This window comes from Coturnix japonica, chromosome 20 (genome assembly GCF_001577835.2).
Source record: "Coturnix japonica isolate 7356 chromosome 20, Coturnix japonica 2.1, whole genome shotgun sequence".
Lineage (NCBI taxonomy): Eukaryota > Metazoa > Chordata > Aves > Galliformes > Phasianidae > Coturnix > Coturnix japonica.
This window is the reverse complement of record NC_029535.1, coordinates 2,953,875-3,025,963: the sequence shown is the minus strand read 5'-3', so window position 1 is coordinate 3,025,963 and position 72,089 is coordinate 2,953,875. Positions and strand designations below refer to the sequence as shown.

At 44.7% G+C, this 72,089-nt stretch overlaps 1 long non-coding RNA gene across 1 annotated transcript; it reads left to right on the top strand.

Annotated features, from left to right (window-relative positions):
- Positions 1-26,179: 26,179 nt before the first annotated feature.
- Positions 26,180-59,363, top strand: LOC107322887. Its single transcript, XR_004309418.1, has 10 exons — positions 26,180-26,346; positions 27,222-27,355; positions 30,961-31,046; positions 31,329-31,507; positions 34,549-34,731; positions 39,051-39,147; positions 45,648-45,747; positions 51,953-52,259; positions 55,224-55,335; positions 57,200-59,363. It is a non-coding gene; the product is annotated as an uncharacterized LOC107322887 (long non-coding RNA).
- The last annotated feature ends 12,726 nt before the right edge of the window (positions 59,364-72,089 follow it).

The window sequence follows — 72,089 nt, the reverse complement described above, 5'->3', positions numbered from 1 at the left end:
AAGCTTCCCTCGCAAAAGGGAATCGTGTTATATTGAAAGGGGAAAGAAAAGATGTTGGGAATACAATCTGGGGTGAAAAAGCAGCCTTTGGTTACCGATAGGTGATGGCTGGCTATAAGTGGCCATTTGTGTGATGCATGTGTTGCTGTCTGGTGGGGTGGCTGCATTAGTTGCAGACCAAACCCAAGGCCAGGTGCCCCCAGAGCTCTTCCTTCCAAGCGCTGCAGTGCCTGGCCCCACTGTGCTGTTTGTCATTAGGAGGGTATGGCAGAGAGCTGAATATACCCACGTGATACACCTGTGAGCATTTACTGATGGTGAGGGTCAGCCCAGCTCCATCAGGCTGCTTTCTGGGGCAGCTGGGAGGGCTCTGAGGTCTGACCCTGGCTCAGCAATGCAATTACTGCTTAGCAGGGTTTGGATGCATGGCCACAACCTGCGTGGCCTTGGTTTGGAGGAGATGAACTCTGGGGGCAGGCTTCAAGCTGGGAACAAAAGAGAGGTGAAAGGAGAAGAGCTTATCTGTATAATTAGCTGTGTAATTAAACCTCCTATTGGGTGAGGAGCACTGGGCTGGTTCTGCCCCTTGTGAAGTGTGGTGACACCTCTGTCACCCCTAGTTTCGGATAAATAAAAGCTGTACCCAGGAGTGTTCCTCCAATGAGGGATACAGGTACAAACACAGCTCCTGTAGCAGGCTTAGCAAATGCTTGTGGGGTGTGAAAACAAATGGGTTTATCCATTGGTACAGGATAGGAGGTTACCTGGTGGTGCATGTAGTCACGGTGGGGAAGAAACAAAATCTGAAACAAAGCAAAAGTAATTACAAAGAGCAGGTGGCACTTCCTTGCTAGATAATCCATGCAAACTACAAGGGTTCCTGTCCAGACAATCAATAAACCAGCCCATTCCATTTTATGTTTGTGTGGTTGCATGTCCTGCGATACTGTGATGGAAACATCACAAAGAATTGATTCCCAGTTAGAAATATATGTGGGTTGCTTGTAGTTTATTAAGAAGATCAAGATAACAAGTGCTGCATTATTGATCAAACCCAGAGGGACACTTCCTTTTTTACCTCTTGTCGATGGAATCCCATTGTAATTATTTTTTCCTTTTTCTCATTCTTCCTTTCCTCTCGCCCCTCCCCGACCTTCTGGAAATGCAGTAATGAAGTCAGTGCAAAAAACCTTAGTTGGGGCTGGCAATAGGCAGGAGAGGAGATAGGAAGGAAGCAAGCAGAGATACTGGAAGGAGAGAAGCACTTGCTGAAGTGCCTGGGGAGTGCCTCCTCTGCTAATGCACGTTGTAGCAGCTTAACAGAGAAAGGAGCTTAATAAGAGCCCAAGAAACCCTTTTTATTTGCACATTAGAAATCTCTAAGTGTGGATTTAAATCTCTATTAACACCACAACCAGGCCTGCCCACTGGCTCCTGTGCAGAGCTGGAATTACCAAGGGTAGGCATTGCTGTGGGTAGGTGCTGGTGGTCCAGCAGAGGAAAGATGTGAGTCAAGCTGGTGTGCACTCACCCTGCTGAGAGGCCAAAATTAACCATCTGTATGGTTTTCCTGGCACACATCAGTGTTCTGACCATGGCTGTGTTTATAAGTTCCCTGCTGGCACCATGCAGGAAGGTTGAGATGCTCTGATGCTCCTATGGAGAGCATCACCACCTGGACTGGTATTCTTTGTAACACAGGAACATCTTTGTTTATTTTCTCTTGTTGTCTGAAATCCCTGATTCATTTTGGCCAAGCTATTTCAGACCTCTTCAGCCTGAGGTAGGCACTTCTGGTAGAACACGTTATCCTCACAGAGCATTTTGGCATTATAATGCAAGTGCAACAGGGCAACAAGAGGCCCTTTGGTGAGTGGTGGTTCCATACGCTGAAAGTGATGCATGCAGTTGGAAAATAGAACATATTTACTTACAGAGGAAGAATAGAGGAGATCAGAGATCCATAATTCCCTCCTTGGGAATCTATAGCCAAGTGCTGGAGTAAACCATGGGCAGGAGCTCATAATGAGACAGAGATGGGTGGTTCTGCACATCTGCCATTTATTTTTTGACTCAGATTTGGCACAGAAATGTGAAAGGTTTGGGAGGAGCATTATGGTGCAGCAGCCATTCAGGGTTTGTCCTGCTGTCAGAGAACAAATAGGTGAGGTCTGGAAGCAGCACACTGACACTCGTGATTTAGGCAGCTGTTACAGGTAGGTAGGCTTAATTTTGTCTAAACAAAATGACTACAACACTTCCTATAACAGCTCCAGCGTTACGAGCAGAGGTGGGAGAGGGCATGAATCAGAGAAGATAAATTTGATATTCAAAGGTAGTCTGGCAAGTTCTTATGGCACTTAATAGCTGGCATACTCCCACTGCAAGGGAGGCAGAAAGCAAATTCAATCATTTCTGTTACTAAAATCCCACTGCTCTTTATTATGTGCACAGATGGTGTCTCAGGAGCTTTGCTGCCAGTGCTCTGCATGCCTAATGCTGGGCAGGGAGCAGTGCTTTTCCAGCCCAGGTGACACGGGAAGGCTCCTTTTGTCATTTGTTAGGGCTGTGTGGGTTTCCATGCTCCCCCATTTATACATTTCATTTAAACCAACCTCCTAGCAAAAAGTCAAGGCGTTACTGCAGACCGTATTTAGCAGAGGTGAAAACAGAGACACAAATGAGAACCGATTATGCACTATGGAGGTGAATAACTGTTGCAAAGAGAACAGCAAATAGAAGAGTATTGCAGGACATAAAGTACAGCGGGAAATGGAGTTGCCTTGCCTTAAATCTGTGCAGAAACCTGGAAGGGTAATGTGTAGGACTGGCTAGATCTCTGGAAATATTTCAACTCCAGGAGTGGAATAATCTCCATTAAATACCTTCATTTTTTTGAAGGTGTTTTAATACAGCACTGCCTTCTCCAGAGGTGCACTTCTGCAGCTATTTATATATTATACATTATACCACACTGGCCTTTTATGATAAGCATCATCTTTCTTCAGCTGGTCACTCTGTGCTGGAGTTGGGTACCAGAAGCTCATGTTATCTCACTGCCAGATAGGTCTGGAATCTTATTCTAAGTAAAAGTTAGAGAACCATAGAAAGGTCAGATCTGCTCAGCCTCTTTTTATTTTTTGAGTGCTGCTCTAAAAGTACCATTTACTTTAAGCAATAAAACACTCTGTAAGTTTATGCTTTTCCCCCTCCAGCCTGAAGCTCTCCTGGCACTTAGCAGCTGTTGTGTTATGATGTACAGCACCACTAGGACAAGGTGAAGCATTATTCCGGATTCATAAGTAGGGAAATAAACCACAGAGGACCTGGTCATCTTTTGAGAATCACAGATCTTATCTCACAAATGCTTTGGACCCATAGAATTGAACGACAAGGTCCCTCCAGCTGACAGAATTTGGCAAAGCTCCATGTAGCTGCATGCTGATAGAATAATTACTGCCAGATAAGAGATATGACGGGCAGGCTGTGTTCTTTGTATTTCTCTTCTTCCTTTCCCAAAGGACATGAATACCCTTGCGCTGTAGTTGATGGGTTTTGCCCTTGGTTGTGTACAGCTGAGTTGAAATGTGCTTTAAAGGGGAAGATAAACACAGTTCCAAATCCTAGGTTGGGTGGAACCAAAGTAGTTGTTTTACATTTTGTGCATATGCCTAGAGTGCCTTCATATCTAATATGTTGGAGGTTACAGTTTTAGTATGTATGATATCTTACAGGTTCATGGACAAGCTGAGACACCAAATGATTTCAGGTAGAACATCTTCCATTACAGGGCTTTTGACCCTTGGTCTATTGAAAACCAAAGGATGTAACACAGAGCTGCTGAGCTGCCTTCATATGCTGGAGCAGAACCAAAATGGAACCAAGATATATATAGTTTAATAAAGGAGACTCTGTGTCCTTGATTCGCCAGTGCCTCTGCTCCATGGGGACTTGAATTCTGGTTTCTGTGGTAATGTTTAAGGCTGATCACCTGCAAATGGCAACACAAGGATTTTCTCCTAGATGTTTTACTTTTGGCCTTTGTCACAAAACCTTCCAGATTGCTCTGCTGACCTTCATTAGTCAGACTCAATAGACAGTTGTAGAGTGCACTATGCCTCCACATCTTCTTGTATTGAGGGCAATGTCTCTATACTCAGTGCTTTATTTTCCCTTTAGTCTTTCTTACTGCTTTCCTGTTGTTTATGAATTAAAAGGACAAAGAGAAGACTTATTAGCCACACTCAGGATACCCTAATGGCTTTGAAAACTGAAATGGATGCTCAGGGAACTGAAGCACAGGCGTTTATCTCAGTGTCATTCTGCTGGGCTCTGAAAGAAGTTTAGCACTTCCAGCCTTTCACTATCACTGGTACCAGCTGAGCCTCAGATGCTGGCCCAAAGGAAGCTAATAAAATAGTTTGCAGTGTGAAGCTAGAGGAGTCGATAGTAATGAATATTTAACTGATGGAATTTTCCACTGCCACCACTGAACTTTTTTTTTTTTTCCCTACTAATTACTGCCTTTAATAAAGTCCTGGTAACACCTGACTAATGAGAACTCAGCACCAACTTTACTTAATCAATGGCCTTTTGTCACCTTGGTTGCACAGTGCATACAGGAATTCTTGAGTTGTAGAGGCAGCTTAAGGAGACTTTCTGGTCAGGGAGTTTTATTGAGTTTAGTACAATATGGAAGCCACCTTGCAAGAAACTGGTGCTGATGAACTTAATTCAGACTCAATGGCTGTAGCTCTTGTCTTGTCCCTACGTGACTGAGTTTAAAAAGAGTGTTTACACAGAGGTGGAATTCCAGTGGATCATGTAAGGTGTTTCCCTGCTCCTAATGGTGCCCTACCACAGGAGTTGGCTCACTATGTAGAATTAGAATCGCTGCAGCTTATTGGTAAATCTTACCAAAGAGACAGTTTTCATTACCTAATGAAAAAGGCACCTTTATGTACCTTTCAGTACCTAAAGGGAGCCTACAAACAGGAGGGAAGCGAACTCTCTGAAAGGGTAGATAATAGCAGAACAAGGGGAAATGGTTTTAAGTTGAAGGAGAGAAGATGCATGTTGGATGTCAGGGGGAAGTTCTTTACTATGAGAGTGGTGGGATGTTGGAACATCTGCTCAGAGAGGCTGTGGATGCCCCGTCCATCCCTGGAGATGTTCAAGGCCAGGTTGGATGGGGCCCTGGGCAGCCTGGGCTGGTATTCAATGTGGAGGTTGGTGGCCCTGCTTGTGGTGTGGGGGTTGGAGCTTCATGATCCTTGAGGTCCCTTCCAACCTGGGCCATTCTGCCATTTACCTGTAGATTTTTTCCATACAGTTAACTGGTGCCTAACATGGTACATGCAGTCAAGTGTTCAATATGTGACCCTCCTGGGGATGATGTTCAAAGTGCTGGTGCAGGGATCTGGTGGTTCTCTTTGTGTGGCTTTTTTATGGAAGTCAAATCCTTTGCTCAGGAGTAGGTATGAATTCTCTGAGAGCATGGAATCACTGACACTGCTGGGAAAAGATGGGAAGTGTAAGTGCTGAATCAAAAAGTCAGCCTGACTCTGAGAAATGGGCTTAGGGCTGTGATTTCAGTCAACACTCAGCTCTGGCTCCTATCATTTAGAGTTGTTTCATTTTTAAACAGTGTAATTGCAGTTAAATGCAAGTTCTCTGAGCTTTAATAAAAATAGCATCACATTAATCTAACGAATTTTTACAGACGAGATTGATAACATTTATTAAAGGGCTTATATAATGCGTTTGTCTGCAATAAAATATTATAGAACTTCATGACCTGGTAGATCTTTCTGGTCCCAGTGCCTTAATTGCAGGTGGGACAACCATGAGAGGGCAATGAAGGCTCGTGGGCTGTCTGAGGTCTGTAATTAAAAACCAATTAACATATGATGAATCTGTCAAGCCAGGGAAAAATATTTGCCACTGCTCACTAGAAGCTGGTGTGACAGCCTCACTGAGCAGCCCTGCTTCACGGAGCTGATGTTCGTGGGAAGCATGTTAGGTGCTGTCTGGAATGAAGAAGGAACAGGGCTTCAGAGCTGTCTCTTGCTCTGTAATAGTGACCACTGGGAGCTTTGGAAAAACACACAGAGAGCATCCCAACTTGTGAGTCACAGCCCTTAGAAAACAGGAAAACTAATAATTGGTATACAGCTCTGATGTGTTTGTAATGAATTTCAGTCCTGTTTCTTCTTAAATAACAACAAACACGTGTCAAAAGGTAACTGTAATTGCAGACAGCCTGATTATAATGGGCAGTTGCTCTGGACATGGTGAAGCACAGGTCAGTGCTGAGTGGGCAGTGTGGCTGTGGCCAGGCCCTGTAGTGATGTTGTAACTGAAATCCTGTAAGGTTTCCTACATACACATATTGGATATTTCTGCTTCTCTAGATTTCTTGGACATGACAACTAAAAGAGCTTTCTGCAACCATTGGTATTAGAAGGTTTCTTTAACACTTGAATTAGAATCCTCAGGTTGACACCTGTGTCACTTTTGGATGTTCACCCCTGGGTCTGGGAGCCCTGTTTGGTTTCAGTTCAGCCCTATGCATTTCAGGACTGCTGTGATGTTGCAGTTGTTAAAGAAGTTGCCTAGAGGTAGTGGAAGATTTCATGCGGGTAAATCCTGTGCATCCCATTCCCTACCCCAAGCCCTGGATGAGCGACCAAATCTTGTCTCTGCTTTGGAGTCTGCCTGTGCCGCAGTGCTAATTGCTAAGGCATTGCTGATGCATCAGCAGTTAATACACAGGGGTTGTCCCAAACCCTGACCACTCTTGATCTCCTTGTTCATTGGCAGTAGTGGCCTGAGGCAAAGCAGAGGGCTCCTTAACGGCCTTAAAATCCTTTCCTGACATAACCGAATAAAATGTGCAGGAAGAACATGAAATCACTGGAACAACCCTTAGGCTCAGTTCAGACATGGGCTGAGTGAATGTGCTCCCCTCTGACGGGAATGTGCCCTGCAAAGCACCAGCCCAAAGGTACAGCAGGTCTGTTACAGGCCCATTAGCGGCAGTAAATCCTTCAGCATTGCTTATCCCCATCAGTGCACTGAGCTGCTGGCAAACACGTTACTGTATTATTTTTTTAAAAGACTTCAGTAAGTGCAGCTTCAAATGAACCAATTAAGAAGAGGTAGAGCTAGAGGTGGAAAGGATGCTACAAAATGGAAGGTTTGGTGGAGGAGGTTGTTGGTGAGAAGGGAGAGAGGGGAAACTGTAGGGAGTAGAGGGGAAGGCAGGACAAGGGATGGGTGCAGAAGGGGGAAGGTGGGCACTGCAGCTCAGAATAAGGGAGAAAGGTGGAAAAGACGCGGTGAAAAGTTTATGAATCCCGTGCTGGGCACTTTTCTGTTCCTGGTGGTCCCGTCATGAAGAAGCATATCTGTAAATATTTCATACAGATGTTCTTGAGGGGAATTTTTCTGCAGCCCGTTTGTCTGGGGGCAGTGCTTGACCCTCTCCTGATGTGGCACGAATGCAGAGCACGCTGTCAGTCAGCTCCCTCAGCCAGCAGGGAGGGGACGTGATGGGGGTTATAACTGCAAGAGCTAAAGATGAAAAACTGCTGCTTCCACAGACTCGGAAATAAAAGCTTCATGTGGCATTTTTTATTTCCTCGCGCTGCCTCTTTGTTTTTAAAGGGGGAGAGAAGAACAAGATTATTTGTGGAGGTGTTAAGTTAAGCAACAGAAAAATCTCTGACTTGGAGTTGCTGGTAGTTTCTTCTCATTTTAGTTTAGTTCTTTTTCTGGACCCTGACACATTCCTCTCCAGCATCTTCATAGGCTGAGGAATAAAACACGACATAACTAAGATGTACAGTGTGCTTTTTGGCTAAACCACGGGGCTAGCAAAGCATTACCATTATTTTTTCTGGCTTTTATTTGAAATCATAAAGAGTTAAGTGCATCAGTTTGCTGTGGTTATTTTTTTCTTCGTTTCTGTGGGTAAAAAATGAAGGGAGAGGTTGGCAGTTAATTTAATAGTTTGTTTGGAAGATATACTGATCTATGACGCCGTTAATTGAAATGAAGGGCAGAGAACATTCAGAGCTGCAGGAAAAAAATATAAAGGAATGTTTGGCAAATGACATAAAGTAAAAAATGAGATCTCAGGGCTTTGAGTTACTACTACTGAGATAATATCCTGAGACCATGCAGAATGCTAAGGGGGAGTGAGCAGGGCGACTGGCTGGGCCTCTGAGTTGTGCTGTTCTTCATTACCCCTACCCAAATATGACAAATTAATAGATACTTGTCCATGAATATTCATAGAACGCTTTCCAAGCAGCTGCCTTTCCCTGTCCTGAGGATGACACGGCAGTTGTTGAGTTGGTTTCAAATGTAAGAATTTATTAAGGAAGGCACTAAATTCATATGTAGATACTTGCTATTTATTTTCAGTATCTTACCTTCGAAGCATGACTGCACATAAATGATAAAAGTTGTCTGCAGGTGCTTGGAATAGTTATTTAAGCACAGTTTTAGATGTGGCTGAGGACCTCAGATGCAAGATAGGCTGACCATGATGGGCTTATTTATTATCAATCACATTCAACTAACCGCACTGTAAACCCAAAGTGCTGCAGTTAAACCTGGGTTATTCGTCTTCGTTTGACTTATTTTGGTTATTCCTAATGGTTCTGTAGGACTAAATAGAGTGCTGTGGTTTCCCAGTACCTGCAACCTTGTGACAGCTCTTGTTTTTCCATTAAATGTTAATAGAAGAAGATAGGCTTTTCCCATTAAGGCTTGAGGACATTCTTGAGAGTGATATCTCTAAATTTAGAGAGAGGAGGGGGAATATTCGAATAGTGCATGGCTGTCCAACATTTTGGCTTGCTTGGGCTGCATTGAGTGAAGAGGAATTCTCTTGGACTACATACGTAGGTCACTCCATAAGTAATGCCTTCCATTTCCTTCCCTGGAAATGACAACTGATACGAGGAGCACAATAACACTGTTTGATAGAGCACATTCTCAGCTTCAAATGGCTATTTTTCATCATAGACACCACTATTAGGTGTGTGTTTTCACCAGCTTTTTGAGCTGAATCTCTGATTGCAACTCTTTACATTATGCCATTTGAAAATTCCCATGTAGCTGATTCTTACTGCTGGGGCTGCTCAGTGGGGGCAGAGCTGTGGCCATGAGCTGTGGGGCAGGGAACAACCATTGGCAAGGCTGGGCTGTGTGTGATCTACAGACCATGGATTAGGTGTGCCTGAGACTGCATGCAGGTGAAACACCCTGTGGGCCAGCAGGCCTGCAACATCTGTACAAGCTCTTGCTAACTCAAAGCCATGGAGGGTTCACGCATCATGTGGAGATGGAGCCAGGTGCCTGGGGAACCTAATTGTACACCTGCGTATCTTCTTCAGAAGATGCTCTGCTTGGAAATTTAAAACTTTAGGGGTGAAATGTTAGCACAGAAATTAATTTTTTAGACTTCAGTGCTATCTGGTTAGAGTAATTGCTTATTATCTACTTCCCTGGGGTTTTAAGCTCTTGGAAATGGCTTTTTGCATCTTGGTTTGTGCTTAAAGGAAAGAGGAAATTGTGCACCATCATTTCAAGGCTCTGTTCTGGCTTTTTCATATGCCAGGAGGTAAAAAGAATTTCAAGAAATCTTTCTCCTGACCCCTCTGTTATGAGCAGTGGCAGAGACTGACGCGTTTGTTTGGCTGGTGGGGATGATAGTTAGTGGACTATGAGATACGCCATTATACCTGGCCTATCTTGTAAGCCATTCTGGCAGCCCAGAATTATCCCCGTGAGCCCTACTAATGCACTGAAAGTTTTTTTATAAAAGGCAGATCAAATCATCATGTAAATACTGTGGAAACTCATCAAAAACCCAGGACTTGCAGAAAAAATCTGAATTAGGAACAAACATTAAGCCTCTGTGTAGGAACGTGATGAGTTGCTTTATATCATCAGTAACTTGAATTTGCAGTGGGTTGTTGGAAGGGAATATGAGATCCTGTTTCTGTGTCATTGCCAGGTCCAAGTAACGACCTGGTCTCACCGCGCTTGGTGATGTGTGTTCATCTTGGGACACAGAGCTGTGAGTGATGCAGGACACAAACCTGCTGCCTTTTCCTTCTGTACTGCACTCCCTAGGTTGGGATCCTAGTTGCAGCCTCTGATTTTTAATGTTATTTAAGCTGTGATTAAGCACAGTGCAAGGTAGTGGATCAGAAGCCACGCTGGAGAGTGGGTAATAGGGAAGTTTTTGTCTTTCTCTTTGTCTTTTTATTTATTTGTTTCTAAGCCTACAGTAAACACTGCTATAAAATACGCTGATGTAAAACAACTGCAAATTGAGGCATTATTCCACATTATTTGTACCACAATTTTATTGCTTTCACAGTTATTTACAGTATGTAAATAAGATTCACAGTGTAGAAAAATGTTCTGCTATAACTCAGTTGCTTGAGCATTTAAAAAAACAAGGGGTGGGTGGGAAATCAACCCAAACCCTTCAATGCATGCATGCAAAAAAAACCCAAACCCAAACAGATTATGGACAATATTATGGATGTTTTTGTATACTGTTGTTGTCATAGGATTAGCTCTGTATGAAAATAGTACTCATTTCTTGTAACGCCGAAATTGGCGTACTTCAGCTACCTGCATTGTGTTATAAATCTATAAGGACTATTTTCCATCACAGACTGTGATACAATTTGAATTATTAAATGCTAACTGGCTGTGTGCAGAACGCAAAGCAATGAGAATTTTCTGCCAGTTGAAAGAGAGACCCGGTGTGGGTAAGAATATAGCCTTAGAGCATTGCAGCATCTGTAGACACAAGCAATTATATGCAGATGGAGCACAGGCAGTACAAAGATAAATGCAAGGTCCTTTTAAATCCCGCTTGCAGTATTCCCTACATGAATATGGACTTGGTGGTGTGATTGTCTGGCTTTCTTAAGGCTTAATTTTCATCCCACTGAACGTAATGGCAGAACATCTATTAATTTCAGTGGCAGCAGGGCAGGGTGCTTTGGCTTTAGATTAAAGCAGTCTGAAAAACAGCAGAGAGAGAGGCAATGAACTACTTTGGCAGAAAAATATTGCTTGGGTGCCTGTAGTTTGAAGAGACTGTTCAGACAGGAAAGAGGTTTCTGTGTTAGCCCTCATGCTTTGTATTAGCAAGCTGGGCGTGTTTCCAGGACCCTGATCTAGGCTACCGTTAAGCTTTCCTTTCTCTCTGCAGAGACCATGGTGTTTCACAAATACAGCATGAAAATAAGCCACGACAGTGCAGCAGAAATGAGACACCCATTCTGGTAGTCCTGACTAAATAAGGAGAGTTTTTGAAAACTGGAGGAAGTTTGTTTGAATCCAGCTCATGTACTGCCAATAAACGGAGCAGGTACCTCCAGTTGGTCTGTCCTGCATTGCTCTATGTACTTAGGGGAGCAAGTGGTGTATCTGCAATGGGGTGCGTGGCATCTTGTAGCTCTGCAAGTATTTTGAGATTGTAAGAGAGAGATTTGCTATATTGCATTCCTGGGCAGTGCTAAGAGTATGTTTAAGGAAAGTAGAGCAGCATGCCAGGCTGTTATTGATGGTGCTAGATATCCTTTTGGTATATTCTCCTGCTGCTGCATGCCTTGTGCACTCTGCACAGGCAGGATGTGGCTGCTGTTCTACGTGAGCACAATGCTCTTCATCCTGCATGGAAATGTATTGTCCCACACTGATATTTCGCAGCTTCTCTGCCAAGCATTTAGAAAACTATACAAGTCCCTTGTATCAAATTTAATAAGAAACCGTGGTGTGGAGGTGACTCCCCCTTCTCATTAGGGCAGGCAGAGCACTCCTTGCAGGCTGCAAAGCTGACCCAGCCCACCAGGAGTGTGCTGGAGGGGTTGTGAGCCCATGAATTGGGGAAGCAATGTTCCCTCTGTAGAGAGAATGTGAAGTGATTTGAAAGCAGCCTTTGAAGAGCAAAAGGAAGCAAAGCCATTCTTTATTGTTTTTTTCACATGGCAGCTATGCAGCTGCAGCCCTGATTGAGGCTGATGTTGCCAGATGCTGAGGTACATTTCCTTTCATCCCTAGATGCTTTCTCCAAGCTCTCTGCTTTCTCTCCCTGCTCCTTAGAGTCAGGGAAGAGATCCTCCATCCAAGCTGTGTGCTTGCAGCCTCTGCTTTAAAACAGCAGGATAACATGAGCTCTATGCAGGACTTTGGTCTTTGACTTACTGTATCATCAGACCCCCAGTAATGTTCTGTAATGAATCAGCACCTCAAATATGAATAAATTAGACACCTTTTCCATAGAAAAAACATCAACTTTGCTATTTTACCCTGAGGTGCATGGTAATTGCTGTTGATTGTGGGGAGGAAGCCAACCAGAGAAGAAATGCAATTTGTTGCTGTGGCTACTAGCTCCTAGATTTATCATCTCTCTTCTTTCTCCCCAAGTGTTGTAAAACACACCACAAATTCAGCATCTCCAAAGGATTCTTTTTCTTTAATGCTTGGGTTTTTTGGAGTGCTTTGAGTTAAACTCTATCCACAGATCTACAGCACTGGTGAGTGCTGCATCACGGTGGGTTTGTATTGTGATCACTTGGTGCTGATACCAGTTCACACATCTGGGACTACCCTTTAAACATGCAGTGGTGTAACACTTTACCGGCAGTGCCTCATCATGGGCATAAGCTGAAGTGGAGCACAGCAGCTCTGTGCTCATGTGTGGCAAAAGCACCTGGTGCACTAGAAAAGCAAGGCCTGCCAGGAGTGTACAACAGTGTATTTGCAGAGCTGGGTAATCCAGTGGGTGGATGCTGGGGAACAGGGAGGGTCTCATGGCATAGCAGGTCATCGCTACTATGTCTGATGTATATCTCAGCCTGAATTTATAGCTTATCATTCAGAAAGAAATAGACGCAACAACTGCTTTATGACTGATTTCAGAGTGTACTATAATTTATTGACAGTGCCCAGCTCCACGTGCATCCTGTGTGTGGCAATTGTCCCCAGCTACTCCAAAAGGAGGAGGCCAGAGCTGGGCTGGAAAGGAAGGAGAGCCCAAGCGGGGGCTTATGTGGAGTAGCCCTGAAAGAGAGCTGCCCCAGCAGCAGCCCTGAGGCTCAGCCCCGTGGGTGGCTGCTGCCGGGCAGGACAGGGCTGTTGCCCTCAGCTCCTGGCAGAGGCTTTGCAAAGATGTAGGGCTCTGCATTCAGGGCTCACACAGGCCCCGAGCTGCAGATGTGCTCGTCCTGACTTGCGGAATCAAACTCTATAATCCAGAGATGGGTTATAAAGCAGGTATGTTTATTCCAGCGTTGCGCAGCACTGGGTGCAAGAGGGATAGCTCCTCCAAACTTGCACGCCGACTTGTAAAATCGTGACACAGATATAGGTACATTTAATATAATCAATGATTTCTCGGAATTCTGATACATAGTCAATTATTTCTTAGACTTCTAATACATAGTCAATAGTTCTAGGAATTCTGATACATATTCAATAGCTCTTTAGCATACAGACCCCCTCTTGTCTTTAGCATGCAGACCCCCCATTGTTCTTATCAGGGGGAATGCAACTCGTCTGTGAGATCTCACTCCTTATCTGCATCCTCCCTGCTCTCTCAGGCCCCTTGTTTCTTTTACTTGTTACCTTTAAGTTTCTTTTACTTATTTCTATAAACTACCTTTAAGTTTCCTTTACTTGTTTCTATAAACTACCTTTAACTATCCCCGCCTTTAGACACCATTTATTCAAAATTCCAGCAGAGCACCTGTTTCCTGCTTCACTGTTCAGTCCCAGCCGTAGGACTTCCTGTGGTTCCTTCTTGTACCACTCGTGGCTACTTTTGACTGGTTGCAATTAAAGTTGAAGCTGACACTGTAAGGACTTGGAGCGAAAAGCAGAAGGATGGGCAGCCAACAGTCTGTGCCCAGTGGAACAAAGTAGGAAGGAGAGATGATGGGTGTCTTGGTGTGAGCCCTGCAGATGGGTGAACATGGTGATTGCAAGCCTGTGCTTTGCTTTCTAGTGCAACAAAGCTGTTCAACCTTATGGCTTATCTGGTCTGCACTGTGTGAAGATGAATTGTCTTGGGCCACATTGAAGAGCAGAAAGGACCCCATAATAAATGAAAAGGGAGCACTTTGCTACTGAAAGGGAAAGGGGGCCTCATAGAAACCAAAGCAAAGGGTAGTTACAGATAGTTTATGTTAAGGGGGATAGAGAGAGGGGGAACACATCAACATATACAACATTATATTTGGTTTATATAAGTAATCCAATTTATTTAGTGTACTTTTTTAAATAAAAACTGGGAAAGATACAAGGCCATAAAACTGTTGGGATACCAGACCTTGTATTTCTGAAACAAATGCATCTGTCTGGTTTGGTGACAGTGGCTGCCATTCTCAGTAAGGCCATGTTTGGTTGTTGTGAGTGACGGGTGTGCACTGGGGCCAAACTGAGATTCACTGCCATGATGGCAGGGGATGGCTGCAGGATGGGGTGGGTTGTTTGGCTGTGGGTTGGGATAGGAAAGGGAAGCTGCTTACAGTGACGGTGGGAATGACTGTCACTGAATGCAGCATGAGAAGTTGGCAGAGCTGTAGGATTTCTTCTGCCAATAAAATCCAGGTAGGTTTGCTTAGTCCAAAGCATGTGTGGGGTGGCACTCGCTATATACATCTTCCGCTGTTCTCTGTGCAGTGTGCAGCTCTGTGGTACCGGCAGCCCTGTCCTGGGCACTGTGTGCTGAGCAAGGCTGATGAGCGGGGAGCGGAAGGATGAGCTGGAGCTGCCGGTATGTTGTCCAGCGCGGTGCAGGGCAGTGATGCTGAGCGAGAGCTGAGGCCAAGAGCTGTGCAGCGCCTCAGCCTCTGTCCCGGCCGCGCTTTCCGTCCCCGTTGCCGTTCCCGGCTGAGGTTGGGCCGCCCGCTCACACCTGGGGCCCGTCGTGGCGCCGCGCGTGGTCTCCGGCGGCCATCCGCCGCTCCTGGGCCACCCGCCTCAGCCATTCCCCGTCCTCTTCTTCGCGTGGTGGCTCCTCGAAGCGGCTGCGCTGGTTGGGGTCCCCGTGCCAGGAGTTGCTGCGCACCAGCGGGCGGGGGGGCCTGGAGGGGCTGCGCTGCGTGCGCCGTGCTGGGACGCTGCGGGAGCGATGGGCAGATCTTGATCTTGTCTGCCGCCGCTCCCTGGTGCGCTGCAGCCTTCCCCGGGGCCGGCGGGTCGGGGGGCGACCCGAGGGGCGCCAGCTGAGGCGCAGCATGCCGGTGATTAACCCCCGGCACAGGGGGCAGTTGGGCGTGTTGGCCGTCCAGTGCTGGATGCACTCCCTGCAGAAGATGTGCCTGCAGGGCAGAGCGCGGACGGCGTCCTCCATGGGGCCCAGGCAGATGGGGCACGGCTCCTCGTGGGCCTCCGCCGGCCACGTCCACGTCTCCCTCCTCCTCCGGTTGGAAGCCGCCTCCCGGCTCATGGCTGCGGCTGCCCTGGCGCTGTGTGGCTCCAAGGATGGATTTGGATGAAGCTGCCTCTTGCAGAGCAGTCGGCAGCCTCCGGGCCTCAGCGCCTGTCAGGCGTCCTACCTGTGGCAGACAGCTCGTGTGCCACCGGCAGGAGCTCTGAGCTCTGGGGATCCTCCAATGGGATCCTCAGTGACTCGCAGTCCTCTCGCAGGACTCTGATGTCTCTCGCACTGGCAAGGTCTCAGTGTCTCGTGCTCCCACAGGAGACGTTCACACCTCGAGAGTCGCCAGCAAGACTCAATGCGGGCTGGGCCCGCTGGCTATGGGTAGGCACCCGGCCCACTGTGAGGTCACGGGGCCACTGTGACCCTGCGCTGCCATCACAGACTGCACAGATAGGTGGAGGTTTGCTGTCCGGTGGTTGTGGCGTTGATATTTGTGGCGTTTTCCAGCCAGAGTCCACCCAAGGGCTTTCACTGGGACATTTTCACTAACAGTGAGAATAAATGATCTATTGAAGCTAGAAATGTAACAGATTTGTGGATGTTGTTGCTCAGTGCTGTAGCTGTGATCGTGCTGGTATTTGGTAGCAGTGCTGGCAAAGCAAATGATATCCTGGTTCTTTCAGAATGAGGTTACCATACCCTAATTTATGTATGGTCATGATCAAATGCTATTAAAACTTCCGTAGTTGTAAATTCTTATATAATATATATATATAAATATTACTTTTGTCTTGTGTCTCAGTAGGCTCATGGGGTGAATTGCTGTGATGATTGAATTTAAGGCAATTTATGTTCTATTGAAAATGAAGTTAATATTCCAGCCACAGCTTTTTTGGAGAAGTCGACATTGCTGTTATAGGCTGAACTAACATCTTGTATAGTACAAGTCAGTGTTTCACATAGTGATGTATCTGTCCCAATAATCTCTAGTTGGCCAAGAACAAAAATACAAGCACATGTATATAAAATTCAGTCATCATTGAAAGCAATGATGGGAAACCTACTGCATCCCTTGGCAATCTGCTTCAATTGGTTAAAATAAATTCTCCTAACTCTTCTTCAGACCTTCATTCAGATAAGGTTGGAGTCATTTGAACCACCTGACTCATCACTTCTTTGCCTGGAAATGTTTTGCTGTTGCCAGCATTTCCAGCTGCTGCTCGGGTTGCTCTCATACTTAGTTTTAAACTTCACTGGGACGTCTCCTTCTCTGTGCAGCCTCTGGGGTTTTGTCCCGTTTGAAAAATCAGAGTATTTGATTGGACTCGCTAACAAAAAGCACATAAGATAAGCTCACAAAAGAAAACTGACTGCTTCTCAGTAACAGTCTGAAGGTAGAAAAATGCCAGCTAACCCTAAATGCTGCTGCACAAATGCATCTTGCTCAAAGTCTTGCTTGTGAATTTGATTTTTCATCTGTAAATAATCCACTGCTGTGGCACTGGCATTGATGCCCAGAGAATTTTAGAGGCCCCATTCCTGGTGGTGCCCAAGGCCAGGTTGGATGGGGCCCTGGGCATCCTGAGCTGGTTGGGGGGCACCCAGCCCACGGCTCATATTTGGAACTGATTGATCTTCAAGGTCCCTTCCAACCCAAGCCATTCAGTGATGCTGTGATCAGTCCCAGGACCCCAGGCTGAACCTCACAGATTTTCTGGTTGGTGGCTCCACCAAGGAGGCTGACCTGGTTGCTGACTGCTTGCGGCTTGCCCTCTGCATCACAGTACATTGAGTTACCCAGCTGATCTGCAAGCTCACTGTGTGAATTTCCTCTTCCTTTTCTTAGCTGGTCACATCTCTTCCCAAAGCATAGAGGGGAAGCAAATGACTGCTCCACAGCACAGAGTTCAGTCTGTTTAGTTACTCCTCTTATACCCACCATTACCAGTCTCTGTGTTGATCAGTGGACATGGCAACAACATCTCCTTCATTCTAAAGTTGAGTAAATTATGACCTGAAAGTCTGGATATATTGTTTAATAGCTAGGTTTTAAAATGCTATTTTTGTGTGGGTGAAGCAAACTGGTATTTCTTTTCCTTGAGCACTACAATTCTAGAGCTAGAATAATCCATCAGTAAAGTATTTAAACCCATGAATTATATTGTGACCAAAATTGGTAGTCACTGCTACTGCATCCACGTGAATTGCAGAACAGGAATACTTACATTAGCAGATGCAAGACCTGCCCAGTACAACATCTGCCAAAACATTAACAACGCTTTTATTTAACAATTTGGAACAAGGGATGCTCTGATGGGGTGTGCAGGCCAATGTGTGGGCTCTGCATAATGTGGCTCTGGTCTGATGTCCTCCCAAAGTGCCAGATGTGCTGCAGAGGCTCCACAGCCCTCAGCTGCTGAATGCTGAGGGGAGTGCTACCTGTGTTTGCAGTGTCCTGATGCCCACAAGATCCATGTGCCTAAATGCAGTTCTGGAGAGGGGCCAGGTGCTGGTTTTCAGCCTTCACATTCTCCTGTTGATGGGAATCAACAACAATAATGTTAGAGAATTCAGTGGAGATGCTGTAAATGAGTGAAGGAAGTCAACGTGGGATAAAGATTTAAGGAGAAGTTGCTCATTTCAGTGCAAATGACAGACTGCAGCATCTCTAGGATCATGCCATTCCAGGGTACAGTAAAGACTGATTCAGCAGAAGAACCCATGATGGATGATAATGAATGCTTCTTTGCATAAGATTTTCATTTGCTAGAGAGAAACATTTATTATTGGTGAGTGATTGTGCGGTCTTCGATTTTTCATCTGTTATTTCCTAATCCACTGACAGATGTTAACGATTCAAAGTCCAGCTTTTCATAATCAACTGAAAGATCCTTTTCAGAGATGACTGGCATTCGGACAGGGCGGACATTCTGATCTGACAGATTTGCTGGTAGTCTGGTTCAAACAGAAAAGCAGAAGAAAAAAAGAGAGGAGAGCAGGACTGGTGCAACCTGACAGCTCTTGGAAGTAACTCCAGCTTCTAAGTGACTTGGAGAACTGCTTTTCTTGGACCTTGGTGCCAATGCATGATACCTCTGCTTCTGTTGTTCCAGTCACCTCAGGCTGGCTGGTCCAGCAAAGATCAGCACAATTCTTGCAAGACCAGAGCTGAGCCAAGGCAGATTCTTGCTGCTTGAATGAGGGAATCTGACCTTACCTTTGTCTAAACCCATCTTTTTCAAAGAGACTTTGGTTGGTGCTCCAAAGCGACAGTGCTGCAGGTCAGGAATTGAGGGGGTGGACCTAAATGTAAAAAAACAACCTATCACCACTGAATCATAATCTTTAAATCAAACAAACAAAATGTGCTGAAGAATTTTTACGCTGTCTTTTGACTTTTAATCTTCTTACTCTCGTGTCATACTCTCACTTTCATGGCTTTAAGAGGTGCTCTTTCCTTTAGACCTTACATCCATTCCATAGCTTATCCCTATCAGTAGGCAGTATCTAATTTATACACTCTTAATTAACACTGTGTGGAGTTTCCTCTTTGGTTGTGGTAGGAGCTTGGCTCCTTCACATGCACAGTCAGCCAGTTCTGCTTGAATTGGGCTGCTGCTGGCAGATCTGCAGCCCTTAAATCCAGGTGTCTTCACTCTGGCCAAGACTCACTGGGTATGATGCTTTTCTTCCCCACCAGCGCTGGGTTCTTGAGCTTTGTCCAAAGATAGGCACTGTTAAAAAGAGAGAGTAGGAGGAGAAAGCGGTTCATTTCTGGCCTGCATACAGGCCACTCAGGAGCCCCTGTAGGTGTGAAATCTCAGAGCAGAGGGTTTGAGGTGGCTCTGGGCCACCAGATCCATGCCGGGATGGTAGGTATGTGTTGCGTTTTGGACCTACTGCGAATGGGAAAAGCTGGAGACCTGATGGCAAAGAAAAGAGTAAGATGAAGACCTCTGCCAAGGAACCCCAACAAGGGCAATGAGACAACAAAACACAAGGAAAGGGGCTTCTCCATCCCTTCACCAGTCTGGGATGCAGCATCCAACTCCAGCACATCTGAGATTTAAAATTTAAATCAATTTAAATGCCTTTAAACTAGAGGGGACAGTACGTGAATGGGGGCAAGATTAGTCACTCTGTTCTTGCCATCAGCAAAGGTCAGCTGGCCTCTGCTTGAGCAAAATGCCCCAGGAGCTTTGTGGTGCATGAGGAATATCTCAGCTCAAAGTTGTTCATGCTCTGGTTCATTGCCAGTGCCCAAACACTCTGGGCTGCCTGTGAAAAGGAACAAAGTAGGAGCTGGGGGGATTCTGGATCTGGGAGAGTGGAGGGTTAACGGTGGGACAGCATGCGTCCAAAACACAAAGCAAAGCAGTAAAGATATATCAGAAAAACAGTGGTGTTTTCATATCCATCCAAAGCTGTTGGGATTTTTATTTAGTTAGTTAGTTAGTAAGTTTGATGGGAAGGGGAAGGGGAGGAGGCTCCTGATACCTCTATTCAGATGACTAAAGAGCTCATGTTAACATTCACTTTTTAAAACACAGCAATGGCCTGTGTGTAAAATGAGCTTTGAAGTGCAGAGCTGACAAACCCCAAGGGAAAGCATGTCTTTTATTAACAACTGCTGGTACACTTCAGGAACCTTATTTTAATGGTTAGTGAAAACGTTTTCTGTGAGAGAAAAAAATGAATCGCCAGGCTGAGAAATCCATTGGAAGGGGCAGCAGGGTCTGGTGACAACTTGCCCTCATGCTTCCTTCTTCATCAGGGCTTGGAGAGGGAGGAGGACCAGCCTGTGATTGTAGCTGTTGAGTTGCAATAAAGAAGTCGTGGTATGATGCAGCTCCTTGTGTTGTAGGCTGGTGATGTGATAGATGTTCAGAGGAATATTTTCATAGAATCATAGAATCACCAAAGTTGGAAAAGACCTAAAAGATCATCCAGTCCAACCAGTCCAATTTTCTTTATGTCCTTAAGTGCAGAAGTGAACTAAGGCCCGAGGCTGCCTTTGGATTTTGGTGGCATGATTGGTTCTGGTTCTTCAAAAAAGACCTGGTTTCTTCTGGAAAATGTTGTAGCAAAGAAGCAACAATACTGTGTTATTTATGCCTATGTTTAGCTTTATTTGAAACATGTTTTTATGATGCAGCAAATAGACCCAAATAGGAGATGCAGACCTTGTCTTCCTAAGACGATCTCCTTAATTAACCATAGTTTCAGCTGTCAGGAGTCCTCGGACCAAACACTGAGGCTTCCATCCAAAACCCTGGACCTCCCACTAGCTAACTGCTTACCTTGCAGGTGTCTCAACTTTAAACTTCTTATTAGAGAGATTCTTGTATTAAGGTCACAGCAGAGTAAATGGCTTGTCTAAGGCTGCAGAATGAGGTCGGTATCAATGATGCGATTAGACACTTGCAGTTCTTGGCTTTGAGATTTGGGGATCAGAGAATGGCTGATAGAGAATGAAATACGAGCACTGTGAATTTTTTATGTTGCAGTTCAAGTATATTTGGGCTACATTCATCAAAGGAATAACCGGGAGAGAGATTTGTCATTTGTAGAATCTTAATGAATACACGGCACCGATATTCATTATTTATCTCCTTTCACATGTTAATTAATAGTTCTACTGGCCATTTACGATTTTCTCCTATATTTATAGAAAGACATTGCTTCAAAAGTATTTAATTGTGCTGCTGTTTGTTACCTTTTGTCAAACTCAGTATTAGGGAGGACTTCATTTTGCTCTAACTTTTAAGCATACAACCAAAGGAAGAAAATGCCATATTTCTTTTGTTCCTTTGAGTCATGTCATAAGTTTGTGGTTTTCCTTCCCCCAAATGCTTTTTATGATGCGGCTGACATAAATTAGCCAAGGAAACTGGTGTTTCCTTGGTAGGAACCACTAGGGGACACCACCAGACGACTCATGAAGCAAACAGGCACTGCTATAAGCAGCTGAAAAAGGGGTGGGAATGGGGGAAGTGCTGTTTCTTACCATCCTCTGGGGATGGATGGAGCTAATCCAGCATCTTATTGCCAGCCAGCAGATATGGGCTGGAAATGCTCAGCTGTTTGCAACACATCGTCATCCTTACATCTTGTAATGCCAGAATGCATCTGCCTGGAGGAGCAATTTGCTGCTGAGGTATGGAGAAGGTCTCTGAGCCTTTTCTGGCCACAGCAGTTTCAGCTAGTTCAGAACTTGCAGTTGTTGGAGATTGACCTGACTTTCTTCTGAGGGTTCCCAAAGCATTAGCAGGCTTGAATGAAGCGATTCAGAAGAGGGTCGGGGTGGTGATATCTGACTTGGTCATAGGCTGAGACTGCATTAGCCTGGGATCAAGCTGCAAGTGTTATATGAGAGCATGCTGGAACATGTGGAAGCAGAACACGGGCTAACCCAGGGACAATGTAAAAAACAAAAACATCTCTCCTTCATTGAGCTGTGGAGCCATGGGACAGGCTTCATGGGGATGTGCAGAGCTTCTGTTACAGACCTGGAGAAGCTCTGGGAGGTATACAGCAGATCTTCCCTGCAGGTTCTCCTTAAAGAAGTCATTTCAAGAGCCAGACAAGCTTTATAAACTATGAAATGACAGATTTAAAGGGAGAGTTACGATGTCAGCAGAGCAATTATGGCTGCAAGATAGCACCAATGTGAGCATTTACCCCATATGATGATGGTACCCAAAGCACCATCTATATAGGCATTTCTTCCCATTGTGAAAAACGGCAAACCACTCTCTGCACAGGGTTGGGGTTGCCCGACGAGAAGCGAGCACTGAGACTCTCTTAAGAAAGGTACTTTACTGCTATGGATAGGAATCAGTATTCTGCCTTGATGGAGGTGGATCCACCTCCATGGGTTCGTCCTGCTGCGGGATGTCCACCTCCATGGGCTCGACGCTGCTCTCTGGTGGATCGACATCCATCGGCTCAGGTTTGCTGCTGCTCCCCTGAAGCCGCGGCTTCTTTGGTGGAGGTGGATGGATCCTCCTCCATAAGGGACAACATGAAAGGTGGGAAGGGACTCACCTCCAGCACTGCGTGTGGGTTTGAGTGTCACAATGTAAGAAGGGTATAAAGCTGTGAGAGAGCATCCAGAGGAGGGCTGCAGAGGTGAGGGAGGGTCTGAGGGCTTCGGTGTGTTAGGGGCAGCTGAGGTCATTGTGTTTGCTGGGCTCAGAGCAGAGCAGGATGAGGGGAGGCCTCATGGTGACTGCAGGGAGTGGAGGGCAGCGCTGAGCTCTGCTGTCTGGGGATGGCAACATTGCTTGGGGGTACAGCACAGAGCTGTGTCAAGTGGGGGTCAGGGAAAGGGTCTGCCCCAGAGGGCAGTGGGCACAAGCCTGAGCTACCAGAGCTCAGGGTGTGGGTGCTGGGCTCGGTTATCCTATATAGATCCCCTCTGGCTTGGGTTGTTCAGTGATTCTGTGTAGAGATCAGGGCAAAAACTGCATTGATTGCTGAAGTTGTAACAGGATTTTTCTTTGTTTGGCTTTCTACTTCCCCATGTTATTCTCCGCATTGATATAGCTAAATGCTGAAAATGCAAGGTATTTCGGGGAATGGAAAAGCATATAGGAAAATGTTCCACTTATCTCCAAAATGAATTTTTAAGTGGTGCTGAGTTTGCTTTTGAAAACCTAATAGTGCACATACGGAAGTACCTGCCTGCTATGGGCTGTTTTTAGTGCTAGAGGCTTTTCCCATCACTGATAGGTCCGTGATGAGGCTGAGGATATTTCTACAAGTAATTTTAACCAAGTCCACCAATGAAGGTTTCTCTTTTTTTTTTTCTTTTTTTTTTTCACCAAGATGGTTAAAATACGAACATATCCACTGTGCTTTTAATTAACTTGCTGAAAAGCTACACATTGGAAACATGTTTTTCCTTATTAGGATGAAAATATTTAGGTGGACGTTTAGGTGCTCAGATTTCCACTGGGAAAATGCAAAGCGAGCCTTGGCGCAGTCCCTGCCTCGATGAGGTTCGAATGCATCGAGCATTTTGCTTTAACCGAGGCTTTTTTAATTGATCTTTACCGTGTGTTTGTCACCCCTGTGCTGTTGCTCACCGACCTCAGCTTGTGAGCCGGGCTGTGCTTTTCTGAGCCTCTTCCTGTCGTGTCCTTCCGTGAGCCGAGCAGCAGGGGGGGACAGAGCCTTGCACACTGACACCGAGGAATGATAACCCTCCAAAGCTCCTTCCAGGAGAGGTGCTGGGGAACATCAAGTGCCAAATGCACCCCTGGGTGCCCCAAGGGGATCCACTCCTCCTGTCTGAGTCCCTGCATAAAACCTCCATCACTTCATCCAGGACAAGATGCCTGTGTTTAAAGAAATAAGAACTAGAAAGCAACAACCACCTGCCTTTAAAACAACTGAGAGAACTGTAGGTTTGCTTGGTAAAGGAGAAGACTGAGTCTGTGTTGCAGACTTAGTTTCAAAGCTGATCAGTCTTCTCTTTCTTTCTCTACAAACAAAATGCTGTGTAATAATTGTTGTTTGTGTATAGGAGGATAAGTTTTCTCTCCAGTTCTGATCAGGTTCACTAAAAACTGGAATGCAGCAGATGCCCAGGTATTGAAGTTAATACTACTTGTCCAGGAGAAAAAACCACAGCTTTTGGCATTGAAAAGTAGGGGAAAAGCAAATTTGATGAGTATTTGGCTTTGTCAGTAGCTTGCTATGCATGACTGGAAGCTGAAAGGAAAACAAATATAATTATTTGTGTGAGATTGAATTTCATTTCCAACTGAAAATACAAAATCTGTCACCTGCACATGCACTGTAAGCTGTAGCTGTGGGACGCAGGATGCTGCAGCAGCAATGCTGGTGGGTACCCGAACCAATGTGACACACTGCCACCTGTGTCCCCTAAAATGAAGGTCACCCATGTGGCAGCACTTGGCTCCCTCCCCAGAAGTGTAGAGAGGGGAAAAATGGGTCCCTATGCGTTTTGCACCTCAGGCAGCAAGCCTGCATTTGGCTGCTTGGCCAAGCCTGCTGGAGCAAAATCTCTAAGACCTTAAGATGTATGAATAACATTTGGCTTGAGTCCATTTCCTCAGTGCTGGACAGCTTGCTGCTGAATGAAGTTTTTTTTGACTCAGTTCCTCAGAGTCAGACCCTTGCCCAGATCCAGCTGTCCCTGGTAATTAAATTTTAATGCCTCAAGCTGGGAGTTTGCATTGGTGTTTTAAAAGAGGCTGTGAGCAGTCTGCTGTGGTCACCTGCAGGCTTTGAAGCTCTCATCTGCTGACAAGGGGAAGGTCCCACCTCCTCAGTCCCAGCTGAGCTGTTGTGAGGGTTCTCTAGCTCTAAAAGGAGAAGTAAGGGGATTCCTCTTGTGCAGGCAGGAGGGGCTAGAAAACTAATGAGGGTTTATTCTGGTGAAAAATGTGGGGCTGAGGAATGCAGTAAGTTTTCTTGAGATGGTCGTGAAGCAGTGAATCTCTGCCCTTGATATATGGGGCTGTTTCGGAGGATGAAGAGGAGATGCCCTCTTTCCCAGCACGGCCTCTGAGCAGAGCTCTCACATGCAAGCAGCTCTTGCAGCAAGCTCCGTGAGTGCAGCGTGAGCTATAAATAGGCTTTCTGCCACTTTGAGTCAAACGGTTCTTCCTCACATTGTGTTTTGATGATGGATTTAATTAGACTTTAGAGAGGTGGTAGTTGCTTGGGCTCTGCTTGTGTTGTGTTTTGGGAGCCTCATGCTTGTGGTGGCTCTGCCCATGGCATTACTTGGCCACATGAAGGCACCTGTGCTGCCTGCTTTGTGGCAGCTGCTGATGCCCTCCAGCATGTGTCAGGAGGGGGCCCAGGGCCACCACAGCCCATTTGGGCAGCACATGGAACTGGAGCAGCACCAAGGCCAAGGGGAGCCATGGGGGGGCTCATGGATCCCCTCTGCTTTATGAGCACAGAGGGAGAGTTAGAGGGAGGTGCCTAGAAACCAACCACGCTGATCAGTGAGACTCTTCTCCTCCTCCTTAAACTGTTGCATTGTAATTACTGTGCAAACAGAAGGCCTGAGTAATTTTTCTGTGATTTTGTGGGTGTAAATTTAACAAGTCATTCCCATACGACTTCACTGGGAGGGAAGGCTTTTTCCTTTAAGTTTTTCTCCTTAACTGAGTGCTCTCAGTTTCTGTATGGGTGAAGTATCGATAGTTAACAACCTGAGTAAGAAACAGCTCTGAATAGAGATGACTAGCAGGGGCTGGCACTGCTGCCAGGCAAACTCTGTTTGCTGTAAGGATGTGAGAGCAACAGCAAATGTTTTCACAGATGCAGGCTGTGACCCAGCTCAAAGCACAAGCTCAGGGATGCCAAGTAGGTCTTGCAAGGCTTCTGAGAACCTTCTTGTCCCTGCCCAAACCATTGTGGCTAATGAGATCCAAAGGGACACTAACAATCAAATCCTGTATTTAAGTGCTGGGGTTCATATGAGGACCTGAGGGATGGCAGCACTGCGGTTTGCTTCTCCAGGGCTCTAGTAGCCAGAGTTTATTGACCTGGAGCACTGGTCTCTTTCTCATAAGCTGGGAGAGAATAAGTTATGATGGAAAGGTATCTTTGGGATTATTATTTCTGGCTTTAGCATATTGCATAAAAAATCATGAATCCCAAGTCACGCTCATGTGTTGTTAGAGAAGTTTCCATGGAATTCAATGAGATTCCCTCTTAGTTCATCACAATACTCTGATTTTTTCTGTTCAGCATTAAGCACAGCAACAAATCAGAGCAGATGTGGCTCAATGAAGCCACCCCACAGCTCAGGATGAGTGAGGTGGTTACAGACAGCTTTGAATATGTGTATGCTTGTGTGTCTGTTTGCAATATAGCCGAACAAACCTCCACTGCTGTTTGTGCTGCAGAACAGATGACTTGGAAAAGGCTCTTGAGTAAGTTATAAATTGTTTCCTGTCACGGTGCTGTCATCTTGTTCTGCTGCTCCACTCCTTCCTATTGCATTTGTTTCCTTCCTCCTTACCTTTCCCTATATTAAAGCAAAGCTGAAAGTACCTGTGCTGGAGGGACCTATTGCTTTGCTCATGGAGTTGTTATTAAATCCCCCAAGTTTGGGCTGCCTGTTCTAACAAATAAACCAGAGCCCATTGCTGAGCAGCTGATTTTCTGCTGGTTGACTGAAGATGCTGTCTGAAGCAGTTTCTTCTTTTCTGTTTGTCATTTGTTTCCTGCATATACGTTCTTTGGCATGACATGTCCTGCTGAGTGTTAAGACTGCCATAGACCTACCTCCACTGCCACAGTGGATGTTTTGTTCCAAGACCCATGTTATCCAAAATCAGGCTGGCTTGTCATTCTGAGGTCCCTCTGGAAAGCAGGTGGTGCATGGTTGTGCCCACCAAGACCCAGGTGTCCCCTGGATTGTCTCAGTGTCCTTGATCAACTTTAATTTATTTGCTTTACTTGAACAAAGTCATTGTTGTCCCGACTTCTTTTTAATAGTTCATCAAGCTTTAAGCATTTTTAGTTTGAGCTTTAAATACATCTATCTGCCCTTTTATAAATAAAACCCAACAAATATGAAAGCAACCTCTTATCAGCTTCCATTTAATAGATGTGCATTTTTCAAAGGGAGAATTACATTAAACTTTTACTGATGAGCTTCATAGACAGGACGTGGCCAAGAAATTTGCCTGGCTTAAGTCCTGCTTGTGTTGCTTGTCCCGCCTGTGAACTGAGTAGAGAAATAGGATGAGATGGTAAAGTGAGAAATGTTCCTCATACTGTTACATGCTGCTGTTATTTTCAGAGTTCTGGGACTTCACCCTGACATGTTCTGGATTTGAACGTCCCCAAGTCTGGAGGCCGCCTGCTGCCTGGTGTGGGCTTATCTCTGCAGGAGGCGAGCTGAAGTGCTCCGTACCATTGCCATGCCTTTTAAATGTAAGTGCAGAGCTCTCTTGTTCAGTGCCTTGGAAAATAACTGATGACAAAAGAGATTGGGTGTTTGGATAAGATAAGAATTAAATTGAAAATTTGTCCTGAAACAACAATGCTCTTGAACTGTTCAGGAGATGCAAAAAGTTGGGCTTGTTTTTAAAACAGTTTTTCTTTTAGTTTTCTTCATCTCCTGAAATTGTCTGTGCTGACGTTGGACACGAACACTAAAGCAATCAACAGCTCCAAACAGCACGGGGTGACAGTAAATTTGCCTCAGTAAGACTCCATCGTGGCAAACTTCCCTGTCTCTGTTTTGTCACGGCAAAACACCGCAGGAGGTGTGAGCACCACATGTGGCTGAAAGCCTTTGGAGATACTGCTATAATTTGTGAAGCAAGGCCTGACCCCCCAAGGCTGCTAATTTCCAAGAAGGACTCAAGCTGAAATGTTCATACTGTCCCGGCTTCTAAAGGCACTGAAATGTGCGCTCAGCTTTAAGAACATGCTTCCATTTACTTGAATGAGCAAAGTCAGTATAATTAACCATGTGCAAGTGTACGCCTGAAGAGGAATTACATGCTTCAGTCCTAGATCTATATCTTTGAGCCTCCTTGCTTGGATGAATTGCAATTTATTCCTCTTGGACTGAGGCCTTGTGCCTTCCTCCTTGGAGACAATTCCCATAGTTCCTGTATAATTAGATTAGCTCTGCCTAGGCCTACCTACAACGGGCAGAATAAATTGTTTCTAACCTCCCCAGACCCCACTGAAAATGATACCTGTGGTCCCTCCGCATGGAAGCTTGTACTCAGAGAGATCACAGCGACAGAAAACAGCCTTTTTAAAATGAGGAGTTGTATAGTGGTAACAGCAGGACCAGTGAAGCTTAAGAGAAGAAGATGCATTAAATGAAATGGGTCCCTGTGAATTACCTGTATTGCCTGGGGCTCAAACTGGTATGCTTTGCATGGAGACAAGCTGCTGGGATTCAGAGGGTGCTTTGCTCCAGCTCTTCTCATTTTGCAGTGAGTCTTTGGAATTCAGATTTTTTCCATTTTGCTTTCATTGTCTAAATCCACTGAACTAAAGTCCAGAAAATGGGATGTTCATCGGGATGTTGGGGTAGATACTGAGATGGTTGGCTCTTTGTTGCCTCTTGCTATTTATTTAGAAGAAATGGGAAGGAATGATGCATTTTCTGACAAGCCTGCCAGAAAATATACCCAGTAGGCACAAGCTGAGCAGCACAGGGCAATATGTGACAGTCCTAAATGTTGGTAAACAATTCACAGTTACCACATGATCAGAATGAGGTAGAAATTTAGTCTAGCACCAAATCAGGGTGTAAAAGGTAGGACATCAGTTGCAATATGCTAGTTAGTAATCAGGTACAAGTAAATGCATCTTGCTCAGGTTGTATTTCTAGTTAGCATACGGTGTGAAAATTAAAGAATTAGCATATTTGTGGCAAATAAAACATTATGCTTTCACGCAAGTGACTGTCCTTATTTAACGTCCTGCTTTTTATTTAGGGTAGCTGCAGAGACACATCCTATACGTGCTCAGTGGAGCCAGTTGAATTATATATTTAGAGTAATTCATCAGATAAATTCATGTCCATGAATAATCTGCATTCAGATCACGACCTTTACCAAGCTGTGCATTTTCCAGGGCTCCAAGCTTTCAGCTGATGCTGAGTAGAGACAAGAGGAGCACAGAGGCATGTTTCATAATCTCCCTTGCTCCGGGAACAGTCTCATTTTAGGAGCAAGGCAGGAAAGCCTCAGACCCAGAGGATGCTCCAGGGAATGTTCTCAAATGGAAAGAGATATTTTTTTTTTTGAGCACTGGGAAAAGTTGGATGGGAGGCAGCTGCTCCCAGCACTGCTGTTGCCCCTTATCCCTAAGCCTGGGCTGCCGAGGAGCCACTGTGCGAATGATGGATAGTTCTAGAGCGGTTACATTTTGTCTCTCAGTTGCTGGACTCTGGGAAATGAGGCAGGGCAGTGTATCCAGCTGATGTAGGTCCACATATGTTCATTCTCCAAAACAGCTGGTTGCTTACCCTGGCACTAACCTGACGGGAAAACACTACAGCAGCAGCTCACTGCTGATGGCAGCTCTTGCTGTGAGAGCTGAACTCATTTTGCACACCTTAGCGTGCGAGAGAGAAGAAGATACAATTAAAATAGTGTGTCAGGCAGCATGGACAGAGCATAGAGGAATGCAGATGAGAGCTGCAAGCTGTTGTAAGCCTTGTAGGTTTTACTCCTGGTGCCAAAAATGAATAGGAAATAAAATAGCTGGAAAGCAACAGGGCTGTGTTGTTTCAGGAACAAGAATCAAGTCAGAGATTTCCATGCAGTAAATGTTGCTAAGTGCCCTTGGCCATAACAAGCAGGAGATTTGAATCACCTTTCAGATACAGGTTTAAATAACTTTGTATTAGGAATGTAATAATGTAGCAGCTTGTGCCATGTTTCTCTAACAGCTATGAAGAAGTTCGGACCTTTGTCTCTTAATACTTGGTAAATTTGGTCCTGGTGGTTTTAAAAGTGCATTTTTAGTATTTTAGTATCATTCACTTTCAGTAGTTTCACAGAGTTTTGTGCTGTTGTTGTGTAGAAATATTTTACTAATGCTGCAGCGTTCTTCGTCTGCTAATTGTCTTTAAAGCTGTAAGGTAAAGTTTAGTCTAACTCACTGCTACTGGGGCAGGCTGCTTCTCCTCAGGTCCTCAGGCTCATGTGGGTGAGGGAGAACTGGTCCTGGAGCTGCTGAATTATTTGGCAGGGGTCACAGTGTGTTCAGCTCAGGGGCATTCAGTGCTATGATAAACTAGGGCTTGGTGGAAGTGCTCATCCTGTGGGACTGGCAAGACAGCTTGGTCATGGGATTGGATCAGATATAAGCTCTTGTTAAGACTTTGCCGTTCCTCCTTTGGATGAAAGCAGTGCCTCAGTTTCTCTGTCTGTAAAATGGGGTACTACTAATCTCACTGTATCAATTTCCAGAGTGTATATGAGAAGCTCAAAGCAAAAGATGTTGTTCTGTAGGAAATGTGTATGAAGGAAAATTGAGATGGCTACAAAGCACACTGTATACAGTGAGGTTTATTTGCTGTTTCGGCTTGTTCTTTCATCAGGCCATTGAACAATAGCCAAAGAATGGAGCAGATCATTTATTTTTGTACAGGATATTAATGTCCCCGTGTCTTTGAAGCCAATTAACTGGCAGCAGGTTTGTGGCAAAGAACAGAACAGTGCTGGTTTCTTCCTGTCGGAGCTTTTATGACCGTTGCAAAAGCGTGACTGAATGAGGCTTTCATTACTTCATTTATTTTTTATTTATTTTAGGCTGCTGAAGAATTAATGTGAATAATTTTCCCATTTTACCATCTGTTTTAGATTCTATCTCAAAGGGTTCCCAATGAGCACGGCACGTAAAATCACTTAAAAATGATCCTCTCCACATTTCCTGCACTCAGCAGTCTGCTAATGTGGCCAATAGATCTAGGTGATGGGACTGCATGATTTAGAGAGGATCATTAAGGTTATGATGAGCTGTGCAACTGTCTTGTTTATCCACAGTTCGCTGTTTCATTGCAGCGCCCCTTGTCACAAAAAGAATTTAACCATTTACAGAGCAGTGCCAGGAACATCCATCCGGGTGACTCTTCCACCTTGAATTCAAGGTGAGTTGCTCTACTGATTTCCATCTTATTTCCCTCATGGTTTGGGTTGGAAATGGTGAGGAGCTCTGATGAGCTCCATGTAACTGATATGAGGTTAAGTGGCATTTCCACTGACTTTCAAAGGGTTATGTGCAAACAGTCCTGGCTGTCTTTCTCTGTAGTCTCTTGGATCCAAGGGTTTTGGCTTTCAATCTTCGCCTTGCACTCTGCCAAAACCTCTAGTCAGTGTTTGTGCTTTGGTGGCGCTCAGTGTGATGGATAAATTCTCACTTACCCTTCTAGGAGGAGGTGAAGAGGAAAGCTGAAGTCTTTAATCTGCCTGTGAACAAAAACAGCTTGTGGCGGATGTGAATGGCTGAGTAGCGATATGCAAGCTACCCTGAAAGTACACAGAATGGTCAGCTTTGGCACAGCAGCGCCGTACTGGCTGAAGGATGATTCACATATCTGAAAAATAAAAGGTACGTATCTTAATTTCCTTTCTTTTCTGCAAGTTTCAGGAGTGGAGGATCCCTGTGACCCCGCCAGCAGCGATGTGTGCAGTTAGATCTATTGCTGTGGGTACAGTGTGATCGTAATGAGGTGATGTGGCACTGGGACTGCACCTTACTCATCTCCTGGCACTGTGAAAGTGGGAGAAGATGGATGTGCTGTTCCCTTGCCTCTTCCCTCCATGTTTTGTTTGCTGTTCAGAAGACATATGGGCAGCCATGTACACAAATACACACAGATCTCTCCCTGAAGAATGATGTCACGGCAGAGTTTTTTGAATGCAGAGTAAAATATGATAATGGCACGATTTCCTTCCTTCAAGCAAGAAAATGGTTGAGCAGATCTTCTGTTCTTATGAAAAGCCTGTGTGTCTATTACTTTCCTGGGAATTGGATATTTTTTATTTTCTTGAAATGGGCTGCTTTTCTCACTTTAAGAAAAATCGTATTTTGACTGGCACACCATTTTTACCATGTTTTGTAATAGAATGCATAAGGAACTCTGAATGTTTTCACTTTTGATTTTATATATAGAAGGTCTTAGATTGCATTTTGAATTACTGCTGTCACTTAAATTAAAAGCAAACAAACAAACAAGAAAACCTCACAACCAACCACCCAAGCAAATAAAAAAGCCCTGCAAGCTTTTTATTTCTATAAACATTTCTATTTACTTGCCCTTTCTTTAGTGCACCTGCAGGGCATTCTCCTCACCCTGACAATCCAGAAGGTAATAGGAGTGTATGTAGCTGTATATAGAAAAACCACATCACCCAGCATTCAGTCACACTCTCCCATCATAGTTTGCAAACCATATTCTGATGGCTGGTTGGTTAATGCTGACATAAATTTGCCACAAAAACCTGATGCAATCCCTCCATGTTATACAGGGTCTGTCCGTGGACTTACTGAACTGGGATATTTAAAGTACAGAAACAAAGAGGCCAAGATGAGAGTCTAGTTGGAAGCCCAGGCAACCCATGTTAGGTAGCAGAGTGGCAGCAGCCAGCCAGGTGTTGGCAGTGGGGTTGGCTGTGGCTGTAACACATGGCCATGGGGGCACTGGAGTGAGGCCTTTCATTTCACATTAGGATTCTTCTAGTATTTGTTAGATAGAACAATATTAACCTTTTGAATTTATTTAGAAACTCATTAGTGCTTTTTCTATAGTCCATTCTTTTTCTGATTAGCTCTCCTCATTACAATTCAAATTTCTTTCTGCTACATTTACCACATTGTCCTGCTTTCTCTCATCTCTATTGTTGCTTGGCTTAATTTATTAAAGCAATGAAAAAGACAGGGAGGATGGCTGATATAGCACCATTCCTAGGCCTCTGTGCTCTGGGAGGAGGAGAAGAGATGAGACCCCCTTGCACTTGTCATGCCCAAGCTGGGGGTCCCTTCTCACACATGGGATGCAGTCTGGTCCTGTGTCATCATTTCATTCGCTTCCCAATCTAAGTTTTTTTTAATGGAATTCACTCTGAAAGTTGAATGTCTACACCAGAACTATGCACAGTGAACGCCTCAGAACGTCTGGCAACCTGTTTTTAAGGTTATTTTGAAAACTAGCTGTGTATCTTTAATAGCTTTTTTTTCCTTCTTCTTTTTTCTTTTTATTGAGTTGTTCTTTTTCTCATTATCAAGATGCAAGTCTGGAAGCTTCTGTAATTGCTCCTGAGTTGGTAGAACTCCAGTGAATTATAAATTGACATTTTTGGTCAATTAGAAGAGACCTGAGCTGATCCCTGTGCTGAGGGGAAGGTGATGGGCAGATGCTAAACTTCACGTCTACGTTTAAATTTTTGACTGCTTTGCAAAATCTTTTCTGTTAGGAATGGATGTGTTTAGTCTTTTTTTTTGTCCCTTAGCGTGGTGTTTGTTTCTCGAGAGTGATGCCGATACATCCCGTGTGCTCATGATTAAAGGTGCAATATGCTTTTGACAGGAGGTGATTAAACGTAGTTGGATGATTGAAACCATCCCAATTCTTGCGGCTTTCTGATGGTTGGTGCGTTTGAGCATCTCACAAAGGTGAATGAATGTGTTTTCACAGCAGCTATCATCAAACAAGGAAGTGGCAAAGTGTGTTCTGTGAGGCACAAGGGAGCTAACTCACTCAGCAGAGGTTAGAGAGAGAGATTTTGGCAGAGGTACAAAGAGAAGCTAAATTTCTGAATTTCTAATCCAGTGCCTTAATCATAAAATCATCTTTTCTCTGCATTTTTTTTTCCTGCCTGTGGTAATTATAGTTTTGGCTGGTTTTGTGTCCTTTATAAAAACCTGTCTTTCACACATCTTGTGAAACTGAAAAAAAAAGGAAGAAGATAAAACAATTGTAATTTTCCAAGTGTATAATTTTGGACTCCAGCAGAGGCCTAAAACAAGTAAGGTAATTATTCCACTCAGCTCAGCGCCGTTTGGAGAATTCGACTATTTTACGAGTTATAGTTTTAAAGTAAGGCCCATGAACTAGAAAAAGTTCAGCGAGCAACGTATGAAATAAGTGCTTGTAAGTATCAGCTGCAAGAGAAGAGATGCTGGCTGTAAGTCTTTGGCATGAAGGTGATTGGAGGAAGATGAGAAGATCATTCACATGAAGGAGAGGAAGGAGAAGAAGAAAGATGTGATGATTTAGGGTATGGGGAGGTTGCCAAGGCATACTTTCTGGGCTGCGAACATTCCTGGTACAAGCTAAAGAAATAGACTTTCCCCAAGGATGAATTTGGCTTTGGGCAGTTGCAGGAGGTTGGGCAGGGGAGGCTGCCAAGAGGCGGTGGGGCCAGTGTCAGTGGAGTTGTTAAAGTCTAGACTAGACGTGCGTTTGTTAGTGATGGTTAATTAACTTGTTCCTGGCAATCAGCCACCAGGGCAGGAGGTGGACTTGATTTGCAAGTCTTGATTGCCAGGAAAGTCACCCGTTATTGCCTGAGAACTTCTGGCTTTCCGCTTTTCGCCTCAGTCCTGTGTTCCCTGTAAATCTTTGTATGATTTTTTTTCTCTCTCCACAGGAGCTTCACCTCAAATAGAACCATTTTTTGTGCTTATTGTTATCAGTGTGATTAAACCTCCCGCCCCTGTCTGAGGCTGCAGACTGGTGAACATCAGCCATTCTCAGAGACAGCAGAGCCAGAATTACCTGTGGCTGCTGAGGGGATCTGGGACAGTCTGGCTAAGGAGAGTGCAGTATGCTTGTAAGTGGGCTACAGGACATCTTCATTGTATTTCTTCTCAGTAGTTTCCAGGTGCTAACAGCCCTATTCCCAGGCAGTCCTACACTCTAGTTCACTTTGGAAGTTTGTTTCTCTCATTGTTTGTGTTCCTAGAGGCAGGAATCCAATGGAAGTTGCCATGAGTTTCCACTTGACCAGCATTGGATTGTTGTTTACTTTTAACCAAAGCAAATCAGGAAGAAGAAAGCAATAACCTTAATTGAATTTTACTACTTCCTTTACACAGAAACAAAAGGCAAGGCTGAGAATGCTTCTAGCACGATGTTTACTGTAGGAGGAAAGTCTCAGATAATGGGCCAGGCTGTGGCACAGACATGGAGAAGTCCTGGGGGTCTCAATGCTGTGATATTGCAGGAAGAGGTTGCTGGATCCGTGGTGAAGTTGTTGGGCTTGGGGTGTTTGAGGGGAGGATGGTGTGTTTTGCTGGGGGACAATCCCTTGTCAAAAGAGGGAGAGGTGACAAATCTGTGAGACGGGAGCAGTTGCAGATGTAGGAAGAGACTTAGGGGAGTGGATTGCTGCTGAACCGGAGAGGAATAAAAGCAGGAGAATGACATTAGCATATAATTTCTGGCAGTTGTTTCAGCACATAATAACTTCAATTTAAAAGCTTCTAATTTCCCTCACTTTGGTGCCTTATTAAGCCTCCAACCTATATTTAATGGTGGGAATATCACTTTTTGCTTCCCTAATTGTATGCGTGCAATTGATCTATGTAACCTGCTGTATCTATGCTGGGATTTCTGAAGCATGTGAGGACACCCTGCGCCCTGGGATATGCAAAATTAACTCAGGCCCTCTCTTGCTTATGTTGTTTTATTCCTTTTCTTCCTTTTGTTGAAAGCACAGTAACAAATGAGTAAGTAATACTGGTTGTGTTGCATCTTACATATACGTAATGATTCCAGAGGTGTTTCCAGCTGCATGGCAGGTTTCTAACTGTGTGTAAATGTGTGTTTCACATTAATATATATGTTTAACTATATAAATATATATATAAAAAAGCACGTATTTCATATTTTTATGGAACAAATTGTTTTAGCAATGACAAAGCTTGGGAAAATGCATCCTTTGGCAAGTTTTATTTGACTCCAGAGATTAGTCATGTTTTGCATAGGTTGGGCATTTCTATCCTCGCTGATCAATTAAGTGCCAACTTCTGCATTCATTTTCCTGTCTAGTTGTGCTGTTGATCTTTCCCAAGATACATATTTCTTTTCTGATTTGACTCACCCAGCTTCCTGAGAGAAAGTGCAGCTTATTCAAACTTTTCTAAATCTATTTATCCAGGCAAATATTTGGACACGTAAAGCTGTGTTAAAATGCTAAGAAGTCTATCAGGGCAGGAGAGCAAACAAAATCTATGAGATTTAAAGCTGCTCCTCAGTGTGCTTTTTCTGGAAGTATTAATTGGCAAAGAGCAGTGTAGAAAATTGATGCATACAGGCAAATGCAGTGATTGAAAGCTTTGTTTTTGTCTGAGCTCCATTCTCCTAGCACTAAACTTATGCTTACTGTGCTATCAGATGCTTCGCCACAAAGGGGATTTGAGTTTAGGTAACTACATGTAGATCTGTGCCACTGCTTCAGTCTTTAAAAGCCAAGAGTTGTCACAGGCTGATGGCTGTGTAATGGATTCCTCAAAATCAGCTTGTATCACAGTCAAACCCGTCAAGTTCTGATGTTTTATCCTGAATAGATCTGGTGTCTGAAACATTCCCAAAGAGAATTGCTCATGCAGCTGCTGCTCAGCCCCGCTCTGTAGTGTGATGGAGGTGCCCGTGGAGCAGGGCTTGTTGCTGTGTTTGAACCCTCTTTCAGCAGGACAGGTGCTGAACCTAGAAGAGAAATGTTTGGGAGGAAGCATTGAACACTTTGCGCTGATCATAAATTCCAGCTTACATTTTGGTTGAGTTCAGTTCAACAGATTTTTCAATTGTGGCCTTCCAATATCTAAAGAGGAGCTGTAAGAAAGACTCTTTATTAGGGTCTGCTGTCATAGGACAAGGGGAAGTGATTTCAGACTAAAAGTGGGTAGATTTAGGTTAGATATAAGGAAAAAGTTTTTGACAGTGAGGATGGTGAGACACTGGCTCTGCCCAGGGGTGGTGGTGCCCCATCCCTGCAGACACCCAAGTTTGGGATGGACAGGGCTCTGAGCACTGATGGAGCTGCGGGTGTCCCTGTTCATTGCAGGGGACTTGGACCAGATGTTCTTTGAGGGTCCCTTCCAACTCAAATGATTCCTGACAATTATATGCTGTCATTGTGGAAAAGACTTTAGGATCCTCCTGTTTCCCAAACAAGCCTGACCTCTTATTTCTGGAGACTTGTTCTCTAAACTGTTGTCCGAGGCTGCTTGAGCCTGTGTGGAGTGATGGGAGGTATAAATGGCCATGGGAGTGACAAGGAATTTAGCAACATTTCCTTGCTGCCAGGAATATAGATGTGAAAAACAGGAGTTTGTTCTCCTCTTTTGGTTTTACACTTTCAAACTGTCTGAAGTATTTCTTATTGATTCTGTGATGGAGGCAGAGGCCTGAATTCATGTGTTGTAGTTTTTATTTGCATTTTTGCTATAGTTAGTCTCATTTCCATGTTGCTAAAGGCCATTAGAGAGGAGTTGGATGACTTGTCTAGGTTCCTGCTTTTTGTAATTTTCCAAAGCTCTATACATAATAAATCAGGCACACATTTTCGCTTCTGCAATTAACTAATCCACAATGCAACAGAAGCGGTAGAATTGATTGAATATGTCAAGTTTTAAGCCCCAAGAAAAAAAAAAAAAACCACAACAAAATAAGCCTATTTGTGCTGATGCTTCTCAGAATGGCTCTCATTCTTACACAGATCTAGCCATGAAATTAGGACATGTAGGGATTTTGCTACTACACCTCCCTCCAGTCAGTCCTACCTTGTGCTTGCAATGAACTTTTGATGTGAAAAGTCCAAATGCAGTCCAGCAGAAAAGCTATCAGAGACAATGTCTAGCATGGACATCTCCACTTGCTAATTCTAACTGTTCCTTGGCAAGGCCCCCTCTTTTTTCCTTTATGAAGACCCCTTGATCTCATTGCTTTGCTTTCCTTCCTTAACTAGGAGAACCTTACGCAAAGGAAACATTGCAGAAACCCCTCTGAAGCTGCTGACTGGCAGTGAGCGGGTTATTTAGTCTAACTCATACTAAGCTGCACTTCACAAAGAAGCTGATTTCAGTATCACCTCTTTTCTTAAATAGAATTTGAAAGTCCTTTCTTGCAAAATGGGCTCTGTTAGCACGGCATCTTAGAAATAAGCTTGCATACTTGGTTCTCTCTGTATCCCTGAGTATTCCTAGCTCACAAGCTGCTAAACTAGAAGCAGGTTACATAGACTGTTTTTGTAATTGCAGTGATTTAAGTCATATATTTGCCTGTGACATTTTACCCGACGAGTTTATCCCCATTTTTCCTTTGCACAGAAAGTTCAGAGTAATTTCTTATGTGGGTAATGCTCTGAGGTACCTCTGCCCCTTGCTGGTCTGCTCAAGCCCGAATTCCTTATGCAGTTCAGGCTCAGCTGGATTTTGCAGCCCTGCTTTGGAAAATGATGCCACAAAGACACTGCTCCAAAGGTGTACAGCTCTGTGAAATCAGCCTTACAAATGGGTGAAACCTATGGGGAAAATTTAAGGCCAGAGTGAACTGGTGGAACATGGGATTTTGGTTTTGTTTACAAGTTCCTAACAAAATTCCTTGGGACAAAACTCATGATACATTAGAACTCACTCAGTTATTTTCCTGCAACTTTCTTCCTTCTAAGGAAGACAAGTTACTGCAGATGGAGTGCTGGAATCCTCCTTTCTTCCAGAGAAAGAGCATTGGCAGTCCCAGCTCTCTGTAATTGTTTCCCAACTCCCTTGTACACCTGCAAAACATTGCCTGCAGCAGAACTTCAGAGACCATTAAAAGAACATTTTTTGCAGAGATGAGAGATTTTATGTCTATTTGGTGAATATAAGAATATTAATGGAATAAGTTATTAGTTGTCAGTAAAAGAACAGATGTGACTTTAACAGCATGTAAAGATACTGGAACATACAAAATAGCTGGTGAAGTTGAAAGCATAAAGCTCTAAAAATGCATAATTAAAACATACATTTGCGGAGGAGGAAAAAAAATGATGTATTCTTCATTTTAGAAGATATTTCCTTGACTTTGTAGAGTCTTCTTGTTTTGAGTTGTGAATATATCACTGGTACTGGTTTCCGTCATCTCTTTGTACTTGTTTGCTACTTTCAGAACCTGCTGGCTGGGCTGAAACACAGAATGGCTTCCACTGAAGATGTATATGGAATCAGAGAGCTATTCCACACCTGTAAACTGGACAACCATCGTGGTAAGTGCCACACATTTTTGTGACCATAGTAGTAGATGACCACTGAGGAAAAGTTGAGGTAAGTTTTGACTGGTCATGATGATGAAAACCAACCAATGACTTCAGCATTTAACACCAGCAAAGGTTAGGACACGAGGCACAGTAAATTTTCCTTTGGACTGTGCTTAGTTTAGTCCCTGTAGTGCTCTGCCACAGGTCTGCAGTGCACCCAGGGCCCTGACAAACTGTGCTTGCACTGCTGGCTCTGTGGATGTCACACAGATTTCTGATGAAGAAAGTACTTGTTTTTACCAGCATGAGTAACTGTCACAGGTCAGGTCAGGGAAGCAGGAGGCTGTTTCCTTGGGAGATGGTTTGTCTGCTCCTGGAATCATCCAGGCATGACTCACAGCTTTGCTTGGTTCTCCCTTTGCCCCCTCCGCACAATCCTTTGGCTGGCTGCTGCTGGGGGTGAGTGATGCACTGGGCTGGAAGGAGCAGCAGGGTCAGGCTGTCTCACTCTAGCATGGGGCTGATGGGTGAAGGGCATGGATGAGGGGTGATGGATGAGGTGCACGGATGAGACCTGCTCCCCAGACACCACAGCAGCTCATGCAGATGTTTCAGAGAGCAGGGAAGGTGAGCTCTCATGTATGGGTTAGAGAGAATCATTCTGTCCATCCCATCTCATCAGTTTGGATGCATTCACTTAAAAATGTGATGTTCATGAGACAGGGCTTTCTTACAGTGCTTCTTCGTACCAAAAGAAATGTCAGAAATCCCATGTAAGCAGGAGATGAGACGAGAAAGCCCTTCACCTGATCTTGTAGTCAGTAGAGAAGGTGAAAAGGCCACAGCCTCTTCCCTGTCAGAGCAGAGCTGCTGGCAGGACCTCTGCCCTTACCTGACCTCGTACTGTGGTGATGGAACTGCAGACAGAATGATGGACAGCATGAGCATAATCCATCCTGATAAGGTTTTCTGAGCCTGTATGTTTGAGTAGTGATAACAGAATCTGTGTGAGCCTGTGGAAACCAGCAGGAGTTTGTTCCTATGGACTTAGGCCCAGATTTTGCCCCATGGTGTTTCAATTTTTTGGTTCCTTTTTGCTTAGAGAATTGCAGTGGAGGCTGCCATGGGCAGCCCGTCCCCCAGCTGGCCCCACATCTCTAAAATATACAAGGAAGATGTGCTGGAAAGAAATAACAGAGTAGCATCCTCCTAGTGAGCTGCCATAAACCTATGTGTCTCTTGGAGCTTAAAGCAATGTTACATGTGAAAAAATATCAGCAAACGCCTTTCCAAAGGCAGTCAGACAGTGTTGCTCCTTATTGGCTCGGATCTTTGTTGCCTGGGGCTATCTGAGTCATTCCTCTTGCTAAAGTGCAAGGATGATTTCCTCTCTTTAAGCGTGAGAGGCTTATGCTCAGAAGATGCATTTATGAAGGACTGAAAGGCACTTAGTTTGGCTGTATGGCAAATGGCAGCTTGGCGTTACCATTGCTTCATTGCCTTAAGGTGGTTCTTACAAGGCAACTCCATCACAGCTCTTGCTGCTGCTAGAAGTCCAAGCCCAGGTCTTTGCACACTGATGTGCTGCAAAATGTCTGTACCAGCTGCTGCTCTGATGGTAACAAACATCTTGTGAAGAAGGGCTTTCCCCACCTCCACCCCCCTTTCCCCCCTAATCTGTCTTACTAGATTTCACTTGTGTGGGTATTTGCCCATATATTTTAGTGACTCAAAGAAGATCTAATAGTGCAACAAGGAGTATCAAGAATGTGATAAGGAAGGACAAGATGCTTGGGCAGCGTAGTTTGATGCCCAGCAGAATAAATGTGGGGTTGGAATGCGGCTGAGTGAGGGGTCCGTCCTGTCAGCCTGTCCACATACTAATGAAAATCAGTTTTGTGCACAGTCCCTCTGAGAGACATTCCTCTGCAAGCCTGGGTGCATTGCTTTTGTGCTCCAAACCTTTGCTGTGCTCCCAAATTGGCAAGGCTATTTTGGATGTCGGTAGCTATTGAGGGCAGAGCAAAGCAAGGCTTGTAGGGAGAGGCAAAACCTTTTGTTAATTGAGGATATATGACTGGGGACAGAAAAAAAAATGAAAGCATTTTTGACAGAGAAGCCTGTCCCTGTTATACACAGCAGGCTGTCTCTTAGGACAAGGTTATCCTGCTAGTGGGACTCTGGGAGATGGGCAGGTAACAAGAGCAGCCAGACTGGTTTGCCATCAATAGCATCCAGCCTGCTTTTCCTGAGAATGTTTTTCCTTCAATCTCTTTTCCACTTCAGCCTTAAAAGTGGTTGGAAAATTAGATTTTATTGATGGAAGAATTGCACATGAGGCTTTGCTTTCACCCACGTCTTCTATGGAAATAAGTCTGCCGCAACCTGACTCCTTTTTCTGGTGGCGCTAATCCTTTTTGGGTTGGTTACTCAGTGTTAACTGAAAAAGAATAACAACTTTGTGCAAAGTGGGGCTGTCCCTGAGCAAGCTATTTTATAGGAAACTCCTTTATTTTAGTGGTGGTTGTTTGTGGGGGGCGGAGGGGAATATTTCACTGCAAAACATCCATCCAGTCTTGATTTGATTTTTGCCTTTCCTCAGTTTGGCTCCAACTCAGATTATTTGCTGTGCCCCCTTCCTCTCCATCTGCCACTCTCTAATGGGAAATAAATCTCTAGGCTCTTCTGTTCCTTACCTTCCTGCTTTTGCTGACTTGCTGCTGGAGATCAAACAGCTTCTTTCATAAAAAAATAAATGTGCCATGTATGTATTTTTTTCCCCCAGAATCCCTTTTGACTATGTGAGATACAGAAATGCTAATTAAAAAAATAGCAATCAGGGGTTTAAGGAAGCAAAAATCCTTTCATTCCTAACTACAGTAAAGATAGGGTATTTTCTTCAACAGAGGCTATAGATGCCTTGGCATCTATAGGACCCAGACGGCCCTTTTTGAGAGCATATGTTCATCACTGTTGAGTTGCTGCAGGTTACTGCCCATACCTGAGTGGATTGTCTGGCCATGATATCCCCTCTCCCCAGTGAGCACATCCCCTCTTGGCACACTTGGTGGAAGCAGTGCCAGATTGCAGCATGACGGGACAGGTTCACAGATCCATGTGTTCTTGCTTGCAGGCAGCAGGAAGATGGGACACAGTTGGGTGCACCTGTAAGGAGTAGGAAGGTGTTGTTCCACATTAAACCCTTGTCAGTGCAGAGCTGCACTTGAGGTTGTCTTACTTGCATCTCCCACAGGAGGATGAGGTCCAGGCAGCACAGCGTGACTTCAGCTGGGGCAGATGATCCAACAGCTCCTGAAAGCACTGTGGCTGCATGAACCAAACATAACTGTGGTGCTAATAGTGGCCATGGGAGCTGAGGTTCTGTCAGGGTTCAAAGGCGGATAGAACACATTGCAACCTTTCAGGCTGCTGTATGTTTTAACCTTCCTGGCTCTTCAGTGGCTCAGGAATGATTTTCATCTCTCCTGAACGTTTCCATCTGCTATCAGAGACAGTGAGCCACGCTGCAAGCGTGGAATGAAATACAAGGGGAGAAGGAAAAAGGCATTTGATTCCTGTCAGGTAGATGGAAACTTGTTTTTTCTCCTTTTCTTCCTTGCCTCCTGGAGAACACACCATATGTAGAAGGTGACCTTTTGTCTCTTTCCTCCCCACCCGAGCAGAAAGCGATTCAGCTGACACATCCGATGACAGATAGATACCAGCATGAGCAAATTGTGCTTGAACTTGCTCCAGAGAAAATTGTTAGCAGGCACGGGCACGGGCTGGGCTGTGTTAGGGAGAGCACAGATCATAGTCAAATGTTTGTGTCATTTGCAAACGCTGCTGTGAGGGGACGTGGAGGGGGTGAGCAGATGAGTGTTTTGAACTCTGAAGGTTACTGTGGAAATTGTGAAATAAGGCTTTTCGTGCTCGACTTCTGAGGGAGATTCTCTACTTGGGGATAGTTCAGGTGAAATCAGACTTAATTCCAGCCATTTGGATTGTTTCTTTCATCTTCCGCTTTATTGATTTGATTTATATTTTTGCTTTTAAAGTTGATTTCTTGTTGATTTTTTCTGCTCTCCTTGCAAAAGGTCCCGAAGTGTCAATTTTCAGAAAGGCTTTGGTTAGTGTGGATGCTGTTTTCCTGGTAGAAGAAGCAAAGAAGAGCAGATTAAAAAACAAACAAACCATTTTAAAGCTGTAGAATCTAATGATGACAACAAAACTCTGATCACAACTCCCAAATGTAAAAAAGGAAATTTAAATGCAAGCATTTTGAAAGCGTACCCAAATGGCATTTCCGGGCTGATCAATATGAAAGGCCCTGGTAACTCATTAATTCATTGGGTTTTAATGAAGAATTGTGTGTCCTGGCCACCTCTGTCATTCTGTCTCTCGTGCCTTCCTGCATCCTGCCAATGGACAAGTCTGAACCCTGCCAAGTTTTGCCTACTGTGCAGTGTGGACTTCCTTCCCTGTTCTTATTTTAAAAGATGGAAAATTTCTTTCCTCTCTCTGTGTCTGTGCCTGCCATGGTGATCTCATGCCCATCCATCCCTTGACCTCAGAAAGACTGGCATTTAAAGGACAAGCGGTGCTCACTCATCCTTCAGCAGCATCTCTCTCTCTCTGCTAGTTGCCTGTGGGATCTGTTCAGGCCACATCTATTAGAAACCTGGCCTATGCAGTCCAGAAGACCGTGAGAGATGGATGGTGCTGGCGTGCGGCCACTTTGGAGGACAGAGCCGGATCAGCCTGCTGGGGAAAGGCGCAGACAAATGGAGCCTGCAGGACAAGCATGCCATTACCTTGTTTGCCAAACTCATTACAGAGAAGTTGCAAAGTTCCAGTATGCTGCCCCTGGCCTCTGAGACAAAGCTGTCAGCTCATTTGTGAATAATTCCGGGCCATGTTCAGGTAGGAGAAAGTGGAGCTTTTGATGGGGTTAGTTTGCTTGGCACAGCTGACACCAGGGACTGTGTTCTCTTATGTGGCGGCTTGATGGACAGAACAGCCTCTAGCAGGGGTTAGATGGGAGCACAAGGCACCCTGGCTGTCCTGCCCTGAACCCTGCATGTCCCATGGCCACATCCTCAGCCCTTGTGTGCTGATCCCTGCTGATTCTTGAAAAACACCGAGCACAAGTGTGGGAGACTGAGCCAAATCTGATCTTACACTGTTATCATTAAAAGCCAGCAAAATCCATAGCGTTATAAAAACCTTTTCTCTCAACAGAGAAATAGAGCTGTCTTTGGATTACTTGGTGAAATGTCTGTATCTGAGATACAAGATGCTATTTTGGCCTTGGCAAATTGGTTAAAGTCCAATTACAATTTCTCAGGAAGGTGCATGACCGCAGCTTAAGAGTGAATCCAGGTAAAATTCCTTTATAAGACATAAAAAGCTTCAACAACAGCTGAAAAAAGGAACAGCTAGTAGTGTCAAGCTATACCATTCTAGGCCCCAAAGCTGCTGCTTCATATTCCTAAGAGCAGTCTCTTGGCATTGACCCACTGTAGCTTTTTAGGACACAGGACTTTGTGTTCAGGTATCCCCAGCCTGCTGTGCTTTGTGCTTTGATGTCTGTGAGGAAAGTTTATGTGGGCCGGCAGCTTTTGAGGCAGCGTGTGCAGACTTACTGTATTAGCAGCAGCCATGGGTTTGCCATTGCTAAGGTGGTCCCAGCACTTGCAGCCAGAGCCAGTAGCTAGGGGAGCTGCTTCAGGGACAGAGGAATGCACCAAAACACTGATAACAGCCATGAAGGCTTGTTTGGAGGACTCACCCCTGTGATGGGCTGTTTTCGGAAATGACACATTGATATTGAAAGCCTTAAATGTTCCTCAGGCAGACTGACAAAAACTGCACACTTGTCCTCAGGCTGCTCAGGGCTCCTCTCAACTAATGAAAAATGATTTTATTTGGTTCTTTCACTGCTGCTGCTGCTGTGGAAAAACAACCCATACTCACAGTGCACCAGAGGGCTGTAGACGTGTTTCCTGTCCTCTGGGGCTTTTCTGGGTGCACCCTACCCCCTTGCTATGGTTCTGAGCCTGGTGCCATGTGCTGACTGTCATTTCTCCATCAAGCAGCTCTTTGTTACCTGGCACACAGTGTGCTGCAGGTGGAGATGGAAGCTCCAGCCCCAGAGAGGAATAATGCTGACCCACATCAGTACCAGCTCCACACACCCAGCAGGGATCAGGTGCTCTGGGTTTTGCTCCCAACCTGTGTTACACATCCTCCACTTCATTCCATGTCTGTATGGTCCTTCACAGACACTGTGTGGGATTCAGATTCACTGCTCCTAACTGTGCTTCTCTGTGGTGCCTGAGCTTTGTAGTCGGGATTTGATTTTATTTAAGAGTGACCCAGAAGCATCATCCATCCTCTTGTTTTCCAGTCAGAGAACTGAGGCACAGAAGAGCTGTGAAAAAGTTCCACTGAGGTTTCTTGTTTCTGAACTTGAAAATTGATGAGACTGATTATTTATTTGTTTACAGCATTCATCTCTCGAGCTGATTTTCACGGCCTTTGGTACGTTCACATCTACAAATCTGGCCCTGGATATCTCAAATTGTGAAACAATTTACCATGGAAAAGGTAAGTTCTTGTTTATCTCAAGATTTTGTTATAAATGGCATCAGGGTCATCTTCCCATTAGAGTCCTGATCCATGGCCAGAACAATCCCCTGCTCTGTGCTGAAGGAAGGACCCAGAGCCCTGCTGTGAAATGCTTCTGACAATTAGCAGTGATTTGGAAGGTGTTGTTGCCCTCCTGTATTTGGCTCAGTGTCTATTCCTCAAAGCCCAGTTAAGCACGAGGGCTTTGGTGAGTGTTGTATGGGACTTCAGTTCCATTTTGAGACATTCAAACAGAACTTCACTGCCTAAACCCAGGGATGATAAATGGGAATTTTGTCAAAATCTTGTTACTGAAACTGCTGGCTTAAGCTTATAACGTTTCCTGTCTGATTATGTATATGGTTGGAGAGATAATTTACTCTGTAATTAACTGCTTGACTGTTTGCCCTTGCCAATCTTCCTTCCCTATGTTGTCTTTTATGACAAGAGGCTTAGTTTTCCAATGTGCATTTCTCTTTCATTTGTGTTGCTGCTCCGAGACACCACGTAGCTTGTTGATGTTTCAGAAGGTGGCTGATACAGCCTGCCTGGTTGCAGTGATCTGTGCCACACTGTGAATGTTGTTGGGCCACTGAGGCTAAGACTTCGCTGGCCGTTGTTTTCTTTCTTTCTTTCTCTCAAGCCAGGTTGTTGCTTGAATTTTGTGCATTCAGTGCCCTGTGAAGTCTGGGTTGAACCAGAACAGGGATTTCAAATGCCCTGGGACTTCCGTGATAGCCGGGGGTAGCCAATGGAAGATGATGGCAGGACAGAACACTGTAGGTCAGTACTCTTCTCCCTTCTCAAACTCCAACATATGTTTTTTAAAACCAATCTCTTTGAAGCCTATCCAGCCTCTTGCCCTTGTTCCTCTCTAGCTTCTCTCCTCTCTGAGCCTGATCATATCACTACTTCCTTCCTCAGCTGCTTCTCCTGTGTCTGGCTTTCAGCTGCTCCAGGCTATGATGAGCCACCACTCATGCCTGCCACCAATTTCAAAGGATTTCGTGAACATCAGTATCATTTGGAATGCTTTTATCAAAAGGTGTATTGTCTACAGAAGGGCTCCTGTGAGTTGGAAGGCACTAGGTGGCATTTTCAAAATGGTCTGTGTAGCATAGGATCTCGGGTCCCAGTGAACATCAGTAAAGAAGGGTGTCTTGGTCATTGATGTGCTATTTGAAGTCGTTGCCTGCTGTCTTAAATGGAGGCAAATGATGAAACACCAGTATGCAAAGGTTTGCGTTTCTGTCCTGTTGTCCAAACCAGAAAATTATCTGTTTATGTGGACAGCACAGCTGTCAGCTATAGTTGACAGCTATAGACTATGGGTTATGTGGAAATGAAGCTGCTCTAGAACTGTTTCATGATAGACTAAAATAGCTAAAAGCCTCTCTCTGCCCCAACACCAGTCACACTCCATCAATGAAGCACAGCACTGCAGGTTGTGAGCCAGTGAGAGGGCTGATTCAACATCTGAGCAGGTGGAGCAGAGGATGGCTAGAAATCTTCCAGCTATGGGAAATCTGAGTCATGGAAGCCATTGGATAAATTTAAATACATTATTCTAGCTTGGAGGAGGAAACCATCTGGGTAAATAGAGGGACACATGTATCTAACTAAGGGAAGAGCCCTTTCACATGACAGAAGAACTGTCTTGAGCCTGAAAATCTGGCAGACCTGAGATAAAAAAGATCAGTTTGCATGTTGCTGATTTAATGATGTGTGCATTGCAAGAATCCAGCTATGGGAAATAAGATTCAAACAGTTAAAAAAAAAAAAAAAAAAAGATAAAATGAACTTTGCCGGTATTTGCCAGCTGTATGAAGCAAGAAGGCCTGGAAATTTCATCAGAACATCACATTATAAAATCTGGTTTAAAGACTTTTGAAGAGATCTTGTGTTTGAATTCCAAATTCCATGACAGCTCTGTTTTAAACAAAAAGCTGGGAAAGTCATGGGAACATCTCTCTGTGGTTGGATTGCAGTGAGCTGAGGCTGGTAAGGTGGTCTGGCTTTTAACTTGGTTTAGAGTTAATGCTCTGCTCTGCAACCTGGCTTATCTCTGTGGGTTGAGGGTAATGGCCAGGGGGCTGAGTGGTCTCCTTGTGTCTACACCACTGCCACAAGGTGCAGGGCAATCAGCCTGGAGCTGTCTCTTGTCACTGGCTTCAAGTGACGTGCAAGTTGGAATGAAAGATAAAGATTCCATGAAGTTATCTGCTTCAAACTATGCAGAGACCCATGGCGCTTCCTCCCTACCTTGGCTACAGACAATAATGGAAATCTGAAGTTTTAATGTATTGTTTTACAGGCATAGATCTCCAAGTCCTGTGGTATGGGCTCATCATTGCCATCTTACAGATGGGATTGCTGAAGCATAAAGAATTGAAATGACTTCCCTGGAATCATTAGGTGGGCAAATGGCAGGGCTAAAAATAGAGTCCCAGTATTCAGCCATTCAAGCAACCCATTGCCATTCCTAACTCAGAGGAAGGGCGCCAGTGAACTTAGTTAAAGCAGGTAATAACTATTCAACTGCATGCAATACTAAGTCCTCTTGGTAAGACGTCTTCCCAAGTACTCCACCCAAATCATTCCGATAACACAACACTGTTTTTGGAGAAATATATTGACAGAAAATACAGTGAGCCACATATGGCTGTACTGTCCGTCAGTCATAAGAACCCTAATACATTCAGAAGTTCCAAATGCCTTTTAAAGCTAATGGTCTGTGCACTAATAGCTCCTGGCCCTGGCATCCAGGCTAGCAGCTGGTGCCACTAATTGGTAGCCCCGAGGATGAGCACGTGTGTGGTAGGCAGGCGACTGGATTTCAGGAGCAGCAAAAGGATTGGGACTTCTGCCTTGCTAATCCTGCCGTTTGGCGTGCTCTTTAATCAAGATGAAAAGTCAAGAGACCGCGAGGGGCTAACAAACAACAGCTTTGGCCGATTACAGGAGCCCAGCTCACGCAGACCTGACAGGCATCGCCTGGAACGGGCAGGCCAGTAACAGCTTGTAAACCCACCCCAGCTGCAGCTGCTCTTCTTCCCCAGTGGTGTCTGCCGGACAATGCTGGAAATAGCATCAGAAGATAATGTCTGTCTGGCCTTTTTGGGGATGCAGGATCTGTTATTTGAGGGGTGGATGTCAAGTCGTATAAACGCATCCAAACATCTCTGGCTAAGCCCAGCAGAAGTAAACAGGCTGCATGACATGGGTCTGAGAAATCATTAGCATCGCTCTTCCTCTTCTCCTCTCCGTTCTCTGCCTTGTGCAGTGACAATACTTATGCTGTGACAACCAAGGATTTGTAGACCCCAGTACCAGACAGATCCCAAAGCTCTTTCTGTCCTTCAATTTAATCTGTCTTGATGGATCCAGATCATACAAAGCATCGCAGTGAGATACTGAAAGAGTTCACCAGCTCTAAGTAATCTCATGATTAACCTTCCCACCACTCCCCAGAAATATCCTTTCCCAATACGTTTGTGTCTGAGACTGAACCTTGCTCCAGATGGCAGTGGGCTGAGATGAAATTTTACTGCAGTCAGAGCTCACGGATACACAAAAGAATAAAAATGTGCAAAATCACAATGACAAGGTTGTTCGGGTACCTTGTGATGTTCCAGCGTTAGAGAAATCCATGCTTAATGTGCCTGCATGGCAAGGTAAACTAAAGACCATATAATGCTATTATAGCAGAAGGACAAAACTCGTGTTTTCTGGCCTCCTTGTGTCTGTGAGCATTACGATATGCTTTTACACATGTTGCTTAGTCACTGGATGCTGAAGAGTTCAGGATGAAGTCTTCTTATGATTTGGTTACTACAAAACTTGGGGCACTGCCTCCACATTACTTACACTTTCATTGGGCCATGCAGTGATCCGGAGCACTGTGGTTATTCAGACGTACATGGAGGTGGAAGATCTCACTGTTCTTTCTTCTGCTGCTGTAGAGGAGTCTGTTTGTTTTCCTAGTCATGAGACTGAGTGTGAGAGGTGGAGGACGAAAGCCCCTTCCAGAAGGCAAAGAGGAGCTATGTATAGACTTTGTTTCACGCAATGACAGGATGAGAATCTGGCATTTGGAGTGCTGGGGTGAGCTGCTCATCTTGGGCAAAGCAGGCACCAGTGGGTGGTGTCTTGTGAGCTCAAGGGGGAGTAAGGAAGCACTTCCCACTGGTGAGATGTGCTGCAGTGCTTTGTGTGTGTGGTGGCAAGGATGTCTCATGAGGGCTGAAGCCCTAACTGGGACAACTGGGAGCTGGTAGAGTTCTCAAATTCACCTCTTCCTCTCCCCAAAACCACCTTTTCCCCAGCCTGTTTTTAATGTCCTGTTTCCAATCCCAGACTACGTTGGAGTGTTTGAACTTAAGAAGCATACCCTGTTCTATTCAGTGTGGGACTTCTCAATAGGTTAGCTGCATCTCAATACAGCATCATCTTACAGCATCATCTGCAGCAGTGCATTGAGGTTTAGAGCCTTGTATATTAAACATGCCAGCAGATACTTCTCACAATAGCTGCCTCCTCTTTCTCCATGAATGAATAATGCAGGGAGTTCCAGATCATCTGTTCCTGTCATTGCTACTGCATATTGATATAGTCACAAGGACTAACTGTTAAAGAGCAAAACATGCGAGGATGTTCCCTGACCTTTCCCTTCTCCCCACCAATAAATCCTGTTTTTTTCTCTGTGGAGGCAACAAGCACTGTCTGCTGGCAGCAGTGTTCTGGTGATCTGGATGCAATCAAGCACAGGGCTGAGTACTTCTCAGGCAGATCACATTAGTGTTGGATCTCTGTGATCCTCTTTTGTACCAAACAGCAAAATTGAATTCCCCTACCTGTCTCTGATCTGTCTTACAGCACTGCAGGTTACAAGTATCCTCCACCAGGCACAGCCCCACCTGCAGTGCTGTAGGAAGACACAAAGGGGGCTGTAAGGGATTTGGGGGTGTTTCAGTCCAGCCCGTAGAACTGAACCACAGGGGGCTCAAAATCTGAGTTTATGGAGGAGGCAAACAGCCGTATGCCTCCTATAACAGCTTTCCTTGCTGAAGAGGTGGGAGGGAGCTGTGAGACAACCCTCTCTTACTTACCAAAGATTCCGGCCCATCTGGGGGCCTGCAGGTGACAGAAGTGAAGTGGATGACACTGCACCCCTTTGCACTGCTGTCCGTGCCAATAGGGCTGGCCCTCCTGGATGCTCATGTATGTGTTAGGAAGAGTGGATCCTGAGGTCCCTGCTGCAGCTGGCAGGCACAGCCACCACCTGTCTGCATGGGCAGATGCTGGCAGTTGCTATTGCAATGCTCCACTTCCCCTCTCCCTGGAAGCCACAGTGGAGCACTGCCTCCTATTCCAAACACCATTTTATCACAGCTCCTCCTTCAGCCTGTTGTTTTCTCAGCGTGGATGGCAGTGACACGAGTTTGGCTCAGGGTGAGTCTTCCTTCTTTGTGCCTTGCTGTGGGTGAGCAAGAGGAGATCCACATCTTGTTAGGCAGAAAAGGGACCTCACTGGGGAATACACACTGGCACCCACAGGCAGAGCCATGGTGAGGGTGCTGGGAGCCAGAACCCAGCTGGGTGGAAGTGATGGTGGCTACTTGTAGAGAGGCACTGCAGGACTTTATGAAACAATGAGGACAAGGACTGAGTCTTCCAGAGCTCTTCCATGCACTGGTACACTATAGCCCCCAGACAGATGTAATTAATGAGACACCCTGCTTTATGTAATAACGTGTGTTGTGTGACTCACCCTAATGAACAAAAACAACGCCACGTGTTTCCTAATGGGACTTCTAGTCCTCATGTCCCTGTGTTTAGTATGAATTATTCAAGGCATCAGGAGGGATCTGTGAGTAATGACATCTCTGCTCATTCTGTCTCACCTCAGATGACTCCAGGAGTCTGGTTACAGTTTGGGTCTGTTTTGGTCCTTCGACAAGATCTGCAGATTTCTTCAAACCTGTGCTCTCTGCTTTTGTTTAGCTCTTGATTGGGTCTGCCAGAAAAGGAAGAAAAGCAAGTTAGCTTTTAAATCTAAGGACAGTAGCAATATTCACAGCAGGGTCTTATTCATGCAAGTGTGTGAAGAGCGTGCAAGGTGTGTACGAGAGCCTTCTGTAATTCATGCTCCTGGACCTCACAGGTCTGCTTCCTTTTCTTGTAGGCAGAAAGTCCTGACTCGTGGCAATCCGAGCTTCAGACAAAGGTGGTTGGAGCACTGTGGTCATAAACTCCATCACAGATTGGCTATCAGCAGGATGGAGGTAGGCAGAATGGATGGGAAGTTCCAGCTGCCATACAGTGCATGACCTGCTGCAGACCCAGCAGCTTGATGAGTCCAAGGCTGGTGCTTCTCTTGCAATAAGAAGAGTTCACTGAGGAAGGAAAAAAGATGAAGAGAGGAAGCACAGGACTTACAGGACTTGGGCTTTGGCGTTCAGAGGAATGAGTAGAACAAATGGCTCCAATGGGTGAGGATTTTGGTAACCACTTCAATTTCGTGGTAGCTCTCTTTTTTATTTGATTACTGTTATTAAACTTGTTGTGTTCACTTTTCACTCAGTGCCTTGAGGTTGCACCGTGCTCTGGATTTTGTGTAAAGCCATTCTTCTAGCTGCAGCCTTGGAACAGAGAGCCTGAAGGAGACTTTAGGAAGATTAAAGATTGCTTCAAGAGAATGAATGAGAGCAGACAGCCAGTATTTCCCAGAGCTAAGAGCTGGTGCGGAGCCTTAGCGCTTTGTTGCAGCTCTGAATCTGCCATTGCCAGTGGCCAAAGGGGATAAAACTGAACATCTGCCATCTGTGACTTTTGACCTGAGAGGGACGATCCTCCTTATTCCAGGGAATGAAGCTCTGATTTAAAGCACTTCATGCCCTGCTTTTGCTGATATGAGAAAGGCACAGATGTTAGGGTCAGGTTTCAGTTTTAAGGAGCCTGCTTTTGATTACAAGCCTACAATAGAGCCATGGAAAGGAAAACTGTTTCTCTTGAAGGAGATGAGTTAGGAGGCTTTTGTGGAAGCAAAACCAAGGGGATGAATGTTGCAGTGCTGCAGTGAGGGGCAAGCTGCACTTCCACTATACACAGTTCTCAGCCTTCTCTTTGTTTTGGTGCACATTACCTAAATCCTAAAATATCCAGCCTGGGCAGCATTGGGACAAAGCAGTTAAGGAGGCAATGCCTCTTCTCAGGAGGCTGTTGGAAATGGTTGAGGTAACCAGGTGTGGTGGGATATTTTTATCTTCTCCCAAACAGGAGGATTTAAGAGAACTTCAGAAAACAGAGCTAACATTATTTTTAAGTACAACAGTTTAAATAGTTCAGGATTTTTTAATTGCCATCATATACCAAACGTTTCAAAGACCTATCCCCTTTATCTCACTCTTAATGTCCCTGTATAGTTGTAATTACAGAGTAAATGGATAGCCAGAAGCTACCTAAGAAAAGACTCACCAGTGCTGAGGTGTTCAATTAAGATGGATGCTCACCACAAAAAACTCCACAAAGGAGTAATTTCCAGAAAGAGATGCTGCCTTAGTGGTGGTCAGCCCTTAAATGGGATCTAGGAGAGGTGAAGTCAAGCTCCACCCCTCTGAAGATCACACCCGAATTACCTTCATCTGTGCTCCTGCAGCTGACTAATCGCTTGCCTCAAGTGGTTAATCAGAGGTTCAGGCTGTGATCAACAGTTTCCCTTACAGTCCCCAGGGAGACATCAAAGCAGAAGCCAATGGGATTGGTGTGTCACAGGTGGGGACAAGAACACATTCTGGATGGCAGTGTGCCATTTGGCTGTGGTTAGCTATCACTAGCAGTCCAGCCTGGAAGCAGTATGAGGTTATAGCAGGAGAGGAATGAGGAAAGTGGTAGAAGTTGCTCTATTTTCCCAGCAGCACTGAATCCATGCTAGCAAGGAGTGGCTCCATAGAACCATTAAGCTTCGGCAGTCATATTCATACATCCTTCTGTTCTCACTTTCTCATTCCTCTTTACTTTAAAATTAAAAAAGAAAGAAAACAACCCCTTAAGAAAATAATGTGTTTGCTCATATAGTTTAGAAGAATAAAACAACTACATTAGCAAGACTCATATTAATTCCTGGCATCATTTTCCCCATTAGGAAAAGGTATATCGTAACTTCTATAACAGACTGAAAATGCTTTGTCCAATTGATTGATTTTTCTCTGTGTATAGTGATGTATAGTGACAACAATGCAAAGATGGTACAAGAGAGGCGGTGATAAATATTTAAAAGGTTATTTAAAGGACTCACCCAATAGAGGCCTTCAGTCTGCCAAAAAACACTGAGGCAATCTCCACCAAGGAGTGATCTCAAAGAGATGCTGCTTGAGTGGTGGTCAGCCCTTAAATGAGGTCTAGAGGAGGTGGAGTCAAGCTTCCTGGAGCTTGCTGAATTACCCTTACCTGTGCTCCCACAGCTGACCCGACACTTGCTTCAGCTGATTAATCAGAGGTTCAGGCTGTGATCACCAATTTCCCATACACTCCGTGATTTAACAGGTATTTGTTGGAGATGCCTTGACTGTGTTCCCCTGAAAACAATCAGACCATATGGGATATCATATGAAGACAATCCCCCCCAAAACTCAAAGACATTAAGAACAGAGTTCTGCTAAAACACGATTGCTAATTCTTCCCAGGATGCAAAGCTTAAAAACAATTAGATGGAGGCACAAATTGCGCAAGCAAATCCATTTCCATGTGCAAAATTTTCTGTTAGCAATTGCAAATTGGACAGCAAGTTGAAATTCTCCCCAGTGGAGAAGAGGAAAGCACAAAGGCTTCTGCCCCTCTCAAATCTTGTTTGTCTCTGAGGTACTTACAGAACCCTCATTAATGAAGTATTTAAGCTTGTTACAACCTTATTGCAGCCCCTGAGAATAACATTCATTTCACAGCATAAAGTGAAGTGCAGGAGCTGTGTTAACACATTCTGTGGCTCAGCTGTCCTGGGAGCAACAGACTGCAGCATCCTCAGCCTCAAATCTGCACATCCATCATTGCCCTCCTGGGTAGGCTGTACTGCAGGTCCCATCTGCTGTGGTAGAAGGCAATGGGGTTTAAGATTCTGGGTCCGTGTCACCTCCACCAACTTCAGCCTTCAAGTACATGGGAATGCAGCCTCCCACCCTGTGCTCAATCTGGTTTCAGGTCCCCAAAAACTCAGGTAAAGGGTTATGATGGAGGTCCTTGGGTCCTTCTGCACAATGAGGGCTCTCTGGCATGGACTGCCAGTAGAGGCAATGCTCAGGACACAGCGTGCTGGTCTAGATGACTCAAGGGAGTTTTTTTCCTATTCCCTATAGCTATCCATCCTCCTTTCATGAAAATCTGAGCTCATCCCTGAAGTGAGCTGTTTGGGGGCAATTTTCACCCTGTTGATGATTGCCTTCTTGCTTTTGATAATGCAGGTGGCTGCATATGAATTGATACGGAGGAAGAAAGCCCTAATTTGCTGCATCATTTGCCTTTTCAAGTCATGACCAATGGAGATGTTTAAAAGTCATGGCTCAGAGGTACCTGGTAAGTAAATTATCTAAATACAGTGCTTTTTTTTGTTGTTGTTGTATCTGTTAGATGAAATGTTAGATAGTTTCAATGAAAACCTAAAAACAAAACAGCAAAGATGGAACACTCAGGTTGGTGACCTCACTTAGAAGTCAGAAAGTTTTGTGTTTGTCCCACATTTCTTCTCTGGGCTGCTTTGAAAGCTCAGAATTGAGTAACATCTTTAAATACCATTTCATTTTCATATCAGGCATGTATTTAACAATAAATTGAACGTGAATTTACAACACTTAGAGTTCATCAAGGATTTCAGTCCTGAGATTTTCTACCCAGGGGGATAAGGATGGCAGTGGAACAGAAAGGAGAAGCTGGCATGGAAGGGAAGTACAGGCTGGATGTAGAAACACCTGAATGCTACACAGACAGACCAAATTAAAATGCTTGTTAAGGAGAAAGTTTCCCATAGGGTGAGCTGGGAGCTGTCATGGTAGGATGCCCCATGCTGGCGCCATTCAGATGGCTACTTGTCTCTAATAGGCACAATGTGATATTCACCCAAATCCCACAGCAACCTTGGGCTATGAAATTAAGCAAGTCCGAAGAATGCAGTGGGGAGAGTAAATGAGGAGAGTCCTTGGAACTATTTATTGCTGTGGAATATGTGCTTTTTGGAATATGATGATGAAGAATGTAAAATAAATTATTAGCAGGCCAGAAATCAATTTCCTTCCGCACACAGTTATTCTTGGCCATGATAATCCCTCCTCTCAATAATTTTAAAACTCAAAAATTGGTTCAAACTTTGTTCCTCACTGGGAATATATGTCACTACGAGGCACTGGAAATCTTCTTTACCGCTTTCCCATAAAGACCAGTTGACAAATATATGAACCATCATGGGAATAGGAAAGTTTATTTATATTTTTCAAGACATACTTAAGATCAGTTCCCCCCCTTCCTCCAACCTGGGCACGTCTTTTTCTTCTGAACTTTCTGCTGATGCCTGGGAGGGAAATAAGGGAACAGGAAGAACAAATGGGGTGCTGGCAGCAGAGCTGCATGTGGTTCTTGTTGGGGTCAGTTGTGAGCATCATTTTTGTATGGCTGTTCTTGTGTCTGTCCATCCCAGTTTGTAGGCAGCAGTGAGTGGGGGCTCTGAATGCTTCTCCATAGCTTTATTTTACACCATTTTATGGCTCTGGGTTGCTGTGAGTAAGGGGATTGAAAATGACTTTACTATAGTTCAGACTAGAGCTCACAAGAAGTTTGTTATCAAACTCACCATTGTGGTAATTAGGGGTAATCAACTGTTTCTGGATGCAGAAAATGCATTTTCTGTAAAAAGATCAATTTTTCCATGGAAAAAAATTGATTTTAAAGGAAACACATAGACGTTTCTGTTTTGTCAAGAAGATTTAAACGAAACACATCATTCCTGCCTGGCGGATTCAGATCAAACTATCTTGGCATGTTAAGCCAAATCAAAACATGTCATTTTCAGTTAATTCAGGGTTTTTCTCTACTGGCCAGAGCTGGCCTAGTGCCTCAGGAGCTGACATTCAATGCCTGGGTGCTGTGTGAGCTATTGTGCCCTTGAGGCACAGACAGCCCTGGAGGCTGGCTGGGAGGGCAGAGGGATGGCAGCGGACTGTGGGCTGGTGGTGTTCAGGCTGAATGCCTGTGCAAGAGAGATGAGCTGCTGGGCTGCTGCAACAGCTCAACAAGGCACAGCAGAACCTTTTTGATTTATGTGTGTAGAAATGTTTCTAAACAAGGCACATTAAGGTAATCAGATCTTCTGATGAATGGGATCTTGGGTTTGCAATGTTCTCTGACACTTGCCTATGACTCACATTTAATTTCCCTTTGCTTTGCACAGTGCTCCTGAGGTGCTGCACCTCCTGGACTGAGCTGCACTGGATGGACTAGGAGTGGCCATCTGCCTTTTTTACTTGCAAAAATTGAATCCCTTTGAGCATAGTCAAACTCTTCTTTTTTAATCTCTTCATCTGCATTAGTTTCTTGAGTTCCATCCTTGATCATTAGGTTTGTGCAGTGTTCATGGTGCTTGCAACACAACCATCTGCACTGCTAGTGATTGATATCTGATGGTCAGAATAAATTCTCTGTATCTGTTAGGCTTCTGCAAGTGAGTGAGGGCCTCTGGATCTCCATGAATGTGCACAAATATGAATCTGAAGCATCACCATCCCTGAATAGGAGTACGGACTCAATGATCCTTATGGGTCCCTTCCAACTTGGGATTTTCCATGATTCTGTGATTTTATGAGTTCAGTTGAACAAGTCAATGTAATTAAGCAAAAGCTTCTCCTTACAAACCTCAGTGCTGATTGCATTCAGCTGAGATGCAAAACATCCATTGACTTTAATCCAAGCTTTGGCCCAGGTGAGGAGCAAAGCTCATAGATTTTCCTCACATTGAAGTGTTAAAGTTGAGAAGGACTGGGGTGTCTGGTACCCACTGGGATTGCTTGGTAAGAATGGTGTTGCTTTCCCTTCCCTTCCCTTCCAGTCCTGCTGAGTGTGATTAAAGACAGGTCAGGAAGGGCTGCCTGCTAATAATTCTATAGAGGAAATCTCTTGCATTATTCATCAGACATATATGGCCTATTCTAGGAAGAGAGAAAATAGAGAAGCACCTTTGGTTGTATTGTAACATCTGCGAGTACAGCTGGTTCTTTTTCTGTGTTCCACTTATTATGAGCAATTTGTATGTTTTCTTCTCCATCTTCAGTTAAAAAAAAAAAAGAAAGAGAAAATTCTCTAAAGAGAAGGAACTTGCAAAGCTTGTTATTACCAGGGCAAAACTCCCACTCCTCCTGTAGAGATGGGAACTGCCAAGCTCTTGTTCAGCCTTGGCTGTAATACCTACTATCATTTCTCAGCCTTCACGTAATCAGGTAATTTAATATAATTCCTCTACTTTCAATCAAGCCTGGTGAGCAGATGTCAGGATTCAACCCCTGGGTTTTGTCTGCTGCCGCAGCCTGGTTCCAGTGCTCACGGCAGAGCCCAGCTCTGCTCACCCTGCTGCTCTGGGTGGGATGGGGGCCCGGGGCTGTACAGCTCCACCTGGATAGGAATGGAGATAAGCACCTTCCTCCTTAAAGGATGGAAGCAAAAAGGTTGGCAGTGTTCTACGAGCAGTGTGTGAGCAGTTGCTGTTTCACAGCCGCAGTATTGCCATGCTGTGTCTCAGCTGATGAGAAAGATATGGAAAGAGAACAGATGTTGAGAACAGATAAATAGGAATGAAGGAGAACAGATGTTGGGATTTTGTATGAGATTTGTTCTGTCTTGATTCATAAGTTTGGCCAGCATATGCAATGACCACATATCTCCTGTCTCTGAGTAACAACACTGACCCTACTGAAGATGTGAGGCTTAACCCACAAATATCCACAGAGTGTTTTTGATGAAAATAGCAAGAAAATGTTTATTTTTGCTATTAGGCAAGATTTTAGAATCCCTTCCCAGGCAGCTGCTCCAGAAATAACACTTTGTTTTTGAAACATAGAAAGCCTTGTGTGTGCTCCTATATATGTCAGAACCAGGTTCTCATGGGAAGCTGAGTCCATCAGCATCCTTTAGGATCTGAGACCAGCACCACTGCTGCTGCAGAACTGAGTCCTAAACAACAGCAACAGGGAAGGAGATGAGCATGTTTCTGAGTTGCTTTTGTTCTGTGTGTTCATGTCCCAAGGGATGGTCCAGCTGCTCCCTGGTGCCCGATATTGTGCTTAGAGGACTGGCCATGACCGAGGCTTGCTCTAACACTTCCCTTCCCTCTCTCCTCAAGGCAAGGAGATGAGCGATTGATTCTCAGCTCTGATAGCCATTGTCTCCTCCTGCAGGTTCGTGAAGTGCAACATGGGCTCAAGCTTGTCTGAACCTTGATGATAAGCTCTCCTTGTTAAAAGCTATTATATTTGTTACTAGCTGAGTATAATTCTGCCTGACTACCGCAGTTCTCCTCTGCATGTAATTGAATTCATATTCATCATAAAGCAATGAAAAATAAATTGTGTGTGTGTTTTTTCCCCCTCATAAAGCAAGGCATGCCGCTGGCTCTGCCTTCTCTGTAATCTTCCCTTTTGCAATGTATTGTAATAGAATTCATGGGAACAGAACAGTTGAAATAGATTGTGCATTTTTGACCCACCTAGCAGAAAGAGAGCTTTATTTCAATGCCGAGGAGGAATTGATTAATTCAGTTTTCTTCAGGGGAAAGCTAAAACCTTAGTTTGAGATGCTTCAGTGCCAAAGAAGAGAGCTTGCTCAGCTGGAAGCTAAGGTGGTATTGCAGAGGTCACTAATCGGTTGTTTTGAGTCTTAGGTCTTAAAGGCTTTATGTAGAGTTTCTGACTTCAAGCCTCAGTGGCTCTTGTGTTTCCAGAAGATGAAGATTTTTAAAAGACCTAAAGACCTGTTAAAATTACAGAATTATTAAGATCAGAAAAGACCACTGAGATCATCAAGTCCAACCCCAGTCCATCCCACACCTCCAAGGATGGTGACTCCCCCACCTTCCTGGGCAGCTGAGTCACTGCATCGACACTCTTTTAGAGAAGAAATTTTTCCTAATATCCAGCCTTAACCCTGTGATCAGTGCTGGTGGGATCAGCTCAAGGAACCCATTAGCCAACAGTTACTGGCTATCACCAAGGCAATGACACCAGATGGATGTGAAGGAGATGTGCCCTGGAGACCATGCTCCCGAGATACTTCGAAGCTCAGGTCACAGGACATTGTTGTAAAGGTTCATGTCCTGAGGCCTTGTTCCTGCACTGGGACTGATGGTCCTTTTCTCTACCAAATAGACATCATCCTCTGAAGGAGATGGCAAAATATTGATGCCTCCTTTTAAAAATGCTCTTGCTTGCATGGCAGCAGGTTGGCGGGCAGCTGGCCAGCTGGAACCCTTTCACCACCCATCTTTGTATCACCTTTTCTTTTGTTTTCCTGCATTTTATAGGATCCAGAAAGCATGATCGTACTGTGCCTGTGAGTGGGGCCGCTACTGTGCTGCAAAAGCCCGTCAGAAAGGCTCTGACAGGAAGAAAATATGTTTTCTGCAGCCCCTGGCTTCCTGCCAGCTGCACGATCGCTGCTGCGGAGACAGACTAGCCCAGACGGTCCTAATACATCATAATATTAGTGAGTTTTGTTCAACAAAGGGTTCAAATGTCTTTCCAGTTAATTATTAATTTCATTACAGTGAAATCATTAATTACATTTTAATACTGAAAGACGTGGCTTCTGCAGTTTATGAAATGTGAATCGGGGAAAAGAAAGGAAGAGGAATTCAGTGGTAATGAGTCCTGAGAGCACTATGAGTGTGCCTGGGGAGCTGGGAAGGCTGTGGTTCTCTGTGGACGTCCACTTCTCACCTTGTCCTTTCTCTTCTGTTTGTTTCCAGCTTGTACTGACAAGAAGTATAGAATCATAGAATCATAAAATCATTGAGGTTGGAAACACCCCTAAGATCATCTAGTCCAGCCATCAACCCATGCTTGTTGCACATGTATCAGCTCTAGACTGTGTCACTCAATATGACATCTATCCTTGAACACCTCTGGGGATGGTGACTCCACCAGTTCCCTGGGCAGCCTGTGCTGCCTGTGCCTGAGCAGTGGGATGTGGATGACAGGCACGGCAGGCATGCGAGCAGCACTGTGCTACTGCTGCCCTTCATAGGATGAAATCTCCATGCTAAATCCATGACAGCTGCACATCAGAAATTCCATATCCTTCCCTAACTTAAACCAGGTTGGCTGCCCTCCAGAAAAGCCCTTCTTTATTGCACTGAAACCTCCCTGAAGTGAAGCAAGGCTAAGAAGTGTAGAGCCAGGTTAGTCTGTGAGCTCCTGAGGAAGACCTCTGCTACAGATGATCACTGTATCCATGGTTCAGGGGAGGAACATCTTTCTCTGCCACTACTCTGAATGACGGTACTCAACCATATGATGGGATGAGGAGGGTTAAGACTTGACTGTGCTATGAGATGATACAAGCAGCACATCCTCTGGGGACCAGGACTGTGTCACCTTTGCTCTGGGCAGTTTGCTCTGGTGGCTGTGTCATACCCAAGGGAAGAGCTGAGGCTGCAATGATATAATTACAGTCAGCAACTGTTAAAATAATTCATCTGTTTTCTGCTTTATGAGAGGAGTCGCAAATTAAAACCTGCAAAAAGGAAATCTGATGCATGACACAGTAACCCTACTGGGCATTTGACAGTCTTCTCTAAATTAGAAGTGTGTTTTGAAGGCTGTTCCTTGGAGTATTGTATTCTGCATAAATACTGTCTCTGTTTTCACCCTTCTAGTTCTGATATTTCTATAGCTTGGTAGGTAGGAGTTTCCTCAGGTCAGAATCCCATCTCTGCCACTGCAGCAGCCTTGAGATGGGGCATGAGAAAGGCAGGGGGAGATCTGGCAGAGGGAAAGGCAATGCCAATATGCAGATGTTAAATAACATGTAGGAACTGTCATCATAGAGGATTTCTTACACAGTTCTTTCAGAGCACATCTTTTAAATGTGTCGTTTATTCCTCGTTTTACTGAAGGGGAAACTGAGGAGAAGAGGCAAAATAACTCTATTGTCTGTGAAAGGCAATGGGGAAGGGAGCTCAGATCCCCTATGTCCCTCTCCAACATTCCATCTGTTAGATGTTGTTAGCTCCTGGTTCCTGTGCTTTCTGTACACGTGAGGGTTCTTCTAAAACCATTACTTCTGTATTTGTTCTTTCCTCACAGATCCTGCTATTTCTGTCTGTACAGCTTTTGAGATAACATCATCAAAACTGAACGCAGTGCTCAGGTGAGATCACGCCATTGGCTTTTACAACAGCGTGTTGATATGGGCATCCAAATGCCCTTCTAGCTTTGATTCCTTTGTGCTGTCTCATGTCGGTGCAGTGTTTTTTCCAATGGTTTGCAATTAGTGGAGACCCCATCAGTAGATCTTTATTGTTTTCAAGAAATATTGGGGTAAAAAAAGAAAAGAAAATGCATTCAAGCACTGACTGTTCCCTGTTCTAACTGACGATGGCAATCTCACCCTCCTCTCAGTAACAGCAAAAAAGGACAGATATTTGAACTGATAACTTTAGAAAGGGTGATCAAGAATGCACACAGGTGCATACAAACATGTATATCTTTGCATATAATGAGACTTTTAAAAATAATTCCTCCTTCAGTTTTTCATCTCATTCGCCTCCCTTGCCAATGGGAGTTCCATCTGTGCCTGTCTGTAGGCTTCAAGCTAACCAGCAGATTTATCTGTGCCTGTGGAAGCCCTTGAAGTGCTCTCCAGACCCAGCTGAGCTTGAAAAGGTCTTGTTTGAGACCTTGTGGGGTTGCTTTGGAATCTGGAGGGTAGAGATGCAGAAGGTAGGATCCACAGAGTCTCTGTCTCAGCTACTGGTGTAGGGGAATGTTGCAAATGGCCACCAGACATGGAGTACTGAGATCTTCAGCAGAGTGAATACAAAACCAGGCTGCAAGGGAGAAGGCATTTCAATATCCTTCTTTTATCCCCAGCAATTGGGTGCTTCCAGCACTGCTGTGCATCAGAGAACACCTATGAAAATCCAGAATGTGAGCTGGTAAAAAGCAGCAGGAGCCCTGAGGTCCATCTCCTGCACACTGCAGCGGTAAAGGGAATTACAACAAAGTCAGTTGTTGGCCTTCCAAGTTTGGTTGAGTTTGATGCTTAGGAGGTAGTGACAGAGCACCTGGGTTTTCCCATGATATCACCAGATGGATTAACTTTAAAACATGGGAAATTAGCCAACCTGATCCTCCTACTCTCACCTCACCAGCCATGTACAGGCACCTGGCTTATGTACAGGCACCTGGCTTCCACAGGAGCACGAAGAAACCCACACGTATCCTCAGATACTGATTGCATCCCTGATCCGTTTGGTCAGCCTCTAAATGCCACTTCCCCTTGCTTGAGTCATTTAATCACCGCTGCCAATCAGCACTATTGAGCAGAGCAACAATAAGTCTCAAAGCTCAATCATCTTCACAATGGTCTCACTGTCAGCCCATGTGCCTTCCTGCAGGGCAGAATTACTGTAGATGAGATGCAGGGTGGTTTTGTAATTGAAATGTTCGCTCATATGTGTGTGTGTGTCTCACGAGGATACATGACTATGTGTATCTAAATGGGCATGTGTGCCGTGCTTTGAAATGCAGACTAAGTGTTGGGGGCAGCATGAATTCAGAAAGGAAATTATGCATTGAAACTGAATTTGCATCTTCTTAACTATTCAGTCAGCTGAGAAATACACTGAGAAGCAGCAGTGGTGTGCAAGGCTTGTGGTGACACTGGGCTGCACTCGTGTGCTCAGCAGAGCGGGCTCAACATGGGCATGAGTCACAGAATCATTGAGGTTGGATCACTAATATCATGTGGAGACCCTGTGCGGGGAGGTTTTTTGGAGCTTGATCTCGTCACTGTCATCACATGGTGCAAGCCACTTACATTCCACTTCTTCAATTCAGCAACTTGCTCTGGAAATGGTCTTGTGAAGAGAGGGGCCTTGGGGAGGCCACCCATGGCCCAGGCGGGCTGGGAAGTGTCCCTGCCCACCTTCCCATCTCTTGCCCTTTCTTTCCCAGAAAAATCTTCTCTGAAGTTTACATTTCCATGTAGAAACCTTCAATGCAAATCAAATTTCAAACTTCAAATTTCAGCTCAAGAAATGGTGATTTTCCTACAAAGAATCTGAAATTTTCCCTATACTAATAGCTATCCATTCCTTGTTCCTTTTCAGCTTCCCCAACCTACCCACTTTCTCTCTGCTTTACCCATCCTGATACTCAGCGACCAGAGATAAACCTTTGTATACTCTGTGCTCTGGAGCAGCCCTCATAGACACTGCCTTAGTGCTCTGGGAAAGCCCAGCAGCAGGGACACCTGCTTGCTCTGGGTCATGCCAATGGGCATCCAGTCCTGCAACCCTTATGCTAAGTGGCATTGCTGGGATCATTGGCGTTTGACCCTCTGTGTAGTGCAAGGCTAATGGTATGTAATGCTCTGTTGTGATTCATCACTCATGCATCTAGATACTAATTATAATCCGCCTCTTATGTATGCTGCTAGCCTATAATTTTAATCCCAAACATTTGTGTGTGTAATGAGGCAGTGCTTTTGTGCCTTACATCCTGGTGTAAGCCTGTCATTTGCGCCATGCTGGAAATACGAAATCAAATAAGAGGGAATAAAAATAAAGCAGCAGAAAACTTTTGTCCTTTGAATTTGACATAGCAAAAGTGTTGTGATGACTTCAAAATTTGCAAAGCAAACAACTGAGTGTGCATGTGTCTGTAGCCGTGTATATCAAGGTAACTTTCAGAGCCCAGGCTTTCTTCGCAGATGCTCAACAAAGCAAATCTTGGTATCTGTTGACACAGAGGGAATGCTGTGAGTAGGATCAAACTGCAGTTGTTTCTGCCTTTGACTTACCAGGGCAGAACATGAGCACGGCTGCATGCACATGGAGATGCTTCCCACTGGCTGGGCATTGGGCCTGGGGGTTCTCAGCAAAAACTTTGCTGCCTCCATTGGAAACTTCTGGGCTGCCACACAGACAGTGCTGGGACCTGAGGGCTTTGGGTGGTTTGCTACATGCGTGATGTTCAGGGTATAGATAGTTGGTCAGTGCTATCTCTAACAAGGCAATTCCTGCAACAGCTATACTAGGACCTGATGGCTGTGTGAGCTGGTGGACTGTGGGACATATGGGCTGGAGATGGCTGAAGAAGTGGGAGCTGTCAGGTAACATGCTCTAATACCAAATCACGATAATGCTCCACAAACTGAGAGATCGTCCTGAAGAGTCTGGGGGTTCTGGGCACCTTCCCAGTAAGGAATGGTCAGAAATGAATTGTAGAAAATGAATGGAATGGGGGAGTCTTTCTGAGAGCTGGATAACACAAGAAAGGGAGATAAGACGAGCAAAGCCAGTGAGCACAAGGACATATGCATGGCCCTGCAATGTCAATGCAGTGTCAGCCACTGGGTGCTCAAGAACTCTGGGTCAAGTGTTGCAGTGAGGAATGAAGGGCGCTGAGTGCTTGGCTGTGCTCTTCTCGTAACTTCTGTGTGTCTGAGGGAAAGAAAATCCATGTCTGTGTTGAACAACTCATCGGTTTAACAGGCAAATAAACTAAATAAGTAGGTGGGGAGGGAGAGGCGAATGCTTTGTCAGTGCATATTTTGCCTAAAGAACTTATCTGATGAAAACCATGAGAGAGAATGAGCAGGCAGCAAATAAATATAACCCCAAACACTGGGATTGCAGTGCTGGAAGAAGAAACCCAACTTTCTATGGAGAATGATACGGTGGAAGAAAAGAGAAGTTACTGAGTGGGAAACAATTATTGTTATATGTATTAAAATTGCTGCAGAAGAAAGAAACGATTCCTTTTGGCTGCTTCTTCAAGCAAGGTACCTTGGATGGATGCTTTCCCCTGTAATGCAAATTATATGATTTCCTCTTGCAGATTGGAGCAGTGCAGTATTCATGTAGGGAGTATTTTGATGTCTTCCATGGGTCATTGAAAAACTGCCTGGGAAATTGGATCGTGAGCTACAGGGAACATTCCTTCTGCAACAGGAAAATGCACTGGATATAGCAAGTGACCAAAGGGTTCTGAAATATCCTACTGTATGAAGTAATTGTTTCTACTTACAGCCACAGAAATGTGTTTTATTTTCCCTCCCTGATTTTTTGTTGCTTTTTAATAATAGCCTTTCCTTCACATTCAATAGCCCTTCTTATACTTTCATTTTCCCTCTGTATTAAGACCCGATGATCCATTAAGGCAAATCCTATATTTCAAATTGCATCTAAATTGATACTTCAGCATGGTCCGCCTGCCTCAAAAGCGCTTCCATTCTCTTCTGCTGGAGATCAGATGGATTTTTTCCTTCTGAAAACAAATGAGAATTTTGATTATATGTATCATTCAAACTGCAATTCCATCTTATTAAACAGTTCCAGGCAGTTGATGCTGGGAACAGTGTAATAAGGACTCCAGCATCTGAGACTGTTTAGCCGAATTTGTTGGCCAATTCCATGTACTTTGTCAGAAAATTCTGGCTGTGGCTAAGTGTACAAACTGAAAGGCATATGAAACAACAGAAATTAGTGTTTTATTATGCCACTGATATTTAGAGTGCATTAAGATGATGGCTGTTCATTTCTGCACGTTACAAAGCCTTAAGAAGAATTACTCTCCAGACTTCTTTCGTCAGTGCACATCTTGGCATTGCAGGCTTCTTTGGCCTGATGGTAATAGGAAAAAGAGGAACGGCTTTAGACTAAAAGAGGGGAGATTTAGTTTAGATGTGAGGAGGAAATGCTTTGCTAAGAGGGTGGTGAGGCCCTGCCTGGGCAAATCCTGGTATGGATTTGCTCAGGTCTCACCCAAATGAGGGTTACCCGTGCACAGGTGTTGTGCAAACCAGACAAATTCCCCTGCCCTTGGTTAATTTATCCAGCTGGTCGGGAAACAGATTCCTGCCCTAAGGTATGGGATTTGTTTAGGTTTTTGTTTTCTTCTTTTGATGTGGCTTTTTTCCAATTCACTATTGAATGTGCAATGCAGACTCTGCTGGAGACCACAGCACGAAGGGGATGTGCAGTGCAGCTGTGCACTCCGTCCTGGTTCAGAGGTTGGCTGAGTTAAGGAGACTTCAGCCAAGCAGAGGAACAAACCAACAGCACATCTGTAGCTCCTGCCTGGAACCCGTACAACTTCCAGGTCATACCTAATTTTTTCCTCCCTCCTATTTGCTCTGCTTCCCCTAAGGCCTTATACAGATGTACTTTCAGCAGTGTCAGAGCAAACTGGAAAGCAAAGTGTTAAAGCCAAGGTTTCCCTCTGCAGAATGGATCCAGAGGAAACTACTCTGCACATCACCTTGGCTCCCTCCTCCCTAGGCAAGGAACAACTTATAGGAGCTTTTCCCATGGATTGAGTAAAATCCCATTAAAAGGCCACCAGAGGGGGCAGCTTCCTCTGCTGCAGCGAAGACCCAGAGAGCTTGTGCCAGCATGGCACACATTGCTGCTATTATTTATAGTGCTCTACCTATACTTATGCAAGTGGTGCTAATTAGTAGATGGAATTAGCCAACTGCTCTCGGCAGCGTAATTGTAAATAATTTCCTAATGTTTCACTCACTGAGTAATGAGTTTCTCCTGGAAACACAAAAGATGAACTACTGATAATCTGGCAGTTTCCAACAAGATGACAGACATTAATTATATGAGATTAGGATGTGATCCTCCACTTTAAGTCAGTTTGGGATTTTAGGACTTAATGGACTCTTGTCTACAGGATTTTATGGGCACTTGTTTGTTTGTTTTTCTGTGATTTAAGCTACCTTTTAGCTTATCTTTTTCCCCACACATCAAACCACCAGCAACTACTTTGCAGACCGAACTGCTGGGCCTGATTTTCTGGCAAGGTAGTCCTGTAATTATACCTGAAAAGCATGTACAGAGCCAAGATAATTTGTGCTTACAAATGGCTGTGCCATCAGAGAAGTCCACTGAATAATCGGGGATGGAGTTGGACTCTGATTGCTTTTGTGATCAGGCGGATATTGACTGAAACATGGGATGTCAGCTCCAGAAAGGAGGTGTCAATATCACTAGGGTGTAAAATATTCTCTGACTGAGGTCATGACAGCAAACTGGACCTTCTCCTTAATGTTTTTCAAGGGGCTCTGCTGACTGCTGACGGTCCTTGAGGACTTTCTTTGAGCTAAGGAGGGAACACTGGAGCTGAGGTGGAATCCCAACCACATGGAGAAGCCCCATCTGCCACGCAGCTGTTTCTTCTTGATTCAACACAGATTTTCCCAGGTTCCTCTTAACCAAGTGCTGACCAAATCCCTCCTTCAGGAAGGTCACAGTTATCACTCATGCAGGTCTGAAACCAGGAGTAAGGATGTGGACTCAAGCTAAAGAAGGCCATTTTTTGTATTTTTAGCTGAGGCCCAATCATTCTTATGTGTTCTGAATCAGACATTGGGTAGTTTCCATATTTGTAGGAAAATGGAATTTGGTTTATGGCAATCTTGCTGTTTTCTCCATATTCACTAGTTTTCTATAGATAATACAAATGCATGATAATCACTGCTGGAACTGTTCACCAAAATGAGACAGGAGACGTTATTCATTAAAATAAAAAGATATTCATAGACATTTGCTGGCATGAAATCCCCAAGCATCGGGATATTCAGAAGCAGTGTTTGCTTTCTGAGCTTTGTCAAACAGCCAGTTTCTATTCCTGCTGCTGTTTGCCTCTGTGCCATCTTGGGTGTAGAATGATGTCTTTTAATTTCCCCACCTGTGCCCTGGGGGTGATGACTCTGTGCCATTACATGGTGCTCCCCCTTCCTCCCCAGGCTGTGTGCAGGGAGGTGTTACCAGTGGCAACTGCTGTGTTGATGTTGTTGGCCCTCCAGCTCCTAACACAGTGCCTGGGTGCAGCTTAACCACTTGCACTCAGGTCCTACCAGGGCACACTGGTGCTGGTAGCACATGGGACTTTCTTCCCTCTCCCTTTCTACTGCTGTGCTGGCTTACTCTAGTTTGGTATGATTTGGCTAAATGCTGGAGGTCAGTGCTGAAACTATCCTGAATATTTTGATGCTCCAGTCCTACTGATTGCAAATGGAGTTAGTGGTTTAAATGCTTTTTGACCATAGGTGTCTCAGGGTTTGAACTGCACAGACTCAGCCTGAAATACCTAATTCAGCCATCGGTATTTAAAGCAGAGCAGAGCTTGGTGTGGAAGAAGAATATCCTACTCCAGCCTCAGGAGCTGAGGTTCAACAATCATTTCTGTTGCCTGAAAGCAAGAACCTTTACATTTCCCACTGCAGCCCCACTGGGCTCTATGCCCAGCAGCACCGATGCTCCCAGCTGCTGCCAGATGTGTGCCTTCACCCTGTGCTGCACTCTGGGGCTGCCTACACCTCCCACACGTTGCACAGCCTCCATCTGCACTGGCAAATCATGGCGTTATTTTCCCTCCCTGCAACTTTTCAATCAGCAGAAACATCTCTCACCTCAATTCACCTAATTAACTGTCAGGAGTTGATCTTTGGGCTGAAATTGGTATCTGGAGTAGAAATGTGTGAACAAGCTTTACTGATGGATTTTGTTATTTATTGGTAAGTGGAATACAAACTGACAAAGCGCTGGTTCAGCTGAAGGTTACTTAATCTATTTGTTTCTATTATTGTTTTGTATGTATGTGTGTGAGTGTGTGTGTGTTTAATGTAATAGCTTGATACTGAATTAATTTGTTTACCAGGCTAGCCTTAGTCACCTCCCTCCTTTGAGGGCACTTTTATGGAACCCTTACAATTAATAATAACAGCAGTCTTTACACGTACTCCCATCCTTCATTCTCCTGCCATCCTTCAGACCCATGCAGGTCAGTGAGCCCCATGCTGCATCTCACCATCAGCTGCTCAGAGTGCTGCCAGTCTGTAAGGATTTGAGGATGTCTGCACAAAATCTCTGCAGCTGCTTTAGTCAGGAATAAAACTTCAGAGAAAGAACACAAAGGGAAATTGTTTTATTCATCCTAGCAGAAAACAACCAAGCAATCTGTCTATTGAGAAGGTCCATGAGGATGGATAATGATAGGACGTCAGGGAATGGATTTAAACTGAGACAGGGGAGGTTTAGGTTGGATATTAGGAGGAAGTTTCTCACCCAGAGGGTGGTGACGCACTGGAACAGGTTGCCCAAGGAGGCTGTGGATGCCCCATCCCTGCAGGCATTCAAGGCCAGGCTGGATGTGGCTTTGGGCAGCCTGGGCTGCTGGTTGGTGACCTGCACACAGCAGGGGGGTTGAAACTGGATGAGTACTGTGGTCCTTTTCAACCCAGGCCTTTCTATGATTCAATGACTCTACCTTGCTTTAGGGCTGGGATCTGAAATTTCTTTTGAGGATTTTCCTGTTTTGAATCTACTCCAGATGTGTCCCCTCACACGCATTCAGACTAATGGAGATGTGTTGCTGTAAATGCTGCCTCCTGGTTTTGTTTGCAGCAGGCGTGCTCAGGTGCTGCTGGAGTTGGAGCATAGGACAGCACAGACCTGCAGAAAGCAAATGCAGGCACGGGGCAAAGAGCTCTCCCCTGCCCTTATGGGCCTTTGCTGATGCTCAGGCAGCATGAAATGATAAGTTACCAGCTTCCTTTTCTGTGCATCCCATGACCTGTGGCTCCATGCAGGGCAGTGGCTGGGGATGGTGTTCTGTGCAGGTTTTCCATCAGTATCCCCTCCTGGCTGGGAATCCTGCTCTCTCATTCTGAGCCTGTCATTTTCTGACTGCGGACACCTCTTTACCTGCTTTCTTGAGTAAGAACTCAGGCCTTCACTGCTCATTGCTGAAAATACTTCATAAACAAGAGAATATTTAAATTTAACATAAAGCATTCATGAAAATCAAGATCTTAGTTCTTATATTTACTGTTATATCTCCTATCTTCTTCTACTTGTGTTCCCTTTCCTTATCTTATGCTTGTCCTGAAAGTACCTAGTATCTAAATTGATTGTGTTTTGGTCATATCTAGATGAGAACAGTCCAATCTCAGAAGATGAGCTGTCAGTTCATTATATGTCTCCTTAATTGGGCTTATTTGGAGTTGGAAAGCCAAATACTCTACTGGCAGAAACTGTTGACCCTAGAGGAGCATTTGACTATCAAAATCATGTGCTTTTTATTGCTGCATGTTATTTATTAGCTCATATAGCACTTTTAATTAAATGTCGCCGCACAGTGATGTATATCCATTAATTTTGCATTAATGCACAACCCATCAAATGCATTCTGGAGTCTGGCACTGGGATTTGGTGCTGTCTTGCTTTAGATACCAACTTGCTCTGACCTCAGGTGTATCTATGAGAGGGTGGGTTGATACTTCCTGCCCTAAATGATGCACAGCAGCACCTGTATTTAAATCTGGATAGAGTTGTTTGATAACCCTTGGCATTCCAGATGCTGAACGCTTTTCCAAATAAAGACTAAACAAGTAAAGGAGGACAAAAAGATCTACAAATATTTGCTTGTGCTTTTAGAAGCTCTGCAGACACATTTACAGAGCGAAGTGCTATGCTAAAGCAGCAGAAGGGCTGGCAGAGGTAGAGCACAGCAGTGCAGACCTGGATCCCAAGTGGTAGAAAGGGATTTTTTGCATGATGAGGATGCAGCCCTGCCTCTCCCAGGTTCGTTCCCTTTTTGCAGGCATCAGTACAGGCCAGGTTTGCTTTGTGGAGCTGCTCACATTAAAAAGTGAAATTCCTGTACAATTATTCTGTGGCAGGAGAATTTCAGATTTACTATGTTCACGTCCAAGAAGGGGCTGGAGGAACAGTCCCATGTGGGCAGAGAGCTGGGGACATTTGGATAGAGGGCGAGCAGTGGGGCAATAAATGGGCATGGTAAGTTCATTGACATTTGTGCTGGCTCGACTGGCTGCGTGCTTAAGGGACTGTCTGCCTGCCTAATGGAAAATAAGTATTTATTTCACTTTTGTTTATGGTCATTGTCTCCTAAGATTCGTTTTCTGGCTGCTGTGTGTTACTCTATGCTATGTTGTTTGGATGTGGACGTAATGAGATAGTAATTCACCCTCATGAAATACAGCTCAAAATCCTGGTCCTCCTGAGCACTATGCATAGATACCGCAAAGCCTCGAGG